The 72,089-nt window shown below is 46.4% G+C and overlaps 2 protein-coding genes, 1 long non-coding RNA gene and 1 pseudogene across 5 annotated transcripts in view; 2 read left to right on the forward strand and 2 right to left on the reverse strand.

Moving 5' to 3' along the window:
* Positions 1 to 9,734: 9,734 nt before the first annotated feature.
* Positions 9,735 to 12,169, reverse strand: LOC125535181 (annotated as a pseudogene).
* Positions 12,170 to 22,017: 9,848 nt separating this feature from the next.
* Positions 22,018 to 32,218, forward strand: LOC125536008 (zinc finger CCCH domain-containing protein 25-like). Of its 2 annotated transcripts, XR_007294885.1 has the most exons (6): positions 22,019 to 22,769; positions 22,875 to 22,984; positions 23,084 to 23,271; positions 30,146 to 30,400; positions 31,363 to 32,018; positions 32,108 to 32,218. XR_007294885.1 is itself a non-coding variant. In XM_048699089.1 (5 exons), exons 1-5 carry the CDS (start codon positions 22,597 to 22,599, stop codon positions 31,948 to 31,950), a joined length of 1,314 nt encoding a protein of 437 aa, XP_048555046.1. In that variant the 5' UTR covers positions 22,018 to 22,596; the 3' UTR covers positions 31,951 to 32,218. The 2 variants fall into 2 exon arrangements, 1 of the variants encoding a protein (XP_048555046.1); XM_048699089.1 differs by having other exon boundaries at positions 22,018 to 22,769; positions 31,363 to 32,218.
* Positions 32,219 to 58,225: 26,007 nt separating this feature from the next.
* LOC125541131 lies at positions 58,226 to 59,838 on the reverse strand. The gene is made up of 2 exons (XR_007297444.1): positions 59,423 to 59,838; positions 58,226 to 59,035 (listed from the first exon to the last, which is right to left on the reverse strand). It is a non-coding gene; the product is annotated as an uncharacterized LOC125541131 (long non-coding RNA).
* Positions 59,839 to 62,123: 2,285 nt separating this feature from the next.
* Positions 62,124 to 72,089, forward strand: part of LOC125536009 — an 11,606-nt gene continuing 1,640 nt past the window's right edge. Inside the window, exon 1 of one of the 2 annotated variants that reach the window (XM_048699090.1) lies at positions 62,124 to 72,089. This exon is cut by the window's right edge and continues 1,108 nt beyond it. In XM_048699090.1, coding sequence (XP_048555047.1) covers positions 67,476 to 68,834 — 1,359 coding nt within the window. In that variant the 5' untranslated portion in view covers positions 62,124 to 67,475 and the 3' untranslated portion in view covers positions 68,835 to 72,089. The other variant, XR_007294886.1, reaches the window with a different exon arrangement.

A 72,089-nucleotide genomic window follows, 5' to 3' on the forward strand; every position in this document is an offset into this window, starting at 1 on the left:
AAATCATACCACATGGGCAAGATGACTGAAAGCCTCGTTTTCAGTAAAATGGAACTAGAAAGCAACTTGTTGGAAGTAATACATTTTGATGTGTGCAGTCCAATGAGTGCTGAGGCGTGTAGTGGATGTTGTTATGTTCTTACTTCACAGATGATTTGAGTAGATGTTGAGTATATTTACTTGATGAATCACGAGTCTGAATTATTGAAAGGTTCAAGTAATTTCAGGGTGAAGTTCAAAGATCGTCGTGACAAGAGGATAAAAGATCTGTGATATGATCATAGAGATGAATATCTGAATTACAAGTTTGGCACAGAATTAAGACATTGTGGAAATTATTTCACAACTAATACAGCCTGGAACACCATAGTATGATGGTGTGTCCGAACATCATAACTGCACCCTATTGGATATGATGCATACCATGATGTCTCTTATCGAATTACCACGATAGTTTATGGGTTAGGCATTAAAGACAACCACATTCACTTTAAATAGGGCACCACGTAATTCTGATGAGATGACACCATATGAACTATGGTTTAGAGAAACCTAAGCTGTCATTTCTTAAAAGTTTGGGGCTGCGACGCTTATGTGAAAAGTTTCAGGCTGATAAGCTCGAACCCAAAGCGGATAAATGCATCTTCATAGGACACCCAAAACAGTTGGGTATACCTCCTGTCTCAGATTCGAAAGCAATAAGGGATTGTTTCTAGAATTGGGTTCTTTCTCGAGGAAAAGTTTCTCTCGAAAGAATTGAGCGGGAGGATGGTGGAGACTTGATGAGGCTATTGAACCATCTCTTCAACTAGTGTGTGACAGGGCACAGGGAGTTGTTCCTGTGGCACCTACACCAATTGAAGTGGAAGCTTATGATAGTGATCATGAAACTTCAGATCAAGTCACTACCAAACCTCGTGGGATGACAAGGATGCGTACTACTTCAGAGTGGTACGTAATCCTGTCTTGGAAGTCATGTTGCTAGACAACAATGAACCTACGAGCTATGGAGAAACGATGGTGGGCCCGGATTCCGATAAATGGCTCGAGGCCATAAAATCCGAGAGAGGATCCATGTATGAAAACAAAGTGTAGACTTTGGCAGAACAGCTCGATGGTCGTAAGGCTGTTGAGTACAGATGGATTTTAAAAGGAAGACGGACAATGATGGTAAGTATCACCATCAAGAAAGCTCGACTTGTCGTTAAGATGTTTTCCGACAAGTTCAAGGAGTTGACTATGATGAGACTTTCTCACTCGTAGTGATGCTAAGAGTCTGTTGGAATTATATTAGCGATTACTGCATTATTTATGAAATCTTGCAGACAGGATGTCAAAACATTGTTTCCTCGACGTTTTTTTGAGGAAAGGTTGTATGTGATACAACCGGAAGGTTTTGTCAATCCTGAAAGATGCTAATAAGTATGCAAAGCTCCAGCAATCCTTCTAAGGACTGGAGTAAGCATCTCGGAGTTGGAATGTATGCTTTGATGAGATGATCAAAGATTTTGGGTGTATACAAAGTTTATGAGAAACTTGTATTTCCAAAGAAGTGAGTGGGAGCACTATAGAATTTCTGATAAGTATATGTTGACATATTGTTGATCAGAAATGATGTAGAATTTCTAGAAAGCATATAGGGTTATTTGGAAAGTGTTTTTCAATGGAAAGCCTGGATTAAGCTGCTTGAACATTGAGCATCAAGATCTATAAGGATAGATCAAAACGCTTAATGGTACTTTCAAATGAGCACATACCTTGACATGATCTTGAAGGTGTTCAAGATGGATCAGTCAAAGAAGGAGTTCTTGCCTGAGTTGTAAGGTATGAAGTTAAGACTTAAAGCTCGACCACGGCAGAATAGAGAGAAAGGACGAAGGTCGTCCCCTATGCTTAAGACGTAGGCTCTACAGTATGCTATGCTGTGTACCGCACCTGATGTGTGCCCTGCCACATATCTGGCAAGAGGGTACAAAGGTAATCTAGGAGTAGATCACCAGATAGCGGTCTAAATTATCTTTAGAGGAATAAGGATATGTTTCTCGGTTATGGAGGTGATAAAGAGTTCGACGTAAAGAGTTACGTCGATGCAAGCTTAACACCTATCCGGATAGCTCTGAGTAGAGATACCGGATACGTATAATGGAGCAACAATTTAGAATAGCTCCAAGTAGAACAGTTATTTGAAATGGCTCCAAATATAGCGTAGTAGGTGCATCTACAAGATGACATAGAGATTTGCGAAGTACATACGGATCTGAAAGATTCAGACACGTTGACTATAACATCTCTCACAAGCATAACATGTTCAAACCCAGAACTCACCGAGTGTTAATCACATGGTAATGTGAACTAGATTATTGACTCTAGTAAACTCTTTGGGTGTTAGTCACATGGGGATGTGACCTTGAGTGTTAATCACATATCGATGTGAACTGGATTATTGACTCTAGTGCAAGTGGGAGACTGTTGGAAATATGCCCTAGAGGCAATAATAAATTAGTTATTATTATATTTCCTTGTTCATGATAATCGTTTATTATCCATGCTAAAATTGTATTGATAGGAAACTCAGATACATGTGTGGATACATAGACAACACCATGTCCCTAGTAAGCCTCTAGTTGACTAGCTCGTTGATCAATAGATGGTTACGGTTTCCTGACCATGGACATTGGATGTCATTGATAACGGGATCACATCATTAGGAGAATGATGTGATGGACAAAGACCCAATCCTAAGCCTAGCACAAGATCATGTAGTTCATATGCTAAAGCTTTTCTAATGTCAAGTATCATTTCCTTAGATCATGAGATTGTGCAACTCCCGGATACCGTAGGAGTGCTTTGGGTGTGCCAAACGTCACAACATAACTGGGTGGCTATAAAGGTACACTACAGGTATCTCCGAAAGTGTCTGTTGGGTTGGCACGAATCGAGACTGGGATTTGTCACTCCGTGTAAACGGAGAGGTATCTCTGGGCCCACTCGGTAGGACATCATCATAATGTGCACAATGTGATCAAGGAGTTGATCACGGGATGATGTGTTACGAAACGAGTAAAGAGACTTGCCGGTAACGAGATTGAACAAGGTATTGGGATACCGACGATCGAATCTCGGGCAAGTGTCGTACCGATAGACAAAGGGAATTGTATACGGGATTGATTAAGTCCTTGACATCGTGGTTCATCCGATGAGATCATCGTGGAACATGTGGGAGCCAACATGGGTATCCAGATCCCGCTGTTGGTTATTGACCGGAGAACGTCTCGGTCATGTCTGCATGGTTCCCGAACCCGTAGGGTCTACACACTTAAGGTTCGGTGACGCTAGGGTTGTAGGGATATGTATATGTAGTAACCCGAATGTTGTTCGGAGTCCCGGATGAGATCCCGGATGTCACGAGGAGTTCCGGAATGGTCCGGAGGTAAAGAATTATATATAGGAAGTGCTATTTCGGCCATCGGGACAAGTTTTGGGGTCACCGGTATTGTACCGGGACCACCGGAAGGGTCCCGGGGGTCCACCGGGTGGGGCCACCTATCCTGGAGGGCCCCATGGGCTGAAGAGGGAAGGGATCCAGCCCAAAGTGGGCTGGGGCGCCACTTCCCCCTAGGGCCCATGCGCCTAGGGTGGGGGAAACCCTAAAGGAAGAGTCCTAGGAGGGGAAGGCACCTCCTAGGTGCCTTGGGGAGGAGGGATTCCTCCCCTTGGCCGCACCCCCCTAGGAGATTAGATCTCCTAGGGCCGGTGCCCCCCCGGCCCTCCTATATATAGTGGGGAGATGGAGGACTTCTTACCTTGGCTTTTGGTGCCTCCCTCTCCCTCTCCAACACCTCCTCCTCCATAGTGTTTGGCGAAGCCCTGCCGGAGTACTGCAGCTCCACCACCACCACGCCGTCGTGCTGCTGTTGGAGCCATCTTCCTCAACCTCTCCTCCCCCCTTGCTGGATCAAGAAGGAGGAGACGTCGCTGCTCCGTACGTGTGTTGAACGCGGAGGTGCCGTCCGTTCGGCGCTAGGATCATCGGTGATTTGGATCACGACGAGTACGACTCCATCAACCCCGTTCTCTTGAACGCTTCCGCGCGCGATCTACAAGGGTATGTAGATCCACTCCTCCCTCGTTGCTAGATGACTCCATAGATAGATCTTGGTGACACGTAGGAAAATTTTGAATTTATGCTACGTTACCCAACACGGAGAGCTCCCACATGCAAGCAAATGTACATGTGGGAGGATATGCGGGTTGTCAAAGCCCACCTCACGTCGGTACAGGGGGTACTAATGGCAGCGCAGAGCATGTGCATGAGCCGCCTCCAGCTAACAGGAGAGTGGTGACGACGTGTGCGGCTCTTTGGAGGAGTGGCTCCATGCATTGCCAACAATCGAGGAGTTAGAGGTGGGTTTTTTTTTCTCGCAACTCATTTTTTCCTTTTTCATATTTTTTGCACCTTCGTTTCACTGGCATGTTACAAACTACTGTCCCTACCAATCTAATGCCATTGTTTCCGTGCATCGCAGTTGCCCCCACAAATGCAAGTCATATATAACAAGCACAAAGAGCTCCATGCGAGAGAACTTAATGTTGCATTCAGCTCATTTGGGAGGGTCTTGCAAGGCATGTACTGCAAGCGGATGGGCCTAATGTTGTCTGAGGCACACAAAGCTGAGTGCAGCATTCATGGACAGAGAGCTGAAGATGAAGGCATCACTTTCAGTGTACCAGGGGGACTTCTGCTGCAGGCATGTCTAATGGGACTGCAACTGAACCTTTTGCGCAATAGCCCAAGCATCCGGAGCAGCCCAACATTCATCTTGGCACACACGGGACTGCATGCATGGATGATGCCACTGCCACTGTACCGCCTCCGCAACAACCCAAGCAAGAGCCCAAGCAACCAGCCACTGCCACTGTACCATCTCCGCAACAGGGCAAGCAACCAGTAGCGGAAGTAGGTCAAAACAATGATGCCCCACCCAGGATGAGCGATGACAACACTGAAAATGATCAAAGCAACGGCAATGATCAGAGCAATGGTAGGGGAGAAGACTCAGGCAGCAAGGTAAACGGCACTGAACTTAAGCCCCCTCGCAGCCCAAGCTTCGCACATGTGAATCTGACGAGAAGGCCAGGCACGCTTGAAGACGGACCTTCTTTTAGATTGTTCGAACCGGGGAGTGATGATGATCTACTATTTCAGGAGTTTCCTCAAGTTTGTACATCCCCTGCAAAAACTTCTGTTGCAGATTTGGACTCCTTCTTGTCGATTCGTGCGAGGAGCCCTTTGTTTGGTGAATCTCCGGCTACCTCAGTTGGGCCAGTTTTCGATGTGACTCCCATCGCAACACGTCTCAAATGTCGACAGGCCCTGCAGGTTATTCCACTCATCTTCCCCAACTACTTGTGCTCCAACCCATGTTTTGTTTTGTTTATAGAAACTTAGCACTTCCATGCTCCAAACCATTATTTTTTCTTATCTTGTTTCTGTTTTATTTTTCTTTTTCATTTGTGGGGCAGAAGCAGGAGTAGCTGAGACAAGAGAGGAGGTGGTGATTGAAGTGAGCAGTGATACGTCTCCAACGTATCTATAATTTTTGATTGTTCCATGCTATTATATTATCTGTTTTGGATGTTTATGGGCTTTATTATGCACTTTTATATTATTTTTTGGGACTAACCTATTAACCCAGAGCCCAGTGCCAGTTTCTGTTTTTTCCTTGTTTTAGAGTATCGCAGAAAAGGAAAATCAAACGGAGTCCAGTTGACCTGAAACTTCACGGAACTTATTTTTGGACCAGAAGAAGCCCACGGAGTATCGGAGATGGACCAGGAGAGTCCCGGGTTGCCCATGAGGGTGGGGGCGCGCCCACCCCCCTGGGCGCGCCCCCCTGCCTCATGGACAGCCCGGAGATCCATCGACGTACTTCTTCCTCCTATATATACCCATATACCCTAAAAACTTCGGGGAGCACAATAGATCGGGAGTTCCGTCGCTAGAAGCCTCCGTAGCCACCGAAAACCAATCTAGACCCGTTCTGGCACCCTACCGGAGGGGGAATCCCTCTCCGGTGGCCATCTTCGTCATCCCGATGCTCTCCATGACGAGGAGGGAGTAGTTCTCCCTCGGGGCTGAGGGTATGTACCAGTAGCTATGTGTTTGATCTCTCTCTCTCGTGTTCTTGAGGTGATACGATCTTGATGTATCGCGAGCTTTGCTATTATAGTTGGATCTTATGATGTTTCTCCCCCTCTACTCTCTTGTAATGGATTGAGTTTTCCCTTTGAAGTTATCTTATCGGATTGAGTCTTTAAGGATTTGAGAACACTTGATGTATGAATTGCACGTGCTTATCTGTGGTGACAATGGGATATCATGTGATCCACTTGATGTATGTTTTGGTGATCAACTTGCGGGTTCTGCCCATGAACCTATGCATATGGGTTGGCACACGTTTTCGTCTTGACTCTCCGGTAGAAACTTTGGGGCACTCTTTGAAGTACTTTGTGTTGGTTGAATAGATGAATCTGAGATTGTGTGATGCATATCGTATAATCATACCCACGGATACTTGAGGTGACATTGGAGTATCTAGGTGACATTAGGGTTTTGGTTGATTTGTTTCTTAAGGTGTTATTCTAGTACGAACTCTATGATAGATTGAACGGAAAGAATAGCTTCGCGTTATTTTACTACGGACTCTCGAATAGATAGATCAGAAAGGATAACTTTGAGGTGGTTTCATACCCTACCATAATCTCTTCGTTTGTTCTCCGCTATTAGTGACTTTGGAGTGACTCTTTATTGCATGTTGAGGGATAGTGATATGATCCAATTATGTTATTATTGTTGAGAGGACTTGCACTAGTGAAAGTATGAACCCTAGGCCTTGTTTCAACGCATTGCAATACCATTTGTGCTCACTTTTATCATTAGTTACCTTGCTGTTTTTATATTTTCAGATTACAAAAACCATTATCTACCATCCATATACCGCTTGTATCACCATCTCTTTGCCGAACTAGTGCACCTATACAATCTACCATTGTATTGGGTGTGTTAGGGACACAAGAGACTCTTTGTTATTTGGTTGCAGGGTTGCTTGAGAGAGACCATCTTCATCCTACGCCTCCTACGGATTGATAAACCTTAGGTCATCCACTTGAGGGAAATTTTCTACTGTCCTACAAACCTCTTCACTTGGAGGCCCAACAACGTCTACAAGAAGAAGGTTGTGTAGTAGACATCAAGCAGCAGGGGAAAATGTGATGCGAAGAAGCCCACACTCAAGAGAGCTGCAAAATCGCCAGAAAACGCACCGAAGCTGAAGAGGATGAAGAAGATCAAAGTTAATGCTTCCGACGATGCCATATAGAAGCAGTACTGTTGCACAAATTACCACATAAAGGACCCTCTCAAAGGCGAGCCCTTGTAAGTGTGTTTTAGCACTTTTTTGTGCTGAGAAATTGTTCGTTCCATCCATCTTGTTTGCCACTAACCGAGCCACTATTTTTTGCAACATGCAGACCTCCATTCATTAGGATAGCTGGGTTTGATGTTTCTTTCAAGCATTTCAGCAACAGGCTAAAAAAGCGAGCACATTTGAACAATGAGGTCATGTCACTTTATGTTGAAAGTTTCAACATCGAGCACATGTATAGCAAAAGCAAACCTAGGAAGTTTGCGTTCTCATCGCATACAGCCGTGAGTCAACTACCCATTTTTTAATTTTTTTCACAATAGAGTTTCTGCCCGCAACTTCCATTTTCTTTCTAACCAATACCTTCTTCTTTGCATCAGTCTAAGCTTGCCGTGGACCCAAGCTCATTTCAAACACGTTCTTGCAGCAAAGATCTCGAGAGGGCCTGTGAAAGAAACAACATCATGAAATCTGATCAAGTAAAAAACTTCCGTTCTGGCATCAAAGCTATCCTAGCGCAACATGCTCTGTTTTTCTTAAGTTAATTCTTGTTTCTTAATTTTGCAGTTGTTCTTCACCATTGTCAAGGACGGGCACTGGGCAGTTGTGGTTGCAAAATTGATGCACAAACAATTCAACATTTTTGACTCGAGGGGTGATGACTCTGACTATGTCAGCATCCTTGAGAAGCCATGTTGCAATCTGGTATGGACGCTACACCTCTTTCCTTTCTCCTTTTTCATTTCTCTCTCTATATAAAAATTGATGTTGTGCTACCAATCATAGAAGATAGAACTGTGTAATCCATCTTTTTGCAATATCAAATTTTGTAGATAGCCAACTTCAAGACTTTGGTTAGAGAACGAAACCCATGGAACTTTGATTTTGACAAGTTTGATCGTCTCAGCCCGAGTGGGTACCCGCGGCAGTCAACAACGTATTGTTCTCTGACCAGTTTTCCTTTTTTTCATGTGTCCATCCACAACTTTCTATGTGTTTGTTGTCAAGTGAGCAATGTATTTGTGAATATTTTTTTGGCAGGTTTGATTGTGGGTTATTTTCTATTCTATATATGGAGAATCTAACTGACAGGGGGATGAGGCCATTCAGCACGGTATGCCCATTTTGCTATGCAACACTAGTAGCTAAATAACTTGTTGTTTTCGGAACACTTGTTGTTTCCATTTTTGCTAGTTTTCTAATGGTAATCATGTTTTTTGTATTTTTCTCATAAATAACTTTTGAAGCTTCCCTTGTTGTATGTCCAGGACACGAGGTCGTTGCTCAAATTTCGATCATTTGTTGCAGCGAAGCATTTTAAGCACCCCAAAACACACTCAACTCAGCCGAAGAGTTCCAGAAACTGTTGAGTAGCTCATAGAAGATGTCAATCGGAGCAAAGTCTTTCCTAGATAGTTTTAAGCTACATCCTTTTGTGTAACTGGAAACAGCAATGTATGCTGTTAACCATCTACTTTCTCTTTTGTGGAACCCAAGCTGGAGCATGTATCATGCTGGGGCATGTCCCTTTGTTCCTCTTTTTTCTTTTGAAATACTCGAGCATCACCCATGTTGTGCTGTCAATGTGAACCTGAGTGTTGTCAATGTGAACTAGAGACGGATGCAGAGATGAATGAAAATGACTACGGTTTCTGAACTATCCATGCAGATATGTGAACTATCCGTGTTGCAGTTTTTTTTGCTTACCAGTTTTCTGAAATAAGGCATCCTCCCCATAACAACACATGCCATGTACCAACATCCATGTATACAATAGCTTTTAGTAAGCACCAGAAACATTTATGTCGCAACATGAAAACAAATGGTACATTCATGTATATGCAATGGATGAAAAAATGTACAACACGAATCACGAAACAAAGCATTACTGGAAATATGGCAAAGACCTCAAAACTACGACACAAAATGTGAGATATCTTGTATGTCTCAAATCCAAGACACACATAATATATCTTGTAACAAAAATGTGAGCTATCTTTGTATGTCTCAAATTGAAATATAACCTGAATACATCATCAAGGTTGCAAAAAAGAGTATTTTTGAATGTTTTTGCTCAAAGCACATGAAGTGAGGCTGAAAAGAAAATGCAAAACATCCTTCAACAGGACCAAGAACTTTCCCAAGTTTTTCTCTCATTTTTTTCTTCCTAGAGGTTGTGTTGCGTTGCTTGGGCATTTCTTGGATCATTTGTCATCATGGCTCTCCAGTATGCACAAGTTGGCACAACATGTCCGACCTCGGAGCAGAATTGACATGTAGGCAGTGCTGTTGCCGCCTCTGTCGCAGATTTTAGGGGTCCACACGTATGCACGTTGTGACATTCTTCTTTGCAGAACTTGCAGCGAATACTCCTTTTTCAGATTTTGGCTTCACTGCTGCCATTGGCTTCTTCTCTTCTTGTTTCGACTTCTTCTTCTGCTTATCATCTCGTTGCTCCACCAGAGTCTTCTTCCTCTTCTCTATTTCAGTTGGCCGACCTTTCTTAGGCACACGAGTTGGGTTTCGTAGCATCTCTGCGCTTTCAGGCTGTGGGTTGTCATCATTCAACGCTCCCGTTGCAACAGCAGGTTGCGTTGGGGGTTCACTGTGATGCGTTGCTTGTTGTTCTGGCAGTCCTCCTCTTTTTGCTGCTGCTATGGCAGGCTCAAGAACTTTTATTGCTTCATCTAATATCTTGTATGCATCATCATTGCAATATGCATCAGAGGCGAGCCATGTCAACCTTCGGCACAAGGAGTTGTATTTGAGCGTGTTTGTCGAGGGGTGCCCAAATTCTAGCAATCGCCTAGTTCTGGCCATGCTTGTTGTTGCTGCTTCAGACCACCTGTCCAACAAGTATTGTTGTGGAATAACTTGCACATTGAGGTGCACCATCACCCTTATTATGTGGGCGCAAAACAGGCCATTCATCTCAAAGTAGTGGCAACTACATTGAAACACCCCTTCATCCATCATAACACGCATAGAGAAGAGCTTTGGGTTCTCATATAAGCTTGATGTTAGATTGAACATGAGGCCTCGCCCTTGGTACTCAGCGTCTTGGTTGATAATGTAGCCGGTAGACGCAGTCACTTGTTTCTGGAACTTGCCAAAGATGTTGCATGTGTAGTAATCAGCAGCTTGGCGCTCAATGTTGTATCTGCAACATCACAAAAGGAAGCAAAGTTCACAAAACAAATCATGACAAAACATTTTTTTTTTATTTTTTGCTTTGGTATAGTGAAGCTGGCCTACCGAGAGTATAGTGGAGGAGCAGTCGTTTCACCAGTGAAGCCGGCATTATCCTCGCGATCAAGCACAGTTTCCTGGCACAGTTCATACTGTTACACAAACCTCCATACAGAATCAGCCGGACGAATTATTGTCTTGAAATATGAGTTGAGCCCCTCGGACCTGCCTGTCGTGCTTGTGAATGGGAAGAAATTGTTCTTGAAGTACGCTGGAGCCCACATATGTCTTGTTCGCCACATGTTCTTCAAGTGTTTGTTTTCAGCAACTTCGAAACACTACAACATGTGCTGCCATGTTTTCTCAAATTCTTCAACCGTTTTAGAGTTGTTGATACAAGTGTAAAACATATCTGCAAATGCCTCATCTCTGCTCAGCAGCCTCCCCAACTTAGAACGCACGTTGCTAAACACATGAAACTTGCAACACCTATGGCAAGTATTTGGGAGCACCTGCTCTATAGTTGTTGCCATTGCTTGGTCCTGGTTAGTCATTATGTTCTTTGGATGCTCATTGTCCATTGCAACCATCCATTGCTCAAAGACCCACTTAAACGTTTCAATAGTCTCATCCGGCAACAAAGCACACCCGAGTGAAATGGTTTGGAGGTGGTTGTTGATACCAACTATAGGACAAAAGGGCATATTGTATCTGTTGGTGCAAAAAGTTGTGTCAAAGAACACACAATCTTTATATTTCGGGTACAACGCCCTTGTCCTCCCATCAATCCAAAACAATGCAGTGACAGAGTTCGTGGAAGGATCTTTTTGCTTCGCAAAGAAAAGCTTTGGATTCTTGACCTTCCTCCTCTAAAAGTACTTCATTGTCATGTCCATGTCTTGCCGCGTTATCGCTTCCCGAAGCTTTGCACGTTCATTCGCAACATCCCTCTTCACATACGGCAGTATCCTGGGGTCACCTCCATGTATCCTGCCAAGGAAACTCATGCAATCTGAATTTGACAGGTTAATATCATGCAACGTCAACAAGAGTTCGTAATCCTTAGCAGGTATTTTGCGGTGCGAGCGATAGTATCTAACACGCTCTGGTTGTTGCATTAATGAATGTGTATGCTCCACAACAAAGCAAGTGACTGTCAATGTCCCCTCCCTAAGCCCAACAATCATGTGTGCCTTACAATCATGACGGAGAATCCTGTTTTTCTGACGTGTTCTTGTCACATCCATTTCAGCACCAGGCGGCCTGCTGGAGTTTCTTGTTTCTGTTGCAATGCTCTTTGAGGTGCTACTTGTTTCCGGGTTATCGGGCTTTCTAGCGTGCACACACCCAAAGACCCTCTTAATCATTATTGCATCCTCTTGCTTCTGCCCTCTCTTTTGGCTGTACTTTGTAGAATATATATGTGTGCCGAATCCCAGCTTGAAGGCATAGTCGTTGTAGAATTTCCGGGCATCCTCAAATGTGTCAAACACCATGCCAACATAGGGCGATAGTGGCTGTGATGAAACATCTCCATCATCTGAATCATCTTGCATCACATCATCAGCATGCAACAATCCCTCCGAATCTTCATGATTATCGACAGAAAAGTTCCCTTGGACATAGCTCTCTTCCCCTTCAGCACTAGCTCCTTGAAATAAGGCACATGTTTTTTCATGTATATACATAGGTCTTGGTTGAAAGTATTTTTCCTCTAGTTGCTATCAACAGTTCTATTGTTGTTTCAGAAATTCAGGTACATAGGTACATTTATCAACGATTTTTCAGCTTCACTTGCACACAAATTTTCAGTCAATGACCTTTTATCACATAAGCACACACATTCAAAATCGTACCATAGGTTAATAAATATCAAGTAACAGAGGGGATCATGTTTTGCAGAGATAGAGCAAGCACACAGGTGTGTAGGTATTTTGCCTTCGTTCCACTCACACCCATGAAACAAAATTGAATTTCTAGCTGCCACACACATAAAACAAATAGGAAATTCTAGCTATGTTTCTAATACATAGATTTCCATGAGTTTTCAGAGACACACAAGTGTTCATGTTTTTTCAGAGTCAAGAAACTCACCCAATTGCCCTGATTTGATCTGGTAGAAGTTGTTTCTGAAGGAAATATGCCCTAGAGGCAATAATAAAGTTATTATTTATTTCCTTATAATCATGATAAATGTTTATTATTCATGCTAGAATTGTATTAACCGGAAACATAATACATGTGTGAATAAATAGACAAACAAAGTGTCACTAGTATGCCTCTACTTGACTAGCTCGTTGATCAAAGATGGTTATGTTTCCTAACCATGAACAATGAGTTGTTATTTGATTAACGGGATCACATCATTAGTTGAATGATCTGATTGACATGACCCATTCCATTAGCTTAGCACCCGATCGTTTAGTATGTTGCTATTGCTTTCTTCATGACTTATACATGTTCCTCTAACTATGAGATTATGCAACTCCCGTTTACCGGAGGAACACTTTGGGTACTACCAAACGTCACAACGTAACTGGGTGATTATAAAGGAGTATTACAGGTGTCTCCAAAGGTAGATGTTGGGTTGGCGTATTTCGAGATTAGGTTTTGTCACTCCGATTGTCGGAGAGGTATCTCTGGGCCCTCTCGGTAATACACATCACATAAGCCTTGCAAGCATTGCAACTAATGAGTTAGTTGCGAGATGGTGTATTACAGAACGAGTAAAGAGACTTGCCGGTAATGAGATTGAACTAGGTATTGGATACCGACGATCGAATCTCGGGCAAGTAACATACCGATGACAAAGGGAACAACGTATGTTGTTATGCGGTCTGACCGATAAAGATCTTCGTAGAATATGTAGGAGCCAATATGGGCATCCAGGTCCCGCTATTGGTTATTGACCGGAGACGTGTCTCGGTCATGTCTACATTGTTCTCGAACCCGTAGGGTCCGCACGCTTAAGGTTACGATGACAGTTATATTATGAGTTTATGCGTTTTGATGTACCGAAGGTTGTTCGGAGTCCCGGATGTGATCACGGACATGACGAGGAGTCTCGAAATGGTCGAGACGTAAAGATTGATATATTGGAAGCCTATGTTTGGATATCGGAAGTGTTCCGGGTGAAATCGGGATTTTACCGGAGTACCGGGAAGGTTACCGGAACCCCCCGGGAGCTAAATGGGCCATGATGGGCCTTAGTGGAAAAGAGAAGAGGCAGCCCTACATGGGTTGCACGCCTCCCCCTTCCCCTAGTCCTATTAGGACTAGGAGAGGTGGCCGGCCCCCTCTCTCTCTTTTCCCCCTCCGCGAATCCTATTCCAACTAGGATTGGGGGGGGGGAATCCTACTCCCAGAGGGAGTAGGACTCTCCTGGCGCGCCACACCTTGGCCGGCCAGCCTCCCCCCTCTAGTCCTTTATATACTGAGGCAGAGGCACCCTAGAACACACAAGTTGATCCACGTGATCTATTCCTTAGCCGTGTGCGGTGCCCCCAGCCACCATATTCCTCGATAATACTGTAGCGGAGTTTAGGCGAAGCCCTGCTGCTGTAGTACATCAAGATCGTCACCACACCGTCGTGCTGACGGAACTCTTCCCCGACACTTTGCTGGATCGGAGTCCGGGGATCGTCATCGAGCTGAACGTGTGCTCGAACTCGGAGGTGCCGTAGTTTCGGTGCTTGATCGGTTGGATCGTGAAGACGTACGACTACTTCCTCTATGTTGTGTCAACGCTTCCGCAGTCGGTCTGCGTGGGTACGTAGACAGCACTCTCCCCTCTCGTTGCTATGCATCACCATGATCTTGCGTGTGTGTAGGAATTTTTTTGAAATTACTACGAAACCCAACAGTGGCATCCGAGCCTAGGTTATTTATGTTGATGTTATATGCACGAGTAGAACACAAGTGAGTTGTGGGCGATATAAGTCATACTGCCTACCAGCATGTCATACTTTGGTTCGGCGGCATTGTTGGACGAGACGACCCGGACCAACATTACGCGTACGCTTACGCGAGACCGGTTCCCCCGACGTGCTTTGCACACAGGTGGCTTGCGGGCGACTGTCTCTCCAACTTTAGTTGAACCAAGTGTGGCTATGCCCGGTCCTTGCGAAGGTTAAAACGGAGTCTATTTGACAAACTATCGTTGTGGTTTTGATGCGTAGGTGAGATTGGTTCTTGCTTAAGCCCGTAGCAGCCACGTAAAACTTGCAACAACAAAGTAGAGGACGTCTAACTTGTTTTTGCAGGGCATGTTGTGATGTGATATGGTCAAGACATGATGCTGAATTTTATTGTATGAGATGATCATGTTTTGTAACCGAGTTATCGGCAACTGGCAGGAGCCTTATGGTTGTCGTTTTATTGTATGCAATGCAATTGCGATGTAATGCTTTACTTTATTACTAAGCGGTAGTGATAGTCGTGGAAGCATAAGATTGGCGAGACGACAACGATGCTACGATGGAGATCAAGGTGTCGCGCCGGTGACGATGGTGATCACGACGGTGCTTCGGAGATGGAGATCACAAGCACAAGATGATGATGGCCATATCATATCACTTATATTGATTGCACGAGATGTTTATCCTTTTATGCATCTTATCTTGCTTTGATTGACGGTAGCATTATAAGATGATCTCTCACTAAATTATCAAGAAGTGTTCTACCTGAGTATGCACCGTTGCCAAAGTTCGTCGTGCCCAGACACCACGTGATGATCGGGTGTGATAAGCTCTACGTCCATCTACAACGGGTGCAAGCCAGTTTTGCACAAGCAGAATACTCAGGTTAAACTTGACGAGCCTAGCATATGCAGATATGGCCTCGGAACACGGAGACCGAAAGGTCGAGCGTGAATCATATAGTAGATATGATCAACATAACGATGTTCACCATTGAAAACTACTCCATCTCACGTGATGATCAGTTATGGTTTAGTTGATTTGGATCACGTGATCACTTAGAAGATTAGAGGGATGTCTATCTAAGTGGGAGTTCTTAAGTAATATGATTAATTGAACTTAAATTTATCATGAACTTAGTCCCTGATAGTATCTTGCTTGTTTATGTTGATTGTAGATAGATGGCTCGTGCTGTTGTTCCGTTGAATTTTAATGCGTTCCTTGAGAAAGCAAAGTTGAAAGATGATGGTAGCAATTACACGGACTGGGTCCGTAACTTGAGGATTATCCTCATTGCTGCACAAAAGAATTACGTCCTGGAAGCACCGCTGGGTGCCAGGCCTGCTGCTGGAGCAACACCAGATGTTATGAACGTCTGGCAGAGCAAAGCTGATGACTACTCGATAGTTCAGTGTGCCATGCTTTACGGCTTAGAATCGGGACTTCAACGACGTTTTGAACGTCATGGAGCATATGAGATGTTCCAGGAGTTGAAGTTAATATTTCAAGCAAATGCCCGGATTGAGAGATATGAAGTCTCCAATAAGTTCTATAGCTGCAAGATGGAGGAGAACAGTTCTGTCAGTGAGCATATACTCAAAATGTCTGGGTATAATAATCACTTGATTCAATTGGGAGTTAATCTTCCGGATGATTGCGTCATTGACAGAATTCTCCAATCACTGCCACCAAGCTACAAGAGCTTCGTGATGAACTATAATATGCAAGGAATGAACAAGACTATTCCCGAGCTCTTCACAATGCTGAAAGCTGCGGAGGTAGAAATCAAGAAGGAGCATCAAGTGTTGATGGTTAACAAGACCACTAGTTTCAAGAAAAACGGCAAAGGGAAGAAGAAGGGGAACTTCAAGAAGAACAGCAAACAAGTTGCTGCTCAGGAGAAGAAACCCAAGTCTGGACCTAAGCCTGAAACTGAGTGCTTCTACTGCAAGCAGAATGGTCACTGGAAGCGGAACTGCCCCAAGTATTTGGCGGATAAGAAGGATGGCAAGGTGAACAAAGGTATATGTGATATACATGTTATTGATGTGTACCTTACTAGAGCTCGCAGTAGCACCTGGGTATTTGATACTGATTCTGTTGCTAATATTTGCAACTCGAAACAGGGACTACGGAATAAGCGGGCACTGGCAAAGGACGAGGTGACGATGCGCGTGGGAAACGGTTCCAAAGTCGATGTGATCGCGGTCGGCATGCTACCTCTACATCTACCTTCGGGATTAATATTAGACCTAAATAATTGTTATTTAGTGCCAGCGTTGAGCATGAACATTATATCTGGATCTTGTTTGATGCGAGACGGTTATTCATTTAAATCAGAGAATAATGGTTGTTCTATTTATATGAATAATATCTTTTATGGTCATGCACCTTTGAAGAGTGGTCTATTTTTGATGAATCTCGATAGTAGTGATACACATATTCATAATGTTGAAGCCAAAAGATGCAGAGTTGATAATGAAAGTGCAACTTATTTGTGGCACTGTCGTTTAGGTCATATCGGTGTAAAGCGCATGAAGAAACTCTATACTGATGGACTTTTGGAACCACTTGATTATGAATCACTTGGTACTTGCGAACCGTGCCTCATGGGCAAGATGACTAAAACACCATTCTCCGGTACTATGGAGAGAGCAACAGATTTGTTGGAAATCATACATATCGATGTATGTGGTCCGATGAATATTGAGGCTCATGGCGGATATCATTATTTTCTCACCTTCACATATGACTTAAGCAGATATGGGTATATCTACTTAATGAAACATAAGTCTGAAACATTTGAAAAGTTCAAAGAATTTCAGAGTGAAGTTGAAAATCATCGTAATAAGAAAATAAAGTTTCTACGATCTGATCGTGGAGGAGAATATTTGAGTTACGAGTTTGGTGTACATTTGAAAAATTGTGGAATAGTTTCGCAACTCACGCCACCCGGAACACCACAGCGTAATGGTGTGTCCGAACGTCGTAATCGTACTTTACTAGATATGGTGCGATCTATGATGTCTCTTACTGATTTACCGCTATCGTCTTGGGGATACGCTCTAGAAACGGCCGCATTCACGTTAAATAGGGCACCATCAAAATCCGTTGAGACGACGCCTTATGAACTGTGGTTTGGCAAGAAACCAAAGTTGTCGTTTCTTAAAGTTTGGGGCTGCGATGCTTATGTGAAAATACTTCAACCTGATAAGCTCGAACCCAAATCGGAGAAATGTGTCTTCATAGGATACCCAAAGGAGACTGTTGGGTACACCTTCTATCACAGATCCGAAGGCAAGACATTCGTTGCTAAGAATGGATCCTTTCTAGAGAAGGAGTTTCTCTCGAAAGAAGTGAGTGGGAGGAAAGTAGAACTTGACGAGGTAATTGTACCTGCTCCTTTATTGGAAAGTAGTACATCACAGAAAATTGTTTCTGCGACACCTACACCAATAAGTGAGGAAGCTAATGATGATGGTCATGAAACTTCAGATCAAGATACTACTGAACCTCGTAGATCAACCAGAGTAAGATCCGCGCCAGAGTGGTACGGTAATCCTGTTCTGGAAATCATGCTACTAGATCATGATGAACCTACGAACTATGAAGAAGCGATGGTGAGACCAGATTCCGCAAAGTGGCTTGAAGCCATGAAATCTGAGATGGGATCCATGTATGAAAACAAAGTATGGCCTTTGGTTGACTTGCCCGATGATCGGCAAGCAATTGAGAATAAATGGATCTTCAAGAAGAAGACTGACGATGATGGTAATGTTACTGTCTACAAAGCTCGACTTGTCGCGAAAGGTTTTCGGCAAGTTCAAGGGATTGACTATGATGAGACCTTCTCACCCGTAGTGATGCTTAAGTCCGTCCGAATCATGTTAGCAATTGCCGCATTTTATGATTATGAAATTTGGCAAATGGATGTCAAAACTGCATTCCTGAATGGATTTCTGGAAGAAGAGTTGTATATGATGCAACCAGAAGGTTTTGTCGATCCAAAAGGAGCTAACAAAGTGTGCAAGCTCCAGCGATCCATTTATGGACTGGTGCAAGCCTCTCGGAGTTGGAATAAACGCTTTGATAGTGTGATCAAAGCATTTGGTTTTATACAGACTTTCGGAGAAGCCTGTATTTACAAGAAAGTGAGTGGGAGCTCTGTAGCATTTCTAATATTATATGTGGATGACATATTACTAATTGGAAATGATGTAGAATTTCTGGATAGCATAAAGGGATACTTGAATAAGAGTTTTTCAATGAAAGACCTCGGTGAAGCTGCTTACATATTAGGCATAAAGATCTATAGAGATAGATCAAAACGCTTAATTGGACTTTCACAAACAACATACCTTGACAAAATTTTGAAGAAGTTCAAAATGGATCAAGCAAAGAAAGGATTCTTGCCTGTGTTACAAGGTGTGAAATTGAGTAAGACTCAATGCCCGACCACTACAGAAGATAGAGAGAATATGAAAGATGTTCCCTATGCATCAGCCATAGGATCTATCATGTATGCAATGCTGTGTACCAGACCCGATGTGTGCCTTGCTATAAGTCTAGCAGGGAGGTACCAAAGTAATCCAGGAGTGGATCACTGGACAGCGGTCAAGAACATCCTGAAATACCTGAAAAGGACTAAGGATATGTTTCTCGTATATGGAGGTGACAAAGAGCTCATCGTAAAAGGTTACGTTGATGCAAGCTTTGACACTGATCCGGACGATTCTAAATCGCAAACCGGATACGTGTTTACATTAAACGGTGGAGCTGTCAGTTGGTGCAGTTCTAAACAAAGCGCCGTGGCGGGATCTACATGTGAAGCGGAGTACATAGCTGCTTCGGAAGCGGCGAACGAAGGAGTCTGGATGAAGGAGTTCATATCCGATCTAGGTGTCATACCTAGTGCATCGGGTCCAATGAAAATCTTTTGTGACAATACTGGTGCAATTGCCTTGGCAAAGGAATCCAGATTTCACAAGAGAACCAAGCACATCAAGAGACGCTTCAATTCCATCCGGGATCTAGTCTAGGTGGGAGACATAGAGATTTGCAAGATACATACGGATCTGAATGTTGCAGACCCATTGACTAAGCCTCTTCCACGAGCAAAACATGATCAGCACCAAGGCTCCATGGGTGTTAGAATCATTACGGTGTAATCTAGATTATTGACTCTAGTGCAAGTGGGAGACTGAAGGAAATATGCCCTAGAGGCAATAATAAAGTTATTATTTATTTCCTTATAATCATGATAAATGTTTATTATTCATGCTAGAATTGTATTAACCGGAAACATAATACATGTGTGAATAAATAGACAAACAAAGTGTCACTAGTATGCCTCTACTTGACTAGCTCGTTGATCAAAGATGGTTATGTTTCCTAACCATGAACAATGAGTTGTTATTTGATTAACGGGATCACATCATTAAGAGAATGATCTGATTGACATGACCCATTCCATTAGCTTAGCACCCGATCGTTTAGTATGTTGCTATTGCTTTCTTCATGACTTATACATGTTCCTATAACTATGAGATTATGCAACTCCCGTTTACCGGAGGAACACTTTGGGTACTACCAAACGTCACAACGTAACTGGGTGATTATAAAGGAGTACTGCAGGTGTCTCCAAAGGTACATGTTGGGTTGGCGTATTTCGAGATTAGGTTTTGTCACTCCGATTGTCGGAGAGGTATCTCTGGGCCCTCTCGGTAATACACATCACATAAGCCTTGCAAGCATTGCAACTAATGAGTTAGTTGCGAGATGATGTATTACAGAACGAGTAAAGAGACTTGCCGGTAACGAGATTGAACTAGGTATTGGATACCGACGATCGAATCTCGGGCAAGTAACATACCGATGACAAAGGGAACAACGTATGTTGTTATGCGGTCTGACCGATAAAGATCTTCGTAGAATATGTAGGAGCCAATATGGGCATCCAGGTCCCGCTATTGGTTATTGACCGGAGACGTGTCTCGGTCATGTCTACATTGTTCTCGAACCCGTAGGGTCCGCACGCTTAAGGTTACGATGACAGTTATATTATGAGTTTATGCATTTTGATATACCGAAGGTTGTTCGGAGTCCCGGATGTGATCACGGACATGACGAGGAGTCTCGAAATGGTCGAGACGTAAAGATTGATATATTGGAAGCCTATGTTTGGATATCGGAAGTGTTCCGGGTGAAATCGGGATTTTACCGGAGTACCGGGAAGGTTACCGGAACCCCCCGGGAGCTAAATGGGCTATGATGGGCCTTGGTGGAAAAGAGAAGAGGCAGCCCTACATGGGCTGCGCGCCTCCCCCTTCCCCTAGTCCTATTAGGACTAGGAGAGGTGGCCGGCCCCCTCTCTCTCTTTTCCCCCTCCGCGAATCCTATTCCAACTAGGATTGGGGGGGGGGATCCTACTCCCAGAGGGAGTAGGACTCTCCTGGCGCGCCACACCTTGGCCGGCCAGCCTCCCCCCTCTAGTCCTTTATATACTGAGGCAGAGGCACCCTAGAACACACAAGTTGATCCACGTGATCTATTCCTTAGCCGTGTGCGGTGCCCCCAGCCACCATATTCCTCGATAATACTGTAGCGGAGTTTAGGCGAAGCCCTGCTGCTGTAGTACATCAAGATCGTCACCACACCGTCGTGCTGACGGAACTCTTCCCCGACACTTTGCTGGATCGGAGTCCGGGGATCGTCATCGAGCTGAACGTGTGCTCGAACTCGGAGGTGCCATAGTTTCAGTGCTTGATCGGTTGGATCGTGAAGACGTACGACTACTTCCTCTATGTTGTGTCAACGCTTCCGCAGTCGGTCTGCGTGGGTACGTAGACAGCACTCTCCCCTCTCGTTGCTATGCATCACCATGATCTTGCGTGTGCGTAGGAATTTTTTTGAAATTACTACGAAACCCAACAGTTTCAGGAAACACAATCGGAGGGTTTGTGAACCAGGATGATACTCCAGCTCGCGGAGGAAGCCCCACGGCCGCGACTGTTCTCTAAGAGGCGACCCCCGGCGAGCTCGATCTGTGTCGGATCCCAGCATCTGCCGCATGATGTGGTGCGCCATGTTGTTGCGGGATTTTTGGGCTGAAGGACTAGGTGCCCCCGCGCGCCGGCGGCAGCAATTTTTGCCGTGGTGACGACTGCCGCCGCGCTGGACGGAGCTGTGCCTGGTGGACGGCGGGTAGGGGATTCTATTTCTAAAACAGACCTGCTGTTGCAGAAAATAACGATCTGGTCAGTTGCGGACAATGGTTGCATCGGACGGTTGTCAGGTGACTAATCCAACGGCTCTCCAGGCATCAGCCGACGGATGAGTTAGAATCATCCGCCGCATCAATGGCCGTTGAATCCAAGTGCTGATAGTCGTCCGATGTACCACCCGCGCCCGGATGACCTCCTCCTTAATTCCGGCAACAAGCGCGGTGTTGCAGAAACAATCCGCCCTGGCCGGGCCGGGTCGGGCCGGGCTGCCCATGGCAGGACTACCCGCAACCCTATCGCTGCTCCTCTCCTGGTGCGCCGCTCGACCTCCTCCTTCCTCCCACTCAGGTGCGCCGCCGGCCCTCTTCCTCCCTCCCTCCCTGCTGCGCCGCCGGCCCTCTTCCTCCCTCCCTCCCTGCTGCGCCGCCGGCCCTCTCCCTAGCTTCAGCTCGTGCGCGCCGCGGGTCCTCTCCCTCGCTCCACATCTTGCGCCGCGGGACCTCTTCCTCGATCCATCTCGTGCGCCGCCGGTTTCCTTTCTTGCTGGCTCTCCTGCGCTGCCGGCGTGTCGGACGTTCAAAAATCTCGTCCCCCCTTTGGGTTAGCGTAGACAGGCAAGGGGGCGGCATTACCACCGGTGGAGATTGCACCCTAGGACCGACCCCAGGCTTTATGGACTAGCCAAGAACCCCTAAACAAAAAAATCCCCATCTTCTTCCCCTCCAAATCTCCCAATCCCCTGCTCATTCGAGAAAATCTGCCCGAGATTCCGCACGAGCACCGCCGGTTCCCTCTAAGAAGGGGAGGGATCCGACCCATCTCCGCGCCGGCAAATCGGGGAAGATGAATCCCCTGACGCAGGTGAAGCGGACGCAGGTGATAAACCAGAAGGAGGCGGCGCTGGGCCTCAGCGAGGACGCATCCTGGCACGCCAAGTTCAGGGGCTCCGCCTACGTCTTCGTCGGAGGCGTCCCCTTCGACCTCACCGAAGGCGACCTCCTCGCCGTCTTCGCGCAGTGAGTATTAGACCGCACCCCCCGACCTAGCTTTTCCGCCCGTTTCCCCCTCCCGACGGATTTGGCAGGGAAGTATTTTGACCGGTTTCCGATCTCTTCTCTCAGGTACGGCGAGGTGGTCGATGTGAACCTCGTGCGCGACAAGGCCACCGGCAAGTCCAAGGGCTTCGCATTCGTCGCCTATGAGGACCAGAGGAGCACGGTTCTTTCCGTCGGTGAGTCCCCTTTCCCCTTTCCTACTAGGTCGCTTCTGTATGTGATTCCAATTGCTTTGCTGAAGTGATAACATTTTCGCTTCGTCTCGTGCGGTGTAGATAACTTGAATGGGGCTAAGGTTCTTGGGAGGATCATCAGGGTTGACCATGTGGAGAAGTACAAGAAGAAGGAGGAGGAGGACGAGGAGGAGCTGCAGAAGAAGAGGGAGGAGCGCGGCGTGTGCTATGCTTTCCAGAAAGGCGAGTGCAACCGCGGCGATGCGTGCAAATATTCCCATGATGAACAGGTATCTATCCTGCTTCTGCAGTTTACAAATTGTTATTCAATTTTTTTGCTAGGAATACACACATCCCATTTACCATCATGCTCGTAGTGATTTGGACTAGTAATGTTTTCTCACTATAGCATGAGCACGGAGGATATTGCCAAATCATTAGGTAGAAAAATAGCTTCTAGCCATTTTATTATTCTTTAGGAATGCAAACAAGCAATTAACTACCTGGCATGTAGCAATATTTCACTGCATTGGTCCAGGTCATTTTTGATTATTCGTTAGGAATGCCTACAAGCAATTCACAACCTGCCTCATAGTAATTTGCACGAGTGAATTTTTTTCACTACAGAATGAGGAAAGGATAACCAGATCAATTATTAGGTAGAAAATTAGCTCCTGGCATTTCACTCCAACTAGTAAGCATGCACGTCCAACGCACGTCTCTACCTATAGAACACATATTTCTCAAATAAAACCTATAGAACACATGAGTATTGCTTTTGAATTTGTATTCTATTTTTATTTTGAAAAATAAAAAATATGTAGCCCTTGATGATTCCTTCCTTGGTAAGGATAAGGACAGAAAATCTCAATCAATTAACATTAGCGAAACATAATACACAAAACCACTTTCCAAAAATCCTTGATAGAAATCGAATATGTACTCCTAATGCTAAGATTGAATTTATACATGAACATAAAACTTTACATGTTGTAGATACCGTCTAAGGCATCTTATGGCAGTCAATAAGCAGCTCAGTTTGTTGTGATATTTAGGGATGTCATGTGAAGTTCGAGCAGACCAATAACATGTCACAATCGTACAACATATGTCACAAATCATGGACGGTTCTATTTAATCTAGTGTATAACAAAAATGGAATCTAATAAATCATGAGTATTTCAAAATGTCTTTGTGAACATGATAGGACTTGTGATAAACATAAGCATTGTCCATGTGAACATGGCAGAGATACAAACTTGGAACGAAGAGAGAGAATAATATTTCAGAATGTCTTTATGAACTTGATAGGACTTCTAATACACATAAGTATTGTCCATGTGAACATGGCAGAGATACAAACTTGGAACGAAGAGAGAGAGAGAGAGAATAGCGGTCTTTGGAAGAACTGAATCGGTCCACTCTTGGGTTTGGGATGCTTGTTATCTTCAGAAGTTTAGGTGTCCATGGAAGTCTCAGCGGGCACTGCTAGCAAGGGACAAATTTGCCCTGTTCTCAGTTTCTCACAGCTTCTTTTGGAGTTTAACTACGGTTCAGACGTACACTATATGTTACTCCCTCCGTTCTCTAATATAAGATGTTTTGGGTATTTCAATATGGACTACATACGGATTGAAATGGGTGAACACACATACTAAAACGCGTCTATGTACATCTGATTCAGAAAAAAAGTTAGAACATCTTATAATAGTGATCGGAGGGAGTACTATATAGTTGCATATCGTCTTTAGCCCCCAAAAAACAAGTCATCATAGTAAAGAAGCATTACATTTGATAATGAAATGAAGAGGGGGAATTTAACACTGAAGATGTTTTGAACTATTTTCATGATGCAAAAAAAAAAAGGTTCGAATCACATAGCTGTCATGAGCAGCGTACTCCTAACTTCCTAAGGCAAAAAAAAGTCAACATGCAACAGTCATCAAGGACCTGCAGGAACAAATGTAGCAGGTACTCCCTCTGACCCCATTTAGTCTGCGTGTAAGTTTTCTCTGTTTTTTCCGCAATAGTCTGCGTGTTCCCTTCTTTTAGCCCTCCCTTCCCAAGCTGCCCCTCTACTCCGCTTTTTCCGTCTAATCCGCTGCATGCATGAGCCAATCCGTTGCATGTGTAGAGAGAAATTAGTGGGCAGTCTAGCGGCATGCAAAGCGGGCCAGGGGCGCATGCAGAGAAGGGCCAATCCATTCACGAGAGAATTTACTGCATGTCAGTTTCCTTGCCATCAACGCAGGGGCAAAACAGTCTAAACAAAGCTCAACTATTACCTCCTTGGTATGCGGGCTGCTTCTTATGCGCAAAGAAAAAAGAATCGGAGGGAGTATATATGTTGCCAACCTGCAGATTCCATACCCGACTATACAATAAAGATGCAAACTTTCTCGATGTCCAAACAAACACAGTATCCATTATAAACTTAGACAACTCCTACGGCTCAGTGTAAGGATTTAATAATGAAGCACTAAAGATGCCAAAACAACCTTATTTTAGCACTTCCTGGAACACAACATATAGAACAAACATTGAATCGTTTAGCAGAAATCTTCATGTTAGCTATAGAGATCAAGCTAGCTAAGTCTTCAGCTCTAGCCTCCAAGGCTGCAGCCACCTATAGGTAGGCATACCATTAAAGTAGAGTACATTTCTACAACCTTTAGCTGGACAAAATTAATTTTGGAATGAAGAAATTCATCTTTCAGAATATCAGCTCTTACAATAGCCCGGTTCAAGAATTAATAATAAGTGAGGTGATATACATTCAATCCATCGAGGATGTAAAACAATTTCATTTAGCTGCAACTATTATTTTTCGGACATGGTTTCTATTCTAATTACTGTACCATTCGTAGATGTGACTGTAGCTAAAAACAGAACAGGGAACACAAATAACTTTTGCAACTATTATTTTTTGGACATGCTTTCCATTCTAATTATTGTACCATTGTACCATTCCTACATGTGACTATAGCTAAAAACAGAACAGGGAACAGTAACTAATATTTTGTCCTATCACAACTATCACTAACTACTTGAAAAGCTCATGGATGCATAACCATTTTCCATCGCCTACATATCTGATACTTGATGCTTCTGTAACATGTTACATATATTTATTCTAGCACTACCACCACTGCAGATTGGCAACACAACAATTATTTTGTGTTTATCCCTTCCTTCAGGTGTTTTTCTTGCTCCCTCCAATCCAACTTCCTGATCTGCCAACCATCATCTCAATCATGATCGAACCACAAGAAAACATCCAACAAACCCTCACAGATATGTACACGGTCGGATGCAAATGCAACAACAAGTGTGTGTGCAAATGCAATAATCCAGAGAACAGGTTGCAGGTTCTCTGATTATGGAGAGCTCATAGATAAAGCAAATTGGCAGATTCTTAGATCATGCATAGCTCATATATTAAGCAAATCCGCAGATTCTCATATTATGGCAACTCAAGAAACTCAGACGTTATACATAGTTCCCTGTACCACTCCGATAAGAGAAAGTATTCTTCTATAGCTCACTTTTATCTGGCTATCTCTTGACAGCAAGATCTTGAACAGACAAATCACATTTCAGTAGCGTTAAATAAACATTGCAATAGAAATAAAAATAACTCATCAAAGCTACATCAATCTGACCCAAGGCATGTTGTATGATCTTGCGAGATTATTGAACAACATTGTTACTTCACTAAATGCAGATAATCTTAGGTCAATTTCATCGTCCTTGTTTGGTGACAATGTCCAGAAGGGAATAAGCCCACCGATTTCTAACTTAAGAGGTGCTATCAGTGAAGCTACATATATAGAATAGTAAACTGTGGTCCAGAAATGAGATAACTCACAATTTAGCAAGTAGGAACTCGAGATTCAAACTTGGCACTGCAGAGGTGAAAACAAAGAAATAAAATGCTTAGACAAAATTGCAGTGTCACAAACAAACTATTCAAACCTGAAAATGGCATGAGCATCCAATCCCAGTGACTATACGGAGAAAACATTAAATTATAATAGTCATGTGAAAGCACTAAAAGTGGCATACACAATGCAGAATACAGTAAGAACAACGATTGCTGATGGACTTGCTTCATGCTCAATATTTGATTGAAGTGAAAAGATCAATATTATATTACTGTTAAACTTTATAGCAAAATAATCTAAATGAAGTATAAACTGGAATTTCTGCTAACAAATCACAAAATGGGAAATATATAAAATGAGAATAATCTGTAAGATAATGAACTGGGAAAGAACGTAAAATAAGAAAGAACCATCAGATAGATTTGACGTAATGGCTAAAAATAAACTTAATGTGTGTGTGTGTGGGGGGGGGGGGGGGTATGTACTTACAGAATGCGTATTTTCCAAGGATATGTAAACTATGTAAGATCGCAGGCAACAAGCATGGGACCAAGGCCTTAAGGGGGAGAGAACAACACGTGAATATGAGGCCTGTGAAGCCAAAACGAAGCCTGTGAAGTATAATGCCATTTGATACTACTTCCACAATTATTTTCTAGTGAAGAAGATATTTATCAGCAACACACAATGCAACATGCAACAAGAAACATTTTGCACGATGATATTTGTCTGGCAGGGAAATAATAAAAATCAGTAATGTACTCCACATAATAGTATTCAATGTGAATCCTTGTCCATGCCAAAAGGAGAAAAATAGAAGAGGCTCTACAATACTGGAATAAATTCAGAAAAGGTCTTCTCACCTTAGAGTGAAAGTAAGCAGAGGCAGCAGAACAAGATTCCTGATAATGTCCAAGCTAAATAGGAAACTTAAAATGCTCCTTTAACGGTCCACAGTAAAACTGAAAATTCTACTCTTCTATATGTAACTCCTATATTTTTCAATTACCATAACAGAAAGAATATCCAGAGTCATCGTTCCCTGCATGTCTTCTCACCTTACTTGTTTATTTGGATACAATACGAACCATAACTAAAATAGAACCATCTTTTAAAGACAAGGACCTGATAGCAAGTCAAGAGGACTGAACAATGAAAATAAATCGCATAGCGATGATGTGATAATGATCCGATTTGGTCCAATTGCTCATGAAACGTGGCTGCGAGTATCGATCGACTAAATATAGTAAATATGAAAAACATGTAGTGGGATTGGTGAAGAATTACCTATGAATTTAGTCAGTATCATGTAACAGAGATGTCAGCTTAGGGAGACGTAGTCTAATATGGGCAGCACAACAGCCACAACGGTGCTGACCTCTCCAGCACGGCTCTGTTCTGTTCCTCACCCGTACATCCCTAGCAGCATGCACGATGTACAGGGTATGTTTTGAGATAACTAAACCTTGCCATCATCTTACATAGTCTTCTATAAATCGTACACAAAGTATCAGAATCTGAACTAAACAGCTTTGAAAAACTGAAAAGTTATCAGCATCTGAACTGAACATTTATGAAACAAACTGAAAAAAATATCAAAATCTAAGCACCTGTATGCCTTGTAATGGATTACAGCAAAATATAACCTAAATTCTGCAAACAACATCCTACTAACAAGTCATAATTAAGAAGATTAAAAATTAGCGGGTGTGTAAAATGTGTGCCTTTAGTGCTAGACAGGCCAGTGAGGAATGGTCATCAAAACATGCAATCTGATCCTCTTATATTCGCACAACAATTCTACAAATAATTTGTCATCCTCGGTCCTCAATTTAACCCCACAAAAAGTAGGCATATTGATCGCCAAGAGTAAACCCTAAATCCTAGCAGCGATGCATCGAAATCTGAGACCCTATCTGGCAGCCTGCAGAGCGCGCTGGTGGGGCGAGGTGCGGCGTACCTAGGTCATCGCCGCGGCGGGCGGAGGAACAGCCGGAGTGCTGCGCGGCGAAGTCGGCGAAGGAGGCGCGTCCGCCGAGGATCTGGTCGCGAAAGCTCGCCAAGGAGCGCGTCGGCATCAGTGTGTGTGGTGGCGGAGATGAGTTACCCGGTCCAAATCCAGTAGGGGCCACCACCGGCATGGAGGGGAACAACGGGGGCGACCGCGCAGGGCGGCGAGGTGGGGCCAGCTCGATGGGCGTGCGCTCGTCCTCGTCGAAGTGGCGGCCGATGCGGGAGGGATTCGTGAGGAAGGAAGGAACAGCGGCAGCAGCTGCCGCTGCATAGGAAGCGGCAGGAATGCGCGTGCGCGCGGATGCAGTCGAAGAGGCGGAAGGGGCGGCCGTGGGGCGGTCGGGTGGTCGTGCAGAGCTGCGAAAACAGGAGCAGATCGTCAGCTACAGCAGGATGGGGCCAGGGGCGGAGGGGATGGAGCTGGACTCGAGGTCCTTCCAAGACGCCTTGTGCCGGGACTCCTCGCTGCGGATCCGCAAATCAGGGTGGGCCAGAGAAAGAAGAGTTGGGGAAGCATGATTCGGGTGGAAACCGATCCGCAAATCAGGGTGGGCCGCGAGGATCCAGGGACGCGGGGCGTCGGGAGGATCGGTAGATCACGGCGTCTGCTCGGCAGAACATTGGATCTGAGACGTTGATCTGATGGCAGACCATTGACGTAATATGGGCAGCAGGATGTATTTAAGTTGATTTGATCGGAGGGTCCTGGTTATCCTGTGTACAGTTTGCTGTGTGACTTTAGGAAAATTTATGTTTGCTCTTTTAATAGTAGTGGAGATGGTCGGGGAAATAACGGTCTGGTATAATTTGCACCTACATTTTCTCAAGATAAAGATATGCTGGAAACTTATACTTGCACAGTAAGGCCTTACGTTTGTTGTGGTCATCAATTCACTTCAGTCAAATGACCTTATTACCTTCCAAAACATATGTTGCGGAATTCTATGAAAGAATGGGGGTAACAAACAGTAGTCGTTGCAAATACATGCTCCATTGATGCTATTGTTGACTTGTTCTAGGTTTGGTTACATGCTATAGATTATTTGCTTTGGGACAATTTTACTATTATTTCTGCAACATTTATCTGCTTCTCCAAATGCACAATCAATCACTAATATTGGATTATATATGTGTTACTTTAATGCTACTTGGCTGGAAACATTTGCCCTTCGTACTAGGCCTTATAGTTTATCAGTAACCTTCTTAAATTCTTCCACTGAGCCGTCATGATTGCCAACTAATTCTGGTGTTCATGGTTATATTTCAGAGAAATGCAAACACTGGTTGGGGTTCTAAGGAGGATGACCCAAAATGGGAGCATGACAGACACCGTGGTCCACAAAATAAGGGGGAATCCCGTGGTGTCTGCTATGCTTTCCAGAAAGGCGAATGCAGTCGGGGAGATACCTGCAGGTTTTCGCATGATGAGCAGGTAGCTGTCCAGGGACGTGGCGTCTGCTATGCTTTCCAGAAAGGCGAGTGCAGTCGCGGAGCTTCCTGCAGATTTTCACATGATGAGCAGGTAACTTTCCTGCTTGTGCATTTAGCCATTTACCAAGTACACAGGCAACAAACGACATAGCTTGTGTTAATTTCCATGAGAAGTTTTTTCGCGTATGAACAAGTTATATTGCCAGTTTATAGTTATCTTCTATATCTAAATAGCTAGCCCCCACTAGGCTATTTCTCTCAACATGCAACTATGCTACCTCACCATTCAACATGCATGGAGAAAGGTCCACCACAACATGCAATCATGCATAATAAAAAAGCACCTCATCATGTGAATTTACATTCTATTATGATATTTACATTATACAATAATCAAACACCACAAATCATATCTATTTTCAGCTTTAGTTCTCATATTATTACTCTAAATATTCATGTTTCATACAACCAATTCTAACTGAATATATTGCAAAACATTCCCGCAACAACGTGTGGGGTATCTTCTCGTTAATAGAAAATGAGTTATCATTTTGCCATGACGTTCCTTTAGAGTATTTCTACTGATATTTTCTCGAGGTGATATGCTGAAAACTTGTGCTTATCACATTTAGGCCTTTACTGTCATGTTTTTACATGTACTTCACTTGGACAAGCCATTATCTGCAAAATATATTTCATGAACTCCGTAGCAGATATGTTGTTTCGGAGTAACATTCCCACATTGCCAGAGGTTTTTAACATTTGTTGTTGGAAACACAAGCACCATTTTATTGCATTGCGCTAGATATGGCTGTATGCTAGAGATTGTTGTTTTGGACAGGATTTATGATATTTATACAGCATGTTGCATGCTTCTCTGAATGTAATAATAACTTACCAATTTATGGTTATCAGTGCGCATTTTCTATTGTTGCCAGGCTGGAAATATGTGTCGTGTATACTTGTCATATAGTTCATCAGTAATGTTCTTCAGTCGTTCCAGTAAAAAGCCATTGCTTGGCAACTAATTCTGATCGTGACTTATATTTTCAGAGAAATGCAAACACTGATCGAGGTTCTAGGGAGGACAGCAATGCAAGGCGGCAGCATGACCATGATCCACCAAAGAGCCACAAAAATTTCCCTGACAGGACTAAAGAAGAGGCGAGATCAGGGGATAGGAATGGTCAATCCTCAAGATCAGAGTTGTACAGGGACCGAGATTCTAGGACAAGATATGGCGATAGAGACACAAAAGATAGGGACAGGAACATGCAGGAGAAATCCCCTGAGAGATCCAGAGGCGACAGGCAGAGAGGCGATGACAGGGGAAGAGAAGATAGATCAGACACAAAAGATAGGGACAGGAACGGGCACGAGAAATCCCCTGAGAGATCAAGAGGCGACAGGCAGAGAGGTGATGACAGGGGAAGAGAAGATAGATCAGACGTAAAAGATAGAGACAGGAACGGGTACGAGAAATCCCCCGAGAGACCAAGAGGCGATAGGCAGAGGGGCGATGACAGGCGAAGAGAAGATAGATCAGAGAGCAAGCGGTCTAGGCACGACAGAGATTCTGGTGTCCGTTACGAGAGAAGAGGCGACGAAGAGGAAGAACGGTACAGGAAATCGCGGAGATAAAACTTGGGTTTTCAGGGCACGCGCTGCCGTTGCTATTCTAATCTGGTTGATGTTTGTACTTGTACAAGGTGAACGATTATGTTCAGTCCTTTGGTGTTTGCTTGTTCTTTTCATTTACGAGGTTTCTGAACATACTAGCCAATGGATGATTTTGCAGGGTTTCAACTCAATCCATTGGTTTCCACAGCAGTGTTCATTATTGTTATAACACTTATCTGGTGAATCTTGTACCACTATGGAAAGTTTTATCAGTAAGTGATGAGCTGGAGATGAGATGAACAGAACTTTTCGACAAAGGAGATGAACAGAACTACACAACCTAAATAAGTAATTTGCATCTTTAAGCATCACCCAGTACTTATATACTATAGTAACGCATCATTCTCCCAGATTCCAGTGGAAACAAATTACACCAGCTATGGCTGTAATCTCATACCCACCTTAACTTATTACACTTGCTGTACATTTTATTGACTGAACTTATTACACTTGCTACAACTGTTTATTCGGTGCAGCAAAGAACCCACAGCGAACACGCACGCTCTGAAGGTCTCTGCCACGGGCTCCAAAAAATAAAAATGAAAGCAAACATGCCCTACAGGCCTACACATCGGAGAAATCCAGGAACGTCGACTCGGCGAGATCGATGGCGTGAGCGAGGCCAGCGGCCTTGTTCTGGCACTCCTGCTGCTCGTCTTCCGGCTTGCTGTCGGCAACGATCCCGGCGCCGGTCTGGAGGTGCGCCACCCACTCCTGGCGCGTTGCTGCTGTCAGAGGCGTACGAGTACATGGTGTCGAACCGGGATGCTGTCGGGAAGACGATGGTGCGCAGCGCGAGGGCGATGTCCATGTCGCCGCGGAAGGGGATCTGGCCGAAGCCACCGCTGCATGGCCCGCGCATCTTCGCCTCCATCTCGTCGGTCAGCTCCATTGCTCTCACCTGCCGAGTTTCAGAAGGGAGCATGTGGGAAACTTATGAACAAACTCAGGGAGCAGCATGGATGAATGGAGTCTGAGCAACCGTTTGCTGCAACTCGAGAAACATGGTGGATCTGGCGCCTATTTAGACCCCATCTGGCGTCGCAGTTGCTCTCCAAAACAATTACTTATTTTGATTCCAATGCATTTAGGTAGGTGATCATGTGATCGCCATCATTTCTAACATTTTCTTAATTGCCATAGAAAAAAACAGAGCTAACAAGATAGCAGCAAGTATGTATAATGTACTACTTACCTTGGGAGCACAACTGACGGTTCCAACAGGCAATGCAGCCCGCGGGGCATCCCAACATGTAAGATTGTCACGCAGCTCCCCAGTAACCTACAGAAGTAGACCCGCACATTATGAGAATTGTTAACACAATTTCAGATCTGCTTTCTCCAAGAAATACAGGAAATCATACACAACGTTGATTGTGTATTTTATGATATTGCATCAAATGACTGAAGTTGCATGTCTGAAGAATTAGACACTTACCGTTGAGCTAATGTGCATGACATGTGAATATCGCTCAATATTCATCAATTTCTCCACCTTTACTGTTCCTGGTTTGGACACCTGAAGGGCGGCGGCAGGGCGGCAGGGAGAGATGCGGCAGGGCGGCAGTTGCTTCAGCGACCGGCGGTTGTTGTTGGCAGTGGGGTGGCCTGCTGAACCTGCCGGCTTGACCTAGCAGCGGCGGGTGCAGAGGCGCGTGCGCTGCACCCCCACGCCGTGGCAGCTCCTTCACCTGCGGCCGCGCGGCATTGCAGCTTTGCCAACAAGAGGTTCAAGCATTCCGCATAGCCGGTTGCGACTCCGATAGAAGCCGGTCCAAACAATAATGTCTGTCAGTCCTAACAAAAAACTCGTTTAGGTGACCATGACTATTGCTTCCTCTTATGTGGGAATTAATTATGTATAAGCACAAAATGTGGGGTTAGACTAGCCACAATGGTGTTACTAGTCTATGTTACTATCTTTATAGTGGGGAGTAACATATTTGTGGTGTTATGCAACATTTCATTTAATTATTAGGTTGTAGGTTCATCTTGTCTTTGTATGTATGAGTATTAACTAGCTATGTGGTAGCGTCCCAGGCCTAGCTCCCGACCTCCGGCATATGTTCAGACGTTTCCGGTGCGCATCGGACACACCACTACAAGCAAAGAGCCCACCACATCCCAAAAGACTAGCCTGAAGGGAGTGTGGCACTCTTCCTTATAAGGTGGTCCTAGCCCCCTCCCATATCCGAGGTTGGACTAAAGTCACTGGCAACGCCCAACGGCCAGCGTCTCTGACACCCCATCCCCCTAAACAGGGCGGACTGGGGCCCAACTCTGATACCAATTGTTAGCGTCCCAGGCCCAGCTCCCGACCTCCGGCATATGTTCGGACGTTTCGCCGTGCGCTTCCGGGCAGAAGCTATGGAAAAAATTTCCCCGGAGACCCGCGTGATTTACGAGTTCCTGCGTGCGGATTTCAACGCCGCCCTTGCCAAGGCTGCAACGGAGCGCAGCGAGGAGGTGGTCAGCGCCTTCGCCAAGCTGGACAGCAAACTGGATCAGCTGTTCGGGCGCATCGACGGCGTCAAGCTCTCCATCGGAGTCGACCTCGACGAACTGCGGGGCGAGCTTGGGGCCGAGCGAGGATCTATGCCGGCGACGTCGGCGCCCGTTTCGCCAAGGGAGCCTGGTCAAGGGCCTCCACCTGCATCAGCGAGCGGTGGATCCAGTGGATCGGACAGAAATCGGGCTGAAGTGGAGCAGAGGAGTTCGGGTCCCTGTTACGTTCCTCCACCAGTTCGAGGTATGCACACAGATCCAAACCATTCGCGTCAGATGATTCCTGTTGCTGAGAATTTCCGAGTCCTTGTTCCAGATGCGGTGAATTTTGGTCCCCGAATTGAGCTTCCACGATTCGATGGTTCAAATCCGAAACTGTGGCAATCTCGTTGTGAGGATTACTTTAAGTTTTGGAACACTCCTCAGCATCAGTGGATTTCATTTGCATCTTCACAGTTTGAGGGTTCAATGGCTCGATGGTTAGAATCAGTCCAGCGACGAGCATGTAATGTCAATTGGTTTGAATTCTGTGGGCTGTTACAGTCTCGTTTTGGACGCAACAAACATCAGAACCTTGTCCGTCAGATGTTTCATATCCGACAGACGAGCACAGTAGAGGATTATGTTGAGCGTTTCTCGGAATTGTATGATCAGTTAACTGCTTATGAGTCCAATCCGAGTACTGTACATTATGTCACTCGTTTTATGGAAGGGCTAGTGCCGTCAGTGCATCTGTTAGTCGGAATTCAGCAGCCAGCCGATTTGGATTCTGCGTATGCACTTGCACTTTTGTCTGAAGAATTGGGCGACCAGTCTCTGTTTACAGGAAGCAGTGCAAACAACAGTAAGCGCTCAACAACTACAACAACATCTTGGGCGCCTGTAGCTCGCATCAATGATGAGAAGAAGTTGCCTGACACCAGTCGGTCCGCAGCAGTTACAGATGACCGCTGGGCTTCACTTCGAGCTTACCGCAAGTCCAAGGGCCTTTGTTTCATTTGTGGAGAGCGCTGGGCTCGCGATCATCGTTGCAAACAGGAAGTACAGTTGCATGTTGTGCAGGAGATGCTCAATTACGTTCAGAGCATGCCATCTGATGTCAGTGATACTGAAGAAGAGGTTATTGGTCAGGCTAATGCAATTTTCTTGTCTGCTGCTGCTCTAGGAGAAATTTCTGCACCTGCAATTACAACTATGAAACTGAAAGTACATCTGCAGGGTCAACCCATGATTTTCTTAGTGGATTCTGGCAGTACACACTCGTTTGTGGATTGTGCTGTAGCTGGTAAATTGCAAGGTGTTATCCCTACGCCTGTGTCCATGGTTAAGGTGGCTAATGGAACTCTGGTACCTTGTAATCAGCAGTTGCAAAAAGGACAATGGTTCTGTGCAGGTCATGAATTTGTCAATGATTTCAAAGTTTTTCCACTGGGGTCTTATGATGGAATACTAGGTCTGGACTGGCTAGCAAGTCATAGCCCTATGCAGGTGGATTGGGCAGAACACTGGCTTTCATTTCAGTTTCAGGGTGAGCTGGTGACCTTGCTGGGGCAAGATGCAACTCCACAAGCTTTTGCTCTGATTGAGTTATCTGCTCTGCTAGTTGGTACTGAAACGGTTACATCTGAATTACCTGCAGAGATCCAACAAGTGTTGACACAATTCAGTTCTGTTTTTGAGGTCCCAAAGGGATTACCTCCAAGGAGGAAGTATGATCATAATGAAGGAAATATGCCCTAGAGGCAATAATAAAGTTATTATTTATTTCCTTATATCATGATAAATGTTTATTATTCATTCTAGAATTGTATTAACCGGAAACATAATACATGTGTGAATACATAGACAAACAGAATGTCACTAGTATGCCTCTACTTGACTAGCTCGTTGATCAAAGATGGTTATGTTTCCTAACCATAGACATGAGTTGTCATTTGGTTAACGGGATCACATCATTAGGAGAATGATGTGATTGACTTGACCCATTCCATTAGCTTAGCACTTGATCGTTTAGTTTGTTGCTATTGCTTTCTTCATAACTTATATATGTTCCTATGACTAGGAGATTATGCAACTCCCGTTTACCAGAGGAACACTTTGTGTGCTACCAAATGTCACAACGTAACTGGGTGATTATAAAGGTGCTCTACAGGTGTCTCTAAAGGTATTTGTTGGGTTGGCGTATTTCGAGATTAGGATTTGTCACTCCGATTGTCGGAGAGGTATCCCTGGGCCCTCTCGGTAATGCACATCACTCAAGCCTTGCAAGCATTGCAACTAATAAGTTAGTTGCGGGATGATGTATTACGGAACGAGTAAAGAGACTTGACGGTAACGAGATTGAACTAGGTATTGAGATACCGACGATCGAATCTCGGGCAAGTAACATACCGATGACAAAGGGAACAACGCATATTGTTATGCGGTCTGACTGATAAAAATCTTCGTAGAATATGTAGGAGCCAATATGAGCATCCAAGTTCCGCTATTGATTATTGACCGGAGACGTGTCTCGGTCATGTCTACATAGTTCTCGAACCCGTAGGGTCCGCACGCTTAAAGTTCGGTGACGATCGTAATTAGGGTTTTTGTGTTTTGATGTACCGAAGGTTGTTCGGTGTCCCGGATGTGATCACGGACATGACAAGGAGTCTCGAAATGGTCGAGACATAAATATTGATATATTGGAAGCCTATATTTGGATATCGGAAACGTTCCGGGTGAAATCGGGATTTTACCGGAGTACCGGGGAGGGTTACCGGAACCCCCCCGGGGTTTATTGGGCCTACATGGGCCCTAAGGGAGAAGAGGAGGGCCGGCCAGGGCAGGCCGCGCGCCCCCTCCCTCCTAGTCCGAATAGGACAAGGAAGGGGGGGGGGCGCCCCCCTTTCCTCTTTCTCCCTTCCCCCTTCCTTTTCCAACAAGGCAAGAGGGGGGAGTCCTACTCCCGGTGGGAGTAGGACTCCTCCAGGCGCACCCCTTGGGCCGGCCGCACCTCCCCCTCTCCCTCCTTTATATACGGGGGCAAGGGGGCACCCCATGACACACAAGTTGATCTTCGTGATCGTTCCTTAGCCGTGTGCAGTGCCCCCTTCCACCATATTCAACCTCGGTCATATCGTAGCGGTGCTTAGGCGAAGCCCTGCGTCGGTAGAACATCATCACCGTCATCACGCCGTCGTGCTGACGAAACTCTCCCTCAACACTTTGCTGGATCGGAGCTCTGCTGGGGAACGTAGTAATTTCAAAAAAAATTCCTACGCACACGCAAGATCATGGTGATGCATAGCAACGAGAGGGGAGAGTGTGATATACGTACCCTTGTAGATCGACAACGGAAGCGTTAGCACAACGTGGTTGATGTAGTCGTACGTCTTCACGGCCCGACCGATCAAGCACCGAAACTACGGCACCTCCGAGTTCTAGCACACGTTCAGCTCGATGACGATCCCCGGACTCCGATCCAGCAAAGTGTCGGGGAAGAGTTCCGCCAGCACGACGACATGGTGACGATCTTGATGTACTACCATCGCAGGGCTTCGCCTAAGCACCGCTACAGTATTATCGAGGACTATGGTGGAAGGGGGCACCGCACACGGCTAAGAATATGATCACGTGGATCAACTTGTGTGTCTAGGGGTGCCCCATGCCTCCGTATATAAAGGATCAAAGGGGGGGTGCGGCCGGCCAGGAGAGGGCGCACCAGGAGGAGTCCAACTCCCTCCGGGAGTAGGATTCCCCCCCTTTCCTAGTTGGAATAGGATTCGGGAGGGGGGAAAGAGGAGAGAGAGAAGGAAGGGGGGCGCCGGCCCCCTCTCCTTGTCCTATTCGGACTAGGGGGGGAGGGGCGCGCGACCCAGCCCTGGCCACCTCTCCTCTCTTCCACTAAGGCCCACTAAGGCCCATATACCTCCCGGGGGTTCCGGTAACCTCCCGGTACTCCGGTAAAATCCCGATTTCACCCGGAACACTTCTGATATTCAAATATAGGCTTCCAATATATCAATCTTTATGTCTCGACCAGTTCGAGACTCCTCGTCATGCCCGTGATCACAACCGGGACTCTGAACAAACTTCGGTACATCAAAATGCATAAACTCATAATATAACTGTCATCAAAACCTTAAGCGTGCGGACCCTACGGGTTCGAGAACAATGTAGACATGACCGAGACACGTCTCCGGTCAATAACCAATAGCGGAACCTGGATGCTCATATTGGCTCCTACATATTCTACGAAGATCTTTTATCGGTCAGACCGCATAACAACATACGTTGTTCCTTTTGTCATCGGTATGTTACTTGCCCGAAATTCGATCGTCGGTATCTCAATACCTAGTTCAATCTCGTTACCGGCAAGTCTCTTTACTCGTTCCGTAATACATCATCTCACAACTAACTCATTAGTTGCAATGCTTGCAAGGCTTATGTGATGTGCATTACCGAGAGGGCCCAGAGATACCTCTCCGACAATCGGAGTGACAAATCCTAATCTCGAAATACGCCAACCCAACATGTACCTTTGGAGACACCTGTAGAGCACCTTTATAATCACCCAGTTACGTTGTGACGTTTGGTAGCACACAAAGTGTTCCTCCGGCAAACGGGAGTTGCATAATCTCATAGTCATAGGAACATGTATAAGTCATGAAGAAAGCAATAGCAACATACTAAACGATCGGGTGCTAAGCTAATGGAATGGGTCAAGTCAATCACATGATTCTCCTAATGATGTGATCCCGTTAATCAAATGACAACTCATGTCTATGGTTAGGAAACATAACCATCTTTGATCAACGAGCTAGTCAAGTAGAGGCATACTAGTGACACTCTGTTTGTCTATGTATTCACACATGTATTATGTTTCCGGTTAATACAATTCTAGCATGAATAATAAACATTTATCATGATATAAGGAAATAAATAATAACTTTATTATTGCCTCTAGGGCATATTTCCTTCAGTCTCCCACTTGCACTAGAGTCAATAATCTAGATTACACAGTAATGATTCTAACACCCATGGAGCCTTGGTGCTGATCATGTTTTGCTTGTGGAAGAGGCTTAGTCAACGAGTCTGCTACATTCAGATCCGTATGTATCTTGCAAATCTCTATGTCTCCCACCTGGACTAGATCCCGGATGGAATTGAAGCGTCTCTTGATGTGCTTGGTTCTCTTGTGAAATCTGGATTCCTTTGCCAAGGCAATTGCACCAGTATTGTCACAAAAGATTTTCATTGGACCCGATGCACTAGGTATGACACCTAGATCGGATATGAACTCCTTCATCCAGACTCCTTCATTTGCTGCTTCCGAAGCAGCTATGTATTCTGCTTCACACGTAGATCCCGCCACGACGCTTTGTTTAGAACTGCACCAACTGACAGCTCCACCATTTAATGTAAATACGTATCCGGTTTGCGATTTAGAATCGTCCGGATCAGTGTCAAAGCTCGCATCGATGTAACCAGTTACGACTAGCTCTTTGTCACCTCCATAAACGAGAAACATATCCTTAGTCCTTTTCAGGTATTTCAGGATGTTCTTGACCGCTGTCCAGTGATCCACTCCTGGATTACTTTGGTACCTCCCTGCTATACTTATAGCAAGGCACACATCAGGTCTGGTACACAGCATTGCATACATGATAGAGCCTATGGCTGAAGCATAGGGAACATCTTTCATTTTCTCTCTATCTTCTGAAGTGGTCGGGCATTGAGTCTGACTCAACTTCACACCTTGTAACACAGGCAAGAACCCTTTCTTTGCTTGATCCATTTTGAACTTTTTCAAAACTTTGTCAAGGTATGTGCTTTGTGAAAGTCCAATTAAGCGTATTGATCTATCTCTATAGATCTTTATGCCTAATATGTAAGCAGCTTTACCAAGGTCTTTCATTGAAAAACTCTTATTCAAGTATCCCTTTATGCTATCCAGAAATTCTATATCATTTCCAATTAGTAATATGTCATCCACATATAATATCAGAAATGCTACAGAGCTCCCACTCACTTTCTTGTAAATACAGGCTTCTCCAAAAGTCTGTATAAAACCAAATGCTTTGATCACACTATCAAAGCGTTTATTCCAACTCCGAGAGGCTTGCACCAGTCCATAAATGGATCGCTGGAGCTTGCACACTTTGTTAGCTCCCTTTGGATCGACAAAACCTTCTGGTTGCATCATATACAACTCTTCTTCCAGAAATCCATTCAGGAATGCAGTTTTGACATCCATCTGCCAAATTTCATAATCATAAAATGCGGCAATTGCTAACATGATTCGGACAGACTTAAGCATCGCTACGGGTGAGAACGTCTCATCGTAGTCAACCCCTTGAACTTGCCGAAAACCTTTTGCGACAAGTCGAGCTTTGTAGACAGTAATATTACCGTCAGCGTCAGTCTTCTTCTTGAAGATCCATTTATTCTCAATTGCTTGCCGATCATTGGGCAAGTCAACCAAAGTCCATACTTTGTTCTCATACATGGATCCCATCTCAGATTTCATGGCTTCAAGCCATTTTGCGGAATCTGGGCTCACCATCGCTTCTTCATAGTTCATAGGTTCATCATGATCTAGTAGCATGACTTCCAGAACAGGATTACCGTACCGCTCTGGCGCGGATCTCACTCTGGTTGATCTACGAGGTTCAATAGTATCTTGTTCTGAAGTTTCATGATCATTATCATTAGCTTCCTCACTAATTGGTGTAGGTGTCATAGAAACAGGTTTCTGTGATGTACTACTTTCCAATAAGGGAGTAGGTACAGTTACCTCGTCAAGTTCTACTTTCCTCCCACTCACTTCTTTCGAGAGAAACTCCTTCTCCAGAAAGTTTCCGAATTTAGCAACAAAATTCTTGCCTTCGGATCTGTGATAGAAGGTGTATCCAATAGTTTCCTTTGGATATCCTATGAAGACACATTTCTCTGATTTGGGTTCGAGCTTATCAGGTTGAAGCTTTTTCTCATAAGCATCGCAGCCCCAAACTTTCAGAAACGACAACTTTGGTTTCTTGCCAAACCATAGTTCATAAGGCGTCGTCTCAACGGATTTTGATGGTGCCCTATTTAACGTGAATGCGGCCGTCTCTAGAGCGTATCCCCAAAAAGATAGCGGTAAATCAGTAAGAGACATCATAGATCGTACCATATCTAGTAAAGTACGATTACGACGTTCAGACACACCATTACGCTGTGGTGTTCCGGGTGGCGTGAGTTGCGAAACTATTCCACATTGTTTCAAATGTACACCAAACTCGTAACTCAAATGTTCTCCTCCACGATCAGATCGTAGGAATTTTATTTTCTTGTTACGATGATTTTCAACTTCACTCTGAAATTCTTTGAACTTTTCAAACGTTTCAGACTTGTGTTTCATTAAGTAGATATACCCATATCTGCTTAAGTCATCTGTGAAGGTGAGAAAATAACGATATCCGCCACGAGCCTCAACATTCATCGGACCACATACATCTGTATGTATGATTTCTAACAAATCTGTTGCTCTCTCCGTAGTACCGGAGAATGGTGTTTTTGTCATCTTACCCATAAGGCACGGTTCGCAAGTACCAAGTGATTCATAATCAAGTGGTTCCAAAAGCCCATCAGTATGGAGTTTCTTCATCCGCTTTATACTGATATGACCTAAACGGCAGTGCCACAAATAAGTTGCACTATCATTATCAACTCTGCATCTTTTGGTTTTAACACTATGAATATGTGTGTCACTACTATCGAGATTTAATAAAAATAGACCACTCTTCAAGGGTGCATGACCATAAAAGATATTACTCATGTAAATAGAACAACCATTATTCTTTGATTTAAATGAATAACCGTCTCGCATCAAACAAGATCCAGATATAATGTTCATGCTCAACGCTGGCACCAAATAACAATTATTTAGGTCTAATATTAATCCCGAAGGTAGATGTAGAGGTAGCGTGCCGACTGCGATCACATCGACTTTGGAACCATTTCCCACGCGCATCGTCACCTCGTCCTTAGCCAATCTTCGCTTAATCCGTAGTCCCTGTTTCGAGTTGCAAATATTAGCAACAGAACCAGTATCAAATACCCAGGTGCTACTGCGAGCATTAGTAAGGTACACATCAATAACATGTATATCACATATACCTTTGTTCACCTTGCCATCCTTCTTATCCGCCAAATACTTGAGGCAGTTCCGCTTCCAGTGACCAGTCTGCTTGCAGTAGAAGCACTCAGTTTCAGGCTTAGGTCGAGGTTTAGGTTTCTTCTCTTGAGCAGCAACTTGCTTGCTGTTCTTTTTGAAGTTCCCCTTCTTCTTCCCTTTGCCCTTTTTCTTGAAACTAGTGGTCTTGTTGACCATCAACACTTGATGCTCCTTCTTGATTTCTACCTCCGCAGCTTTCAGCATTGCGAAGAGCTCGGGAATAGTCTTATTCATCCCTTGCATATTATAGTTCATCACGAAGCTCTTGTAGCTTGGTGGCAGTGATTGGAGAATTCTATCAATGACGCAATCATCTGGAAGATTAACTCCCAATTGAATCAAGTGATTATTATACCCAGACATTTTGAGTATATGCTCACTGACAGAACTGTTCTCCTCCATCTTGCAGCTATAGACCTTATTGGAGACTTCATATCTCTCAATCCGGGCATTTGCTTGAAATATTAACTTCAACTCCTGGAACATCTCCTATGCTCCATGACATTCAAAACGTCGTTGAAGTCCCAATTCTAAGCCGTAAAGCATGGCACACTGAACTATCGAGTAGTCACCAGCTTTGCTCTGCCAGACGTTCATAACATCTGGTGTTGCTCCAGCAGCAGGCCTGGCACCCAGCGGTGCTTCCAGGACGTAATTCTTCTATGCAGCAATGAGGATAATCCTCAAGTTACGGACCCAGTCCATGTAATTGCTACCATCATCTTTCAACTTTGCTTTCTCAAGGAACGCATTAAAATTCAACGGAACAACAGCACGGGCCATCTATCTACAATCAAACATGAATAAGCAAGATACTATCAGGTACTAAGTTCATGATAAATTTAGGTTCAATTAATCATATTACTTAAAGAACTCCCACTTAGACAGACATCCCTCTAATCCTCTAAGTGATTACGTGATCCAAATCAACTAAACCATGTCCGATCATCACGTGAGATGGAGTAGTTTCATTGGTGAACATCACTATGTTGATCATATCTACTATATGATTCACGCTCGACCTTTCGGTCTCCATGTTCCGAGGCCATATCTGTATATGCTTGGATCGTCAAGTATAACCTGAGTATTCCGCGTGTGCAACTGTTTTGCACCCGTTGTATTTGAACGTAGAGCCTATCACACCCGATCATCACGTGGTGTCTCAGCACGAAGAACTTTCGCAACGGTGCATACTCAGGGAGAACACTTCTTGATAATTAGTGAGAGATCATCTTATAATGCTACCGTCAATCAAAGCAAGATAAGATGCATAAAAGATAAACATCACATGCAATCAATATAAGTGATATGATATTGCCATCATCATCTTGTGCTTGTGATCTCCATCTTCGAAGCACCGTCGTGATTACCATCGTCACCGGCGCGACACCTTGATCTCCATCGTTGCATCGTTGTCGTCTCGGCAATCTTATGCTTCAACGACTATCGCTACCGCTTAGTGATAAAGTAAGGCATTACAGCGTGATTGCATTGCATACAATAAAGCGACAACCATATGGCTCCTGCCAGTTGCCGATAACTCGGTTACAAAACATGATCATCTCATACAATAAAATTTAGCATCATGTCTTGACCATATCACATCACAACATGCCCTCCAAAAACAAGTTAGACGTCCTCTACTTTGTCGTTGCAAGTTTTACGTGGCTGCTACGGGCTTAAGCAAGAACCAATCTTACCTACGCATCAAAACCACAACGATAGTTTGTCAAGTTGGTGCTGTTTTAACCTTCGCAAGGACCGGGCGTAGCCACACTCGGTTCAACTAAAGTTGGAGAAACTGTCACCCGCTAGCCACCTTTGTGCAAAGCACGTCGGGAGAACCGGTCTCGCGTAAGCGTACGCGTAATGTCGGTCCGGGACGCTTCGTCCAACAATACCGCCGAACCAAAGTATGACATGCTGGTAAGCAGTATGACTTATATCGCCCACAACTCACTTGTGTTCTACTCATGCATATAACATCAACATATAAAACCTAGGCTCGGATGCCACTGTTGGGGAACGTAGTAATTTCAAAAAAAATTCCTACGCACACGCAAGATCATGGTGATGCATAGCAACGAGAGGGGAGAGTGTGATCTACGTACCCTTGTAGATCGACAACGGAAGCGTTAGCACAACGTGGTTGATGTAGTCGTACGTCTTCACGGCCCGACCGATCAAGCACCGAAACTACGGCACCTCCGAGTTCTAGCACACGTTCAGCTCGATGATGATCCCCGGACTCCGATCTAGCAAAGTGTCGGGGAAGAGTTCCGTCAGCACGACGGCGTGGTGACGATCTTGATGTACTACCGTCGCAGGGCTTCGCCTAAGCACCGCTACAATATTATCGAGGACTATGGTGGAAGGGGGCACCGCACACGGCTAAGAATATGATCACGTGGATCAACTTGTGTGTCTAGGGGTGCCCCTGCCTCCGTATATAAAGGATCAAAGGGGGAGTGGGGCCGGCCAGGAGAGGGCACGCCAGGAGGAGTCCTACTCCCTCCGGGAGTAGGATTCCCCCCCTTTCCTAGTTGGAATAGGATTCGAGAGGGGGGAAAGAGGAGAGAGAGAAGGAAGGGGGGCGCCGGCCCCCTCTCCTTGTCCTATTCGGACTAGGGGGGGGGGAGGGGCGCGCGGCCCAGCCCTGGTCACCTCTCCTCTCTTCCACTAAGGCCCATATACGTCCCGGGGGGTTCCGGTAACCTCCCGGTACTCCGGTAAAATCCCGATTTCACCCGGAACACTTCCGATATTCAAATATAGGCTTCCAATATATCAATCTTTATGTCTCGACCATTTTGAGACTCCTCGTCATGCCCGTGATCACATCCGGGACTCCGAACAAACTTCGGTACATCAAAATGCATAAACTCATAATATAACTGTCATCAAAACCTTAAGCGTGCGGACCCTACGGGTTCGAGAACAATGTAGACATGACCGAGACATGTCTCCAGTCAATAACCAATAGCGGAACCTGGATGCTCATATTGGCTCCTACATATTCTACGAAGATCTTTTATCGGTCAGACCGCATAACAACATATGTTGTTCCTTTTGTCATCGGTATGTTACTTGCCCGAAATTCGATCGTCGGTATCTCAATACCTAGTTCAATCTCGTTACCGGCAAGTCTCTTTACTCGTTCCGTAATACATCATCTCACAACTAACTCATTAGTTGCAATGCTTGCAAGGCTTGAGTGATGTGCATTACCGAGAGGGCCCAGAGATACCTCTCCGACAATCGGAGTGACAAATCCTAATCTCGAAATACGCCAACCCAACATGTACCTTTGGAGACACCTGTAGAGCACCTTTATAATCACCCAGTTACGTTGTGACGTTTGGTAGCACACAAAGTGTTCCTCCGGCAAATGGGAGTTGCATAATCTCATAGTCATAGGAACATGTATAAGTCATGAAGAAAGCAATAGCAACATACTAAACGATCGGGTGCTAAGCTAATGGAATGGGTCAAGTCAATCAGATCATTCACCTAATGATGTGATCCCGTTAATCAAATAACAACTCTTTGTCCATGGTTAGGAAACATAACCATCTTTGATTAATGAGCTAGTCTAGTAGAGGCATACTAGTGACACTCTGTTTGTCTATGTATTCACACATGTATTATGTTTCCGGTTAATACAATTCTAGCATGAATAATAAACATTTATCATGATATAAGGAAATAAATAATAACTTTATTATTGCCTCTAGGGCATATTTCCTTCAAGCTCGAGGGACGTCACCGAGTTGAACGTGTGCAGAACTCGGAGGTGCCGTACGTTCGGTACTTGGATCGGTCGGATCGGGAAGACGTACGACTACTTCCTCTACTTTGTGTCAGCGCTTCCGTTGCCGGTCTACGAGGGTACGTAGACAACACTCTCCCCTCTTGTTGCTATGCATCACCATGATCTTGCGTGTGCGTAGGAAATTTTTGAAATTACTACGTTCCCCAACAGTGGCATCCGAGCCTAGGTTTTATGCGTTGATGTTATGCACGAGTAGAACACAAGTGAGTTGTGGTCGATATAAGTCATACTGCTTACCAGCATGTCATACTTTGGTTCGGCGGTATTGTTGGATGAAGCGGCCCGGACCGACATTACGCGTACACTTACGCGAGACTGGTTCTACCGACGTGCTTTGTACATAGGTGGCTGGCGGGTGTCAGTTTCTCCAACTTTAGTTGAACCAAGTGTGGCTACGCCCGGTCCTTGCGAAGGTTAAAACATCACCAAATTGACAAACTATCGTTGTGGTTTTGATGCGTAGGTAAGAACGATTCTTGCTAAGCCCGTAGCAGCCACGTAAAACTTGCAACAACAAAGTAGAGGACGTCTAACTTGTTTTTGGAGGGCATGTTGTGATGTGATATGGTCAAGACATGATGCTAAATTTTATTGTATGAGATGATCATGTTTTGTAACCGAGTTATCGGCAACTGGCAGGAGCCATATGGTTGTCGCTTTATTGTATGCAATACAATCACGCTGTAATGCTTTACTTTATCACTAAGCGGTAGTGATAGTCGTGGAAGCATAAGATTGGCGAGACGACAACGATGCTACGATGGAGATCAAGGTGTCGCGTCGGTGACGATGGTGATCATGACGGTACTTCGGAGATGGAGATCACAAGTACAAGATGACGATGGCCATATCATGTCACTTATATTGATTGCATGTGATGTTTATCTTTTATGCATCTTATCTTGCTTTGATTGACGGTAGCATTATAAGATGATCCCTCACTAAACTATCAAAGTATAAGTGTTCTCCCTAAGTATGCACCTTTGCGAAAGTTCTTCGTGCTGAGACACCACGTGATGATCGGGTGTGATAGGCTCTACGTTCAAATACAACGGGTGCAAAACAGTTGCACACGCGGAATACTCAGGTTAAACTTGACGAGCCTAGCATATAACAGATATGGCCTCGGAACACGGAGACCGAAAGGTCGAGCGTGAACCATATAGTAGATATGATCAACATATTGATGTTCACCATTGATACTACTCCATCTCACGTGATGAACGGACATGGTTTAGTTGATTTGGATCACGTGATCACTTAGAAGATTAGAGGGATATCTTTCTAAGTGGGAGTTATTAAGTAATATGATTAATTGAACTTAATTTATCATGAACTTAGTCCTGGTAGTATTAGCATATCTATGTTGTAGATCAATAGCTCGCGTTTAGCTCCCCTGTTTTATTTTTGATATGTTCCTAGAGAAAACTAAGTTGAAAGATGTTAGTAGCAATGATGCGGATTGGATCCGTGATCTGAGGTTTGTCCTCATTGCTGCACAGAACACTTATGTCTTTGATGCACCGCTAGGTGACAAACCTATTGCAGGAGCAGATGCAGATGTTATGAATATTTGGCTAGCTCAATATGATGACTACTTGATAGTTTAGTGCACCATGCTTAAACGGCTTAGAATCGGGACTTCAAAGACGTTTTGAACGTCATGGACCATATGAGATGTTCCAGGAGTTGAAGTTAATATTTCAAGCAAATACCTGAGTTGAGAGATATGAAGTCTACAACAAGTTCTATAGCTAAAAGATGGAGGAGAATAGCTCAAGAAGTGAGCATGTGCTCAAATTGTCCGGGTACTACAATCGCTTGAATCAAGTGGAAGTTAATCTTCCAGATAAAATAGTGATTGATAGAATTCTCTAGTCACCATCACCAAGTTAGTAGAACTTCGTGATGAACTATGATATGCAAGGGATAACGGAAACGATTCCCAAGCTCTTCGTAATGCTGAAATCAATGAAGGTAGAAATCAAGAAAAATATCAAGTGTTGATGGTAGACAAGACCACTAGTTTCAAGAAAAGGGCAAAGGGAAGAAGGGGAACTTCAAGAAGAACGGCAAGCAAGTTGCTGCTCAATTGAAGAAGCCCAAGTCTGGTCCTAAGCCTGAGACTAAGTGCTTCTACTGCAAAGGGACTGGTCACTGGAAGCGGAACTGCCCCAAGTATTTGGCGGATAAGAAGGATGGCAAAGTGAACAAAGGTATATTTGATATACCGATTATTGATGTGTATTTTACTAGTGTTCGTAGCAACCCCTCGGTATTTGATACTGGTTCAGTTGCTAAGAGTAGTAACTCGAAACGGGAGTTGCAGAATGAACATAGACTAGTTAAGGGTGAAGTGACGATGTGTGTTGGAAGTGGTTCCAAGATTGATATGATCATCATCACACACTCCCTATACTTTTGGGATTAGTGTTGAACCTAAATAAGTGTTATTTGGTGTTTGCGTTGAGCATGAATATGATTTGATCATGTTATTCATTTAAGTAAGAGAATAAATTGTTGTTTTGTTTACATGAATAAAACTTTATATGGTTACACACCCAATGAAAATGGTTCATTGGATCTCGATCGTAGTGATACACATATTCATAATATTGAAACCAAAAGATGCAAAGTTAATAATGATAGTGCAACTTATTTGTGGCACTGCCGTTTAGGTCATATTGGTGTAAAGAGCATGAAGAAAATCCATGCTGATGGGCTTTTGGAATCACTTGATTATGAATTAGTTGATGTTTGCGAACCATGCCTCATGGGCAAGATGACTAAGACTCCGTTCTCCGGAACAATGGAGCGAGCAACAGATTTGTTGGAAATCATACATACTGATGTATGTGGTTCGATGAATATTGAGGCTCGCGGCAGGTATCATTATTTTCTGACCTTCGCAGATGATTTGAGAAGATATGAGTATATCTACTTGATGAAACACAAGTCTGAAACATTTGAAAAGTTCAAAGAATTTCAGAGTGAAGTGGATAATCATCGTAACAAAAATAAAAGTTTCTATGATATGATCACAGAAGTAAAATATTTGAGTTACGAGTTTAGCCTTCAGTTAAAAACAATGTGAAATAGTTTCACTACTCACGCCACCTGGAACACCACAGTGTAATGGTGTGTCCGAACGTCATAACCGTACTTTATTAGATATGGTGCGATCCATGATGTCTCTTACCGATCTACCACTATCGTTTTGGGGTTATGCATTAGGGACAACTGCATTCACGTTAAATAGGGCACCATCTAAATCCGTTGAGATGACACCGTATGAACTATGGTTTGGCAAGAAACCTAAGTTGTCGTTTCTTAAAGTTTGAGGTTGCAATGCTTATGTGAAAAAGTTTCAACCTGATAAGCTCAAACCCAAATCGGAGAAGTGCGTCTTCATAGGATACCCAAAAGAAAATGTTGGGTACACCTTCTATCACAGATCTAAAGGCAAGATATTCGTTGCTTTGAATGGATCCTTTCTAGAGGAGTTTCTCTCGAAAGAAGTGAGTGGGAGGAAAGTAGAACTTGATGAGGTAATTGTACTTGCTCCCTTATTGGAAAGTAGTTCATCACAAAAATATGTTCCTGTGACTACTACACCAATTAGTGAGGAAGCTAATGATGATGATCATGTAACTTCAGATCAAGTTACTACCGAACCTCGTAGGTAAAGCAGAGTGAGATCCGCACCAGAGTGGTACGGTAATCCTGTTCTGGAGGTCATGTTACTTGACCATGACAAGCCTACGAACTATGAGGAAGCGATGATGAGCCCAGATTCCGCGAAATGGCTTGAGGCCATGAAATCTGAGATGAGATCCATGTATGAGAACAAAGTATGGACTTTGATTGACTTGCCCAAAGATCGGCAAGCCATTGAGATTAAATGGATCTTCAAGAGGAAGACGGACATTGATAGTAGTGTTACTATCTACAAAGCTAGAATTGTCGCAAAAGGTTTTCGACAAGTTCAAGGTGTTGACTACAATGAGAGTTTCTCACTTGTATCTATGCTTAAGTCTGTCCGAATCATGTTAGCAATTGCCACATTTTATGAAATCTGGCAAATGGATAAACAAAACTGCATTCCTTAATGGATTTATTAAAGAAGAGTTTATATGATGCAACCAGAAGGTTTTGTCAATCCTAAAGGTGCTAATAAAATATGCAAGCTCCAGCGATCCATCTATGGACTGGTGCAAGCATCTCGGAGTTGGAATATACGCTTTGATAAGTTGATCAAAGCATATAGTTTTATGCAGACTTGCAGTGAAGCCTGTATTTACAAGAAAGTGAGTGGGAGCACTACATCATTTATGATAAGTATATGTGAATGACATATTGTTGATCGGAGATAATGTAGAATTATTCTGCAAAGCATAAATGAGTGTTTGAAAGGAGTTTTTCAAAGAAAGACCTCGGTGAAGCTACATACATATTGAGCATCAAGATCTATAGAGATAGATCAAGACGCTTGATAAGTTTTTCAATGAGTACATACCTTGACAAGATTTTGAAGTAGTTCAAAATGGAACAATCAAAGAAAGGGTTCTTGCCTGTGTTACAAGGTGTGAAACTGAGTAAGACTCAAAGCCCGACCACGGCAGAGAGATAGAAAGAGAATGAAACTCATTCCCTATGCCTTGGCCATAGGTTCTATAAAATATGCCATGCTGTGTACCAGATCTATTGTATACCCTACACTGTTTTTGGCAAGGGAGTAAAATAGTGATCTAGGAGTAGATCACTGGACAGCGGTCAAAATTATCCTTAGTGGAATAAGGATATGTTTCTCGATTATGGAGGTGACAAAAAGGTTCGTCGTAAAGGGTTACGTTGATGCAAATTTTGACACTGATCCAGATGACTCTAAATCTCAATCTGGATACATATTGAAAGTGGGAGCAATTAGCTAGAGTAGCTCCGTGCAGAGCATTGTTGACATAGAAATTTGCAAAATACTTACGGATCTGAATGTGGCAGACCCGTTGACTAAAGTTCTCTCACAAGCAAGACATGATCACACCTTAGTACCATTTGGGTGTGAACTAGATTATTGACTCTAGTAAACCCTTTGGGTGTTGGTCACATGTCGATGTGAACTATGGGTGTTAATCACATGGTGATGTGAATTGTTGGTATTAAATCACATGGCGATGTGAACTAGATTATTGACTCTAGTGCAAGTGAGAGACTGAAGGAAATATGCCCTAGAGGCAATAATAAAGTTATTATTTATTTCCTTATATCATGATAAATGTTTATTATTCATGCTAGAATTGTATTAACCGGAAACATAATACATGTGTGAATACATAGACAAACAGAATGTCACTAGTATGCATCTACTTGACTAGCTCGTTGATCAAAGATGGTTATGTTTCCTAACCATAGACATGAGTTGTCATTTGGTTAACGGGATCACATCATTAGGAGAATGATGTGATTGACTTGACCCATTCCATTAGCTTAGCACTTGATCGTTTAGTTTGTTGCTATTGCTTTCTTCATAACTTACATATGTTCCTATGACTATGAGATTATGCAACTCCCGTTTACCGGAGGAACACTTTGTGTGCTACCAAACGTCACAACGTAACTGGGTGATTATAAAGGTGCTCTACAGGTGTCTCTGAAGGTATTTGTTGGGTTGGCGTATTTCGAGATTAGGATTCGTCACTCCGATTGTCGGAGAGGTATCTCTGGGCCCTCTCGGTAATGCACATCACCTAAGCCTTGCAAGCATTGCAACTAATGAGTTAGTTGCGAGATGATGTATTATGGAACGAGTAAAGAGACTTGACGGTAACGAGATTGAACAAGGTATTGAGATACCGACGATCGAATCTCGGGCAAGTAACATACCGATGACAAAGGGAACAACGTATATTGTTATGCGGTCTGACCGATAAAGATCTTCATAGAATATGTAGGAGCCAATATGAGCATCCAAGTTCCGCTATTGGTTATTGATCAGAGATGTGTCTCGGTCATGTCTACATAGTTCTCGAACCCGTAGGGTCCGCACGCTTAAAGTTCGGTGACGATCGTAATTAGGGTTTTTGTGTGTTGATGTACCGAAGGTTTTTCGGTGTCCCGGATGTGATCACGGACATGACGAGGAGTCTCAAAATGGTCGATACATAAAGATTGATATATTGGAAGCCTATATTTGGATATCGGAAACGTTCCGGGTGAAATCGGGATTTTACCGGAGTACCGGGGGGTTACCGGAACCCCCCGGGGGTTATTGGGCCTACATGGGCCCTAAGGGAGAAGAGGAGGGCCGGCCAGGGCAGGCCGCGCGCCCCCTCCCCCCTAGTCTGAATAGGACAAGGAAGGGGGGGGGGCGGCGCCCCCCTTTCCTCTTTCTCCCTTCCCCCTTCCTTTTCCAACAAGGCAAGAGGGGGGAGTCCTGAGTAGGACTCCTCCAGGCACACCCCTTGGGCCGGCCGCACCTCCCCCTCTCCCTCCTTTATATACGGGGGCAAGAGGGCACCCCATGACACACAAGTTGATCTTCGTGATCGTTCCTTAGCCGTGTGCGGTGCCCCCTTCCACCATATTCCACCTCGGTCATATCGTAGCGGTGCTTAGGCGAAGCCCTGCGTCGGTAGAACATCATCACCGTCATCACGCCGTCGTGCTGATGAAACTCTCCCTCGACACTTTGCTGGATCGGAGCTTGAGGGACGTCACTGAGTTGAACGTGTGCAGAACTCGGAGGTGCCATACGTTCGATACTTGGATCGGTCAGATCGGGAAGACGTACGACTACTTCCTCTACGTTGTGTCAGCGCTTCCGTTGCCGGTCTACGAGGGTACGTAGACAACACTCTCCCCTCTCGTTGCTATGCATCACCATGATCTTGCGTGTGTGTAGGAAATTTTTTAAATTACTACGTTCCCCAACACATAATATTCCATTAATTCCTGGAGCTCAGCCCTTTTCAACCAGACCTTATAGACTGGCTCCTGTGTTAAAAGATGAGTTGGAAAAACAAGTTCAGGAGATGTTGACTTCTGGAATTATTAGGCACAGCAACAGTTCTTTTCTTCAGCCATGATTTTGGTGCAAAAGAAGGACAAGACATGGAGGCCTGTCATTGATTTTAGACATCTAAATGCTTTGACAGCTAAAAGTAAATTCCCTATTCCAGTCATTGATGAGTTATTGGATGAGTTGGCAGGATCTTGTTGGTTTTCTAAACTGGATTTGAGAGCTGGATATCACCAGATAAGGCTGCCCCCTGGAGAAGAGTATAAAACTGCTTTTCAGACTCATACTGGGAATTATGAGTTTTTGGTGATCTCAATGGGCCTGACTGGTGGACCCAACACTTTCAATTTTGCAATGTGTGACACTCTATCACCTGTGTTGAGAGTTTGTGCAGTGGTCTTCTTTGATGATATCCTCATCTTTAGTAAAACTTATGCTCAGCATTTGGAACACCTGGCTCAAGTGTTAGCTTTGTTGGAAAAACACAAGTGGCATGTGAAACTCTCCAAGTGTGCTTTTGCTCAGACAAAAATTAGTTATCTGGGGCATGTCATCAGTGGAGAAGGAGTAGCTGCAGATCCTGCTAAGATCTCTACTATTCGAGAATGGCCAGTTCCAGTTTCTGCTAAGGAAGTCAGGGGATTTTTGGGGTTAGCTGGCTATTATAGAAAGTTTATTTCACATTATGGGATGCTGAGCAAACCACTGTCAAATCTCTTGAAGAAAGGTGATCCATATCATTGGACAGATGTAGAAAACCAAGCTTTTGTCCTATTGAAACAAGCTCTAGTCTCAGCTCCAGTTCTGGCTCTTCCTGATTTCTCTAAAACTTTTGTTGTGGAAACAGATGCTTGTGATGTTGGGGTGGGTGCTGTGCTCATGCAAGATGGTCATCCGCTAGCTTATGTCAGTAAAGCACTTGGACCCAGGAACCAGACTCTGTTAGTGTATGAGAAGGAATATCTGGCTATTTTGTTGGCAGTGGAGCAGTGGCGTCAGTATCTTCAAGTTTCTGAATTTGTTAGCAGAACTGATCAGCGCAGCTTAGCAAGTTTGACTAAGCAACGTTTACACACTAAGTGGCAGTAGAAAGCACTTACAAAACTGTTGGGGATGCAGTATACTATCACTTATAAGAAAGGATCTAACAATAGTGCTGCTGACTCTCTTTCTCACAGACCAAATACTGTTGCTGATGTGTTGCCTGAACTGCATAATGTCACTTATGTTCAACCTGCGTGGTTGCAAGAGATTGAGCAAAGTTATCAAGAGGATCAATTTGCTTCTGCATTGCTACAAAAGCTAGCTACTGCTCCCAATTCTGACAACAAGTTTTCTCTTAGGGCTGGAATCCTCAAAGTAGGGAAATGTGTGTGGGTGGGGCAATGTCCTGAGCTGCAAACAAAAATTGTGGCTGCATTCCATGACAGTCCTATCGGAGGGCATTCTGGATTTCTGGTAACTTACAGGAGAGTTCGTCAGTTATTTCGCTCGAAATATATGAGGGAATTTGTGAAAACCTATGTGCAACAATGCTTGGTGTGTCAGCAGGCGAAACCTGAACGAGTGCCTTATCCAGGTTTACTGCAGCCTCTGCCAGTTCCAAATACACCCTGGGAAATGGTTACTATGGATTTTGTCGAGGGATTACCTGCATCTGGCCGCTACAATTGTCTGTTGGTGGTCATCGATAAGCTATCAAAGTATGTGCATTTTGTTCCTTTGCATCATCCGTTTACTGCAGAGACTGTGGCTGAAGCGTTTCTGAATACAGTTTATCGGTTACATGGCATGCCTCTTTCTATTGTTTCTGATCGCGACCGAGTATTTACTACCAAGTTTTGGAAGGAGTTATTTCAGAGGTGTGGTGTTCTACTCAGAATGAGCACGGCTCGCCACCCACAATCTGACGGGCAGACGAAAAGAGTTAATCAGCAAGTCGAATGCTTTCTCAGATGTTTTGTAAGTGCTCATCCTTCTCGATGGGCCAAATGGATTCCATTATGTGAGTTCTGGTATAACACTAACTGGCACTCAGCTACTGGGAAAACTCCATTTGAAATCATATATGGCCATGCTCCGCGTCACTTTGGATTGACTGCAGAAGATGCAATTCAGTCGGAGGACTTGCATCAGTGGCTTGCAGATAGATAGGTCGTTTCGGAGTCGGTGCGTCAACACCTGTTGCGGGCACAGCAGCGCATGAAGATACAGGCAGACAAATATCGAAGTGGTTGTGAATTTGCAGTAGGGGAGCGGGTTTTTTTTCTTCTGAAACTGCAACCTTACTTGCAATCGTCAGTTGCTCCTAGGGCCAACCATAAGCTGGCATTCAAATTTTATGGGCCGTTTGAGATATTGGAACGCATTGGGGCAGTGGCCTATCGGCTCCAATTGCCGGCGGACAGTAAAGTTCATCCAGTGTTTCATGTGTCTCTCCTGCGGAAAGTGTTACAACCCAAGCATCAGGTATTGCCTCAGCTGCCTAGCCCTGATACTCAGTTTCAAATCCCTGAACAGATTTTGGATCAAAAAGTGGTTCGTCGGGGTTCTGGGTCTCTTGTTCAAGTATTGATCAAGTTGAGTGCTACGCCTGTCGAGATGGCCGCCTGGGAAGATAAGGTGACGCTGCAGCAAAAGTTTCCCCGGGCGCCGGCTTGGGGGCAAGCCGTTTCTAAGGAGGGTGGGATTGTCAGCGATCCCGAGACAGGCCAGGAGTCGACAGAAGAGAAGAGCAGGCCCAAGAGACAGCCTCGCCTTCCGGCTCGGCTAGCTGGGCCATAATGGGCCTAGAGTGCCGACCTACAAATACACTGCTTCCAGATAGAAGACGGTGGCGATTGGATAACGGCTAGTGTTGGTGTGTGGTGTGTGCTCCTGCGAGAGCTTCGTCCCTATAATCCTCCTCTTGTAGAACAGTTCCATGGCGATGGCCGAATATACATCTTAGATCTCACACTATGTTACCATATGTCGCTCTTTCTTCATTAATTAACTCTCGTATCATCTATTTTACCTAGATATGTATGATGTTATCATTTATGTTACTCCCACTATGGTTAGTATTAGATTACAAAAACCACCGATCCCTTCCACCATGCTGTCAAGCAGTCGACTAAAAGGAGACTGCAAGGAAGAAGAAGTGGACCGCGTGTCCCGGCGCGGTTCGAGGGCCAACGCCATCTCCACAACGACCCCGATCACCGCCATGGGCATGTTCTTGAGTAACTTTGTAATCTGCTTGTACATGTGTGTCTGATTCCCATGCATAATGCAGGTCATGTTTGAGTAATTTTGTTGTTTCTAGGTATTGGTAGGTTCATGTTGGCTTGCAGCGCTACGCTATGATAAATTTCTTTGTGTCCTTGTACGAGTGCACGCATATGAGAGAGAGAGAGAGCTTGTGTCAATTGTTGACTTGTTGCACCATAGTACCCATAAAAAAAAGGACTTGTTATACTCCCTTCGTTTTTATTTACTCTGCATATTAGAGTTGACTGAAGTCAAACTTCGTAAAGTTTGACCAAGTTTATAGAAAACAATATAGACATTTATCATAATAAATCTATACAATGTGAAAGCACATTTAATAATAAATCTAATGTGTTGATTTGTTATTGTATATCTTAATATTTTTGTATATAAAATTGGTCAAAGTTTGTAAAGCTTGATTTTGACCAAACCTAATATGCGAACTAAATAAAAACGGAGGGAATGTCATAGAGCTTCCTCGTGGCCGTACTGAATGCGTTGACTCGAAGCTTTGCTTTGGAAATGAAAATTGAATATTCGACCTTTTACTGAACTCGCCTGCTTCTGCGCCCGTGCCACACCCCTTCTTGAAAGTTTGCTCTAAGAGCAGTGTATTATGTTATTCGGTCATACGTCATGTGGTCTGCGATATGATTATGAAGGTTCTGTTGCAAGACAAATGGCCTCGGGGTTTTCTTTACTTTCTCCTATTCATCATTAATGTCTGGTTATTGGCATTATTTAATAATGTACTTCCTTCGTAATGCTAAAAAACGTCTTACATTATGGAACAGAGGGAGTAGTCAATAAATGTATGCTTGTGTGAATCTGTCGATGAAGAAGCCTGGATTCTATTGAAAACTTGCTTCTAACCTCGGCATCCACTCACCTCTTTATCTGGACCGTGTTCGTGCCTTGAGATCAGAGATTAAACCCATTAAGGAGCGCTAGAATGGTGGCCAACCAGCCACGCCACGTGACGCATGCTAGTTGGTCATGGTGGGAAAGTTTTTTATTCTTGTTGGTTTTTTCTAAATGGTTGTGAGACTTTTCGCTTTTTTTTCTCAAGATAAGTTTTTCTAGGCTTCTTTTTCTTTTCTTTTTGAGATGATTGTGATGTTCATGTGACGTGAGAATGTTTTTTGTAATTTCGAGATAAAGATGGGGTACGCACAGATTCCCCTCAAGCGGTCCGCAATGACGACCCCCAACTACTAGTATGCATTCATTGCTCGCAATATAGCTAAATAGCCGCTTGTGTACAGAACTAGTATTCCAGCCATTCTCTCGATGTACTGGCACAACATTCTCTATGTAGTGTTCTACCTTGTTGCTTCTTGTACCAAGGTTGGTACTGGTCCGGAAAAGTATCTAGTGCTCTCAGGCTTGGGGTGCTCTCGGTGCTCCAAATGTCCGAAAAACATTTTTAAAATGTTTAAAAAATTCTGAAAAAAATGCAGCACATCGACGGAACATTGATGTCTCTTGTTACAAAATTTCAAATCAAAATTCGAAACATTGCTCGAGATACAAAAATGACAAGTAATTAATTAGCGTTTTTTTTTCAAAATTTATCAGCACATATTTTGTTGTCAGTTTGCAATGTAATTGGACACTCTTTTTGCAACTTGATCCACTCCGTGTCGCGGCGTGGACCAGGGCCAATCGGCGATGCAGATCTCAGCGGGGAAGAGCTTGCTAGATTGGTGCTCGAGACCGGATTTGACATCCTCCCCTCCGTGTTGCCTCTAGGTAGTGGTAGCCCTCGCTGGCCCCGGATCCAACGTCGAAGACGGTGACGAACTCCGGGCGGAGGCCACCGTCGGCGTCGGTCTAGCCTGATTTGGACGCAATGTGGCCCCGACATGTGCCGGTCCTGTATGCTCAGCTTCAACCCCAACGCGTCTTGGACCAAACTCATATACACACATGAAGCAATCCTTCTAGTCAGTGGCGGATCCAGGAATTGAACTTAGCCGGGGCGAAATATTTGAGATGCAAATTTTTCATTGACAAATGCAAGTCTGTTGAACCAAATCTCATAAAGTTCAAATATGAAGCTAGATGCACCGTAAAATTAACATAACCAATGATGTAGAACAGTTCAAGATTCACGACAACTAGGTGGTGTAACCACCAAAAATCACAAAATTTAACATGAACATGCTGCGAGAGAAATCATGACCATAGTGTTGATATGGGCCTTTCTTCAAATATTCCCTCCTCGCTGCATCTTTGAATTCTGTAGCAGAATAATCACAAATTTGTTTTCGGAGTCCCGGATCAGGTTGAATTAGAATAGATAGAAGTTTGCAAAGTGTTATCATGAGAACCCTGGTTAGATACTTCAGGTTCATGAACAAGATCTTCTACAATGTTTGCATCCGAGGTTTCATTGGATGAAATGTTTGCATCAGTTTCATGAACAGGAACAGGAGCTTGAGATTCAGTAGTTAGGTGATTTTCAAAATAAGTAGCAATTGGTTTCATTTTCTTACAAAATCCTACATTACAACATAACCATGTATAGCACTGGATTGCACCAATTGGTTCCAAAATAAGCAGCAATTTGTAGTTGGGTACACATTGAAGATCAACATCAGAAGGAAATGGATTGGAGTTGGACTACCTGCTGATTGCGCTTGCTGATTTTGCAAACTGTAGCTGCGCGTTTGCACGAGTTAGATGCTCTGCCGCCGCTGCCTCCTCCCAGACCTGGGACATCTTCTTTTGGTTCGCCCCATCCGCGGACGCAGATCTGGATCAGGTGCCCGGCGGCTGGCGGACGGTGGCTGACGGTCCGGCGAGGCGGAGCTCTGTGGCGGTGAGCCGGCGGCGGCTAGGTTGGCCTCGCTGGGCGCTGGCTGCATGGCTCGATTTGGGAATTTACTGGGATTACCTATTGCTCGGTGGATTGGGGCGTGGCCGCTAACAGATTGGGGCTATGGGCTGCTATTGGGCTTGTGTTTGACCGTGCAGTCCAGTGCAAGTCCCCACATGTATCAGCCTATGTAGCAAACGAATCGTATTTTTCGTATACGGGGATTTCGGCGACCCGGGGCGGCCGACCGTAGTCGCCCCTACCGTGGCGCCGCCACTGCTTCTAGTATAAGAGCATCTCCAACGGTGGTTGTAAAAAACGAGCGCGCGGTAAAAGACAATTTTAACGCACGCAGGGTAGGTTCGCACGCTCTAGTGGTGGCAGGAAAATCAGACGCGTGGGAAAAGATCACACGCACGATAAAGCGGCCGGGCGCGTACTAGTTTTGGCGCACGATCGTCCGACGTGCTTTATAAATACAGCGGCCGCCACGCGCCCTCCCGCCGCACTCCACCTCGCCACGCGCTCCTCTGCCGCTCTCTCCCTGCTCCCTCTGCCGCTTTCTTGCTTCGCCGCCACGCTGTCGAGGAATTTCGGGCTACCGCGGTGTCCGCGCGCGCCCCTCCGGCGCCTTCTTCGCCGAGATCCAGTCTGGCGACATGCGCCTCGGCCTCGGCACCTTTGACACCGCCCACGAGGCCGTCCGTGCATACGACGCGGCGGCGTGGCGCCTCCAGCGGCCTCGTAAGGACATGAATTTCCCGAACGTGCCGACGCGGGAGCTGGCGCCTCCCCCGCGGCTTATCATCGATGAGGATCGCCGCGACAACCGGAGGTGTCAGCGCCGTCTTAACATCGTCGAGATGGAGGAGGAAGCTATGGAGCAGTGGCGCCAATGTTTCTTGCAGGACGTCATCAACGAGCGCCAGTTTTTCGAGCAAAGGAGGGCAGAGAGGAAGGAGAGGAGGGCGGAGCGAGCCTCCCTTCGCAATGACAAGGCGTACGCGGAAGGCGGCCGCTCAATTCAACATCGACCTAGGAGCAACGTCGTCCTGAGACTCCAACGACGATCGGTACCTTGACTCCTTCATTACATCGGAGGAGGACATCACCGAGGAGTTGGAGTCGGAGTTGGGGGCGGAGTCAGAGGACGAGGAGGAGTAGTTTTTTATTATCTATCGTAGAAGGAAGCTATAAACTATCTATGTATCGGTCTTATCTATCTATGTACTATCTATCTATCGTTTATCTATCTATGCCGAGCCGAATGTGTACCGAGTCGGAAACAAATATAGCACGTCTGTTGGAGGTGCACGCACGCTTTTTGTTGCTGCGGCCGCTGGAGCCAGCGCTTCACGACGCGCAAAAACTGGCTACGGAGATGCCATAAACGCTTTTTTAGTGCGCCGCGCGCCTGCTGAAGATGCTCTAAGCGTTGTAAAATATAGCACGTAACAGCCTGATACATGTAGTTGCCATCTTCATGCAAATAACAACGGCTACGATAAAGTGCACCACTGCCGCCATGCACTGAAAGTGCGTTTTAGGATTCTATGCTCTTGTTGAAAAGAAAAGAAAAACAGCAAGCAATTTGCTGAGTTAGAGCAGAGACAAGAAATACAGTGGTTAGTCAACAATACTATTCCGGCATGAATTCCACAAATAGTGTAAACATGATGGACATAATCCACTATTATACCTCAACACTGACATCAACTCCGGCATGGATGATCGGTTACATTTTGTGCAGTCTGCCGATAATATCAGTCGGCGTTTGCTCTAGCGTTGACGCCCTGTAGCCCTTCCTGAACGATGATGAGATCACACCGGATGGTGAAACAGTCGTTCTTGAGATGCTCGGACTTTTCGAAGGCTTCCCTTGTGATGTATCTGGGGAAACCCATGCAGCAATTGCCAGGCACATGAGTTATCTGAATTGTACGAACATGCCTAGGATCTTGCTTTTCAACCTCGTCGATGAAACTGAACGCAGCGTGCACTTTCACAGGGTGCTCAACATCCTGGATGAGAGCGAAAGAAACAGCTATGCAATCGGCATCCTCCGGCAATCTATCGTTCGGGTAGACCTGGATACACCATCGATAGCCTCCAACCATGAACGGTCCAGACTCCAGGGCCGCGCTAGTGGGCATGTCTTTGGCGCGGGAGTAGCCGACGATCTCTAACAGGTGGAACCCGCTGGGCACAGATGCCCATCTCGGCGATGGCATTGGCATGGCAAAAAGCTTCTTCCCTGGCGAATGCGGTGACTAACGGATGATCGCCAGTAGTAATTTCTTTTCTCTCTCTCTCGTCCAACTGATCTATAGAGTTGGTTTGTTCTGCCTTCTGTTTAGCTCATCTGTTTATATTCTCGCAAAAAAAAATCTAATCTGTTAATATACGGTGATCGTCTAAAAGCCGGGGCTTGCCTGCTCCCACAGAATACTCTCATCCGTGATCCGCCCTCATCCAACGGCCCCCTGCTTCTGCCCTCCTTTTCCCTAAAATATCCAGCAATTAAACAAAACCGGCCGCCCCGTCTCTTAACCAAACGCAGGAAAAGACCAACCGCTCATTTCGTATCCTCTCTTATCCTCTCACTTTCCCCACAGCCAAATCAGTAGCTTCTCCACGGCCGGGAGACATCTCGACGGCGAACGCCGCGACCTCGATTTGCTACCATGTCCGCGCAGGAGGGTCCTGGACATCCCCGCAAGCTGGCTCATCCGGCTGGTTGTCTTCCTCGGCGAGCGCGTCATCTCCGTGGTCCTCCGCGCGCGGCGCTCGTCAGCAAACTGCTCACCATCCCTGCGGCCATGGCGTCCCTCGCCCAGCGCGGCGCTCGTAGGCCAGCTGCGCGCCGTCCCTAAGGCCGCAGCTTTCGTCGCCCGGCGAGGCGCTCGTGGGCGAGCTGCGGGCCCTCCCTCCTCGGCGGTCACCTTCGTGGCCATGTTTGCCGCGTTCGTCGCCTCCCTGAGCTTCGTCCCACACGTACAATAGCACGGCTGGCAAGGCTTGCTGTGGTACAAGGTACGTCATCCAATTACCCGAGTAGATGGCTGCTGTTCTTCTAATTTCTCAACCAAATGCTACTTCTGTCCGTGTGAGGTAGGTGAGAATGAGATGCAAGTATCTATGTTTTTGGATAAGAACCGTGCTTTTGGTCTGACTTGTTTAAGTTGTGCATTTGAGCTTCCCGTCAATCAACTAATATACTTACACGTCTTATAAACTCACAAGTATGTGATTAAACTAGGAGACGCCGTTACCCTGCTAATGGTACAAAATCCTGACTTAATTATCAATTGGGTCTCATATCACCAATGACAACTATGAGATTGCTGACATAGCAAAATTCTGAAATCTATGCTTTTTTTAAAAGCAAATGCATCGCTCTCACTTAATTAAGTTGTGCATTCGATCGATATGCACAGACTACAAGTTTTTAGTAAAGTAGCAAAAAAAGGAAAACATGAGCATCTCTAACAACGACGGCAGATTAAGTTGGCTTCTGTTGTTGGAAGAAGACTTGATTTTGGCCTGTCAGTGTGCCAACGGATGGCTGCAGTGATGCATTTGAGGCTGGGCGCCCTATCATCATACCAATGGGTGATTGCAGTGAGGCATTTGAGGTTGGGTGTCCTGTCATCGTGCCAATGGGTGGTTGTACTAAGACATTGGGGGCTGGGTGTCCAAGTCATCATACCAACGGATGACTGCATTGAGGCTGGGTGTCCTATCATCGTGCCAATGGATGGCTGCACTGAGGCATTCGGAGCTGGGTGTCCCCTCATCGTACGAGCAGATGGCAATAGTAAGGCATCTGGAGGTGAGTTGCATTGTTCTGAATAGGTATACATGTGATTTGTCGGAATTCCCAAATGACCCTGTGTGTAGTAGTGGTAAAGGTCAGCGTACATAAACCTTTAAAATGATAAGACTAAAATATGAGTGTAGGTAGCTTATACTATTAAGCTATTGTAATGTTGCAATTCAGCCGACAATCTTTTTTTTTTGAGAAAACGCATGGGAGCGTGCGTTTCATTGCATTGTAAAGAGGGAGAGTTTGGTTACATTCCTCCTAGGAGGCTGATTACAGAGACCGGACTAATGGACATCCCAAGTCTGGGGGGGTAATGGCTTTGAGCCCTAGCGCGCCCGCATTTGCCCAAAGGGCAGCTTCTTCCTTGATCTTCGCTACGAGGGTGTTCACAGATGGGCGCGCTCCGTTGAAGATGCAGTCATTGCGGTGTTTCCATATCATCCATGGGACGAGGAGGGTCACGGTACCGAGGCCTTTGCACATGGGCGCAGGGGTGGAGTGTCGCGCCGAATGCCACCAGTCTAGAAGCGAAGGCTCGTCGCCGGGCAGGGGGCACGGGATCCGTAGCCAGCTTAGCGTCTCGTGCCAGGTTTGCCGGGCCAAGGGGCATGCGAGGATGAGATGGTGCATGGTTTCAGGCGCCTGGTCGCATAGGGGGCACCGTGCGGGGTGTTGCAGCCCACGGCGAGCGAGCCTGTCGGCGGTCCAACATCTGTCGAGGTGGGCGAGCCAGTGGAAGAAGCGGACGCGCGGCGGTGCCTAGTGTTTCCAGGTGAGTTTCCAGGCGGCGCAGGTCGTGGAGCCGGCGAAAGTGGCCATGTAGGCCGACTTGGCTGAGTAGACGCCGTTCGCGCTTCATCTCTAGATGAGGCGATTGGGCTCGGCAGAGAGGGTCGTGCTCGCGATCCTGTGCCAAAGCTGGAGGTATTGCCCGATCTCGTGGATGCCAACCGTGCCCTGGATATCTCGCGCCCAACGATTGTCCGCCAACCCATCCGCAACAGTCCGGAGTTTCCGACGGCGTTTGGGGATGCACGCGTATAGGAGTGGGGCGATCTCGCAGACGGACCGCCCGCCGATCCATCGGTCCTCCCAGAAGAGGGCGTCTGTGCCGCTTTCGAGCTGCATGGTAGTGGAGGCGAAGAAGAACGCGCGCTTCTCGGCATCAAATTGGAGGTCGAGGCCTGCCCATGCCTTGGTAGTGTCCGTGCGGCTGAACCATAGCCACCGCGTGCGCAGCGCGAGGCTGGTGCGCGAGAGGTCGCGGACGCCAAGGCCACCAAGAGGGATCGGGCGGGCAACTCGCTGCCAGTTGACGTGGCAGTGCCCGCCGTTTGCCTCCGTGTGCCCGGCCCAGAGGAATCCACGTTGGATCTTCTCGAGCGCCTTGATGGTCTTCTTGGGGGGGGGCAGAGCCAGCAGCTGGTGAATGGGGATCGCGCTGAGGATGGCTTTCACAAACGCGAGGCGCCCAGCCTTGTTCATGAGGTGTGCCTTCCAGCATGGGAGCATGCCGGCTGTTTTGTCGACGACAGGCTGAAGCTGGGCTGCGGATGGTCGGCGTAGCGTGAGGGGGATGCCCAGGTAGGTGATGGGCAGCTCGACGATGGGGCAGCCGAGCGAATCGACCACAGGCGCAGCCTCGTCCACGCCGGCGCGGATCAGCGTGGCCGTGCTCTTGGCGAAGTTGACCCGTAGTCCTGAGGCGCGCCCAAAAAGTCGCAGGATGCTCTTGACGGCAGTGACATCGCTTAGGGTGGGGTGGCAGAAGAGGATCATGTCATCCGCGTAGAGGGAGACGGATGGCATCGGTCGCCGAGGGTGAAGGCGCTGTAGGATACCCAGCTCGGTTGCGCGGTGGAGAAGGCGTCCAAGCGTGTCGACGGCGAGTACGAAGAGCTGGGGCGAAAGGGGGTCGCCCTGGCGGAACCCACATCGGTGCCAGATAGCAGGGCCTGGCTCCCCGTTAATAAGCACTCTGGTGCTTGCCGAAGAGAAGAGGATGGCAAGCCAGTCGAGGAACCTAGAGCCGAAGCCGTATCGACGAAGGGTATCGAACAGGAATGGCCATCTGAACGAGTCGAAGGCGCGCGCCAGGTCTAGCTTCAGGAGCACGCGTGGGGCGCCGAGCTGGTGCAGCAGACGAGCCGACTGCCGGACGAGGGTGAAATTGTCGTGCAGACTGCGTCCGGGGATGAAGGCGTTCCGGCTTGTGCTGACAAGAGCGTTGAGCCTGGGCGCGAGGCGCAACGACAGGACTTTGGCGAAAATCTTGGCGACCAAGTGAATTAGGCTAATGGGCCTGAAGTTGCCGAGGGCGTGGGCGTCGGCGCGCTTGGGCAGCAAGGTGAGAAGCGCCTGGTTGAGGCAGCTGAAGCCGCGGCCTTGCAGCGCGTGGAGCTGACAGAAGACGTCGACGAAGTCTTGCCGAACGGTGGGCCAGCATGCGCGTAAGAATTCAGCTGTGAAGCCGTCGGGGCCTGGGGCTTTGCGCGCGGGGAGCCCTTTGACCGCCTGCCAGATCTCCTCGGCGTCGAACGGGGCATCCAGGTCCTCCAGATTGGCGGGGGTGATGAGGTCCGTGAGGTCGAGCGCGCAGTGCCGGGGCGCCTCCGTGCCCAAAAGCGCGTCGAAGTGGGCGTAGGCAGCCGCAACCATCTCCGTGGGGAGGCTATGGATCCTGTTCTTTTGGCGCCTATACGTGCATTGCCGATGGAAGACCGAAGTGTTGGCATCACCGTCCTTGAGAGTGGCGAGGCGGGCACGTTGCCGGGCAATGGTGCGCTCGAGGGAGGCGAGGCCAAGATATGACGCCTTGATTTGCCGGCGCAGCCAATCCTCGTGTGGGGATAGGGCGCGGTGGTCCTGTGCTGCATCAAGCCGGAGGAGGAGCTCCCTGGAGATCGCCAGCTTGAGCCGTATGTTGCCAACCGTCTTCGAACTCCAGCCTATGAGCATGCGCGCCGTGGCCTTCATGCGAAGCATGAGCCGCCTGAATGGGTCCGGGTCATGGACGGAGTGCCAGGCAGCTGTGACGATGTCCTGGAAGCCATCCAACCGGATCTAGAATTCCTCAAAGTGGAATCGCCGGCGGGTGGGTGGCATCGGGGCGTAGTCGAGAAGCAAGGGACTGTGATCCGACACGACGGAGGCGAGGCAGCGAAGATGGCACTCCCCATGGGGCTCTTCCCAGTCAGCCGTGCAAAGGACACGGTCTAGGTGAACGAGGGTCGGGGGCGACTGCTCGTTGGACCACATGTATCAGCGTCCGTTGAGGTAGATCTCCTTGAGCGCGAGGTCGTCGAGGATGCGCCAGAAGCGACCCATCATGCGGCGGTTCAGGTGGCTAGTGTTCTTGTCTTCATCTCGGAGTATGAGATTGAAGTCGCCACACGCCATCCATGGTCCAGGACAGTCTACGCGAATGTCGCGCAACTCTTGCAGGAATGCTATTTTGTCGGCGTCCAGTTGGGGTCCGTAGACCATGGTGAGCCACCAGGGCGTGTGAGCGCTCGAAGGATGAGAAACCTTGGCTGTAATGGCATTTGCCGTGAAAAGAGGATCGGTGATGGACACCTCACGGCTCTTCCACGCAAGCATGATACCGTCGCGAGTGCCAAGCGCGGGAAGGTATACGTAGTCGTCGAATTCCGAGCCAAGGGTCTCAAGGGCAGTCGACGAGCAAATCAAAGTCATCTTCGTTTCCTGGAGGCAGACAATAGAGACATTTGCGGTGACAACGAGCGAACGGACGGCGGTGCGGCGAGCGCGCGCGTTGAGGCCGCGCACGTTCCAAATGAGCATCTTGGGGTTGTGATCCATTGAGGAGGTCGACGACGTGGCGCGCGGCGCGGCTATGCCTCGATGGGGCTGCCCGCGACCATCATGGTGATTGGCGCGATGGTGGGATCCGCGGGGAGCTCGCGATCAGCTAGAGCGGCGATGGCCGACAGGACGGACAGGGAAATGGTCGCCGCGAAGAGACCCTCATACGCCTGCATCTCCGCTGCGGTGATCCTCTGATCAATTCCGACAATGCCGAGGGTGCGCAGAATGTGGATTTGGGCGCGCCTCTCAGCTATCGGCGGCGCGGTCGTCTTGCGGGCGGTGGACGTGACCGATCTCCCGCGCCTTGAGGTGAAGTTGGGCGGGGTCCGTCGCTGGCGCCGGCCAGGGATTGGAAGGGCTGCGTCAATCTACCTGGTTGCGGCGGCGAGGAAGTCACCCAGGGTCCAGGCCGTAGGCGCCGTGACGCGCGGTCGGGAATGGCGCATGGTGATCAGGGGGGTTGCAAATCGCGCAGGAGGGCAAGGTGAGCGGGCGGATCTTGTCTCGTCGCTCGGGATCCCATGTTGGGCCTCATGCTGGGCTTCAGGCTGGGCGTGGCGATGGGCCTCGGGGCCTTGCTGGGCTGGAGCGGCGTCCAAGGTGGATGCCGTGCGCTTTGGGAGGTTCCTGGATGGCCTCGGCTGGCCTCGTGGGATTGGCCGTTGGGTGTGTCGTGGTGGGCTCCATCTCCTGCGGTGTCTCCGTGGACCGGTCCGCGATGGGCGCGGCCTCAGCAGCCAATGGCAGCGAGGGAGCAGCAAAGCGTCCCAACAGCGGGTCCGGCGTGACCTCCAAAGGCTGGGAGTCGGGGACCTCGCCTGCCAGGGATTGGCTGGCTGGGTTGCAATCCTGATCCCCATGCGTGTCAGGGTGATCTATGCCTGGCATGACTGTGTCGTGGGTGGGCCCTTGGGGGCAGGCGGGGATGTCGTGTTGTGCTGGCGAGGGGTGGGTGCCAGCGCTCTCAGACTGGTCGCGAAGGGTGCCAGCCAAAGGGCGGGTGGCGACCGTTGCCAGGTCACGCGGGCCCTCCGCACTTGGGCCACGAGTGGCAGGGCGAGGGGGCAAAGCAGCCGCAGGGGGGGCAGCTTTTGCACGTCGGGCCTCCTCTGCCATCCTTCTTTTCTTTCCACCACACTTTCCCCATTTGGCAAAGCCGCGGGAACTGTGGGGGCCACCAGCGGCGGGCCAAGGGTCCATCGTGCGGCCGGTGGTTTGCCTCGTCGGCGGCGGCGCCGCTGCAACCGTACGGGTACGGGAGCCGGGCCAGCCAGCATCGACGACAATGCCATCGGCGCGGCCACGGAGGTTGGACAAGCGCCAGCCTACGGTGTCGACGGCCATGCCATCCGCGCGGCCGTCAGGGGCGTCGGAGGTGCGGCGGCGCTTGCGCCCGCGTCGACGGCCTCGGCCGCCCTCAGTGCGGCGATCGGCGCCTCTGCCGCCAGCGCCTGGTGCACCGCCCCCCGGGCCTCGATCTCCGTTGGCGGCCGGAGCAGGCTGCCCGGCCGCGACAGCGACCGTGATAGACACCGGGTACTGGAGGGTGCGGATGGTCGGCGGTGAGGGGCGGATGCGAGCTGGGATGGATTCCATGATCTCGAGGATGGCCGCCCGGCGGATGCTAGCTGGGTCGCGGGTGCGCGCGGTCACCCGGAAGGTGGCGAGGTCAGCGTGGGAGCGCGTGCTCGGGTGGAGCCGCTCTACCCAGTAGCTGCCGCCCAGAAGGTGCTCGGCCGTGGACAGGTGCCAGGCCTGTGCCGGGATGCCGCGAAGCTCCAGCTGCATGGAGTGCTCGAGCGAACCAACATCGGCGCGGGCGAGCTTGCTCCAGGGGCGCAGCGCGAGGGAGAACCCGGGTCCGCTGATGAAGTGGTCGCCGGCAAGGCGGTCCATGAGCTCGCGGGTGGTTAAGATAAGGAGGAAATCCTCCGGGTGGTAGGCGTGGACGGTGAAGTCTCCGGGGTGGAGGTCGAGGGAGGAGTACAGGACGTCCTCAACGTCACGGGCAGCCACGGCCGGCCTATCACCGGTGATGGACACCACCATGCCCCGACGCAGCACCAACTCTGCCTCTTCCATCTCAACAGAGCGTGAGAGAATGACGCGTGCAGGGGCCTGGTCTGCAGGCAGGGGGGTCGGAGCCGGTGGTGACGGAGTGCGGTGGCGCGGCGCCGCCTGGGCTGCAACGACCGGGGTGGCCGCGGCAGCAGGGGGCGCGCAGCACGCCGCGGCAGTACTAGCAGTCACGCGAGCTGTGTCCAGGGTAGAGACAACGGCGGCACCGGACGTCGTTGGTGCACTCCCGCACGGGGTGGCCGGGCTCGAGGCAGCGAAAGCACAGCCCGACGGACTCCTCTGGGGACAGGCTGCAACGTCGCTGCGGGCGGGCGGGGGGGGGGGTGCAGAAGCCGAGCGCCGCGCACCACGGCGGCGGTTCCTGTGGCGGGGGGTCTGGAAGCCATCGGCGTCGATTTCCACGCCGCCGTTGACCCGGTGGACCTCGCTGCGGGGACCGAGGCGAGTGGCTGCCGGGGCGCGTGCGTTGGGTGCGGCGGGGCCGCGCATCGCCGGAGGTGGGGTGGCCGCCGGGGCCGAGCGCGGTGGGGTCCTGGCGACCTCGCTGTAGGACCGCGTCGAAGACCCGGCGTCGGACTCCAGCCAGCGCTGCGAACCGGCGGAGCTGAGGTCAAGGTCGCCGGAGCTGCCGCGGGGGGGGGCCAGGGGGGGGGGGGGGGGGGGGCTGGGGAGGAGGGCTACCGGCGGGGATTCGTCGGCGGCAAGGTTTGCGGGGGCTGGGCTAGGAGCGCGTGGGAGCGGAGCGCCTCATCTCCTCCAAAAAAATGACCTTGTCCAGCCGACAATCTTTGGTCTTGCCCATACATCGCCATAGGATTTAGGATTGGGTTGTACAGTGGTAGATATGCAGGCATTTCGTTTGTGAAAACCTCCAAATGACCCTATAAAAAATGACGAGATAAATGTTGTATAACTTCAGTTTTATAACAGATAAAGTGTGAATTTATTTATACCGTTGAGGTGCCATGAGGTTGTAGTGCTACATGATTATCTACTTTCCTTTTCCTTGCTCCTTGATTTTGCCCATACCGTTGAGGTGCCATGATTTTGCTTTCTCTAAGCCACCAACAGGTCTACTTGCTCCTTGAATAGTCTTCTCCTTCAACTTCACCCCTTTTGGCTTAGGAAGCCCCTCATTTTGTTTTGAACTTGTAGATGAGTTCATGTTTGGGTCTGCAAATATATAAGTAAATCAAATTCAAGTTTCATAACATTATAAAACTACACACCCATATCAACGGGTCTACTTGATCCTCCAACAGTCTTCTTTTTAAACTTGACACCTTTTGGACTGGCAAACTCCACATTTTGTTCTGAACTTGTAGATGAGTTAATGTTTGGGTCTGCAACTATACAATGAAACATAGGTTAGTTTGATAAGATCATAAAGCTATACTTACAGACTTTGTGAGCCAAGGGAGTTACCTATATCTGGATGTCTGTTTGATCCTCGAGCTGTCTTCTCCTTGACCTTCATTCCTTTTGGCTTGGCGGGCCTCACATTTAGTTCTGAACTTGTAGTAGCGACATTGTATGGGTCTGCAACTATAAAAATAAATATATGTTTAAACCTGACGAGAGTATAAAACTTATATGTAGATACCTTCTGAACAAAGGAAGTTACCTATATCTGGATCAGATCTATGTTTTAGACATTTCTCCACATCTTGTGCTAACTTCTCAGCATAATTAGCAACCATGAAATATGATTCGTCAGCCTCTGCGGCTCGAGCAGCTATTTGGATAAACATTCTACACAATTCCTTATAGCGTTTCGTCAGTATTGCTTTGCGGCCTTCATGCATGCTGCAGTTGCTTGTTATATCCAAAACTTTTGCATCAATTGTCCATCTTTTCATGATATACTGTTGAGGGATGTGCTTGATATTATTAATATCAAGTACCTTCAAGGAATGAGAGCAAAGAATTCCAGCAAATTCAAACTTCTTGCAACTGCAATTGACCCTTTCTTCTTTCGGAAAAAATCTAACAACATGATCATGCTCTGTACCATGAAATTTTACTTTGTAAACCTTCTCATTGTCACTGTCATCACAAAGGTATGTGTCATAGTTCAAGGTCCGAAGCACTTGTTCCTGAAACATCTTGAATATTGGTGGAGTATATGTAGTTGATGCTTGCCTTAATATATAGCTTTCTGCCTTCAGCTTAGGACTACTTTGTGTTGCTTTGAAATCACATCTCACCTCTTCAAATCTTTTATCTGCAACTAGACGTTCAAAATGCTCAAAAAAAGTAAGCATGTCATACTTAGAACTAATGTAACGTTTTAGTTCGTTGTTCATGCTTTCACTCCTTTGGGTACTGCTCATGTGTGCGGAGAAAGTATTCCTGCCATACACTAGTGCCCAGTGCTCCCTTTTCTCAAATAACCTTTGGAGCCATGCATTGTCCCGGAGTTCATACTTGTCAAGCATTTCATTCCATGCACTTATAAATTCATCTTCGTCCTCAATATCATAGATACAATGCTGAAAATCGGCATTGAACTTCTTGTAATCTGTAACAACTCCACCAAGATGTTTGCAAGCATTTTGATTCATATGCCACACACAAAGTCTATGGTCAGAGTGAGGTAGGACTGAACGGATCGCTTTAGCCATTGCTGCATCTTCGTCAGTCAGAATTGTATGTGGATGTTTTCCGGACATTACTGTTAGAAAAGTTCTAAAAAGCCAAGCAAAACTTTCCGCTGTTTCATCATAGAGTAGTGCAGCACCA

Source organism: Triticum urartu, chromosome 2 (genome assembly GCF_003073215.2).
Source record: "Triticum urartu cultivar G1812 chromosome 2, Tu2.1, whole genome shotgun sequence".
NCBI lineage: Eukaryota > Viridiplantae > Streptophyta > Magnoliopsida > Poales > Poaceae > Triticum > Triticum urartu.

Coding starts and splice junctions, on each gene's coding strand:
- LOC125536008 (XM_048699089.1), top strand. CDS start 22,597: ATGAATCCCCTGACGCAGGTGAAGCGGACGCAGGTGATAAACCAGAAG. Junction 22,985..23,083: donor GAGCACGGTTCTTTCCGTCG/GTGAGTCCCCTT, acceptor CGTGCGGTGTAG/ATAACTTGAATGGGGCTAAG. Junction 23,272..30,145: donor AATATTCCCATGATGAACAG/GTATCTATCCTG, acceptor GTTATATTTCAG/AGAAATGCAAACACTGGTTG.